The sequence below is a fragment of the Leuciscus leuciscus genome (assembly GCF_965113295.1).
Source record: "Leuciscus leuciscus genome assembly, chromosome: 3".
Classification (NCBI taxonomy): Eukaryota; Metazoa; Chordata; class Actinopteri; order Cypriniformes; family Leuciscidae; genus Leuciscus; species Leuciscus leuciscus.
Genome location: NC_138727.1, coordinates 47,134,396 through 47,204,758, shown reverse-complemented (window position 1 = coordinate 47,204,758; position 70,363 = coordinate 47,134,396). Strand labels below are relative to the sequence as shown.

Here is a 70,363-nt window from a genome sequence, read left to right as displayed (position 1 = left end):
TGCACCAGAATGCAGATGTTTCTCACAGTTGTGAATGTTGTCGCAGTTGTCGTCTTATTTAACTCATTACTGCTCTGCCCCTTTCAGATTAAGAATACAGCAAAGATCAAGAGAATGAAGAAGAAGCAGTTGAGGAAGATTGAGAAAAGAGACACGCTGTCAATGGTGCAGAAAACGCCACCCAGTGTCAAGAAGGGCAGAGGGAAAACAATCAGCAGCTCGTAGAGGGTTTAATGCTCTCAAAACATGCTGTGCCAATCTTTGATGAGCTGGCATGCGGACCTCAATATAAAAAAAAACCTATGGAAATATAATGATTTTGTATCTGTGACTCTAAGTAGACTGCTTTGTATATCACTCAGAGGTTTGAGTTGTGTATCTGCTTCAAATCTCTGGGTCTGATGTAATATTTGTACAGCAACTTCAAAAATGCAAATAAATGTGTTGATTTCATGGACCCCCGTTTCCCATCACTGTTTCATGTGAACATAAGTTTATGTGATTGTCACATAAACAAACAAAAACAAATACATATCTTCTTGGCTCATGCATGTTAAATGTTTTTATTTTTTTATTATTGTTTTAAAAAAACATGGGACTTTCCGCTTTTATGGTTCGATATTGTTTGTTTTGGCAATGTATCTCGCCGAGATGCTTGCACTTTCGGTTTTCTCGGGTGCTTTTGAGAGCGAGAGAATGATAGGTACTTTTTCAGAACTTAACCATTTCCTTCAGATGAGTGACCTTTGAATGCTTTTTTTTCCTCTCCAGTGAACTGAAGTGAACTAGGCGGAATTAGGAATGAGGTAATTTTAAGGGGTGGAGTTAAAAGAATAAAAAGGGTCCCATGATTTGACTGTAAGAAACACTGTTGAAGAGTGAGCAGAGCACGAACACCAAAAAGCACATAGAGAAGCCATGGATACACAAGTTCATGCATGTTTGGTAAGAATATTTTTTAATGCATTTTAAAATACAACCATGTAACATGATATGCTGACATTTGAATAGTATTTTTAACATGAAAGAGTTGAAATTGTTGCTTTTGTCCAGCCTTACGTGTCCCTCTCATGAATGTCTCGACACTCTTTCAGGCTCCGTACCATAAGCTTCAGCGTGCTGAATGTGGACCCTTGCAGTGTGTGAAAGGAGACCCTAAAGACACGGTTCCTGTTCCCTACCATGAGCCGTGTGGAAACGCCACCCACGCCGCTCTCCGGGTTCAAGAGCCGTTTTCAACAGATTCTAAACGCTTTTCAGTGAATTTCTTTAATGGCTCTAATGGAGTCAGGGTTTCGGTGGCGACGAAGAGCATCGATACCATTGGGAAACTGCTGCAGAAGGTCCTGAAGCTGAATCCAGACTTCGGAGCAAACCTGAATCTGGCCTACAATGGGAAACCGGTTCAGCTGCAGCAGACGCTGTCTGAGCTCCAAGTGAAGCCTGGAGCCACGCTCATCACCTACCAGAAATGTACAGGAGGTTAAAGACATTTTCCTTCCGTCTTCATTTCTGTTTATCTGTAACTTTAGTGAGAGGTAAATCACACTTTAAATGTACCTTACTCACAAACTTTTCCTTGTCAAATATTTGATTGCTGTTAGCAATTTATTGCTTAGTTTTGTGTCATAATTGAATTTGAAAATACTTGACTCATTTTAATCATCATTAATGCAACAAGCCCTGACCGTTGATGCAAACATAAAAGAAAGTGCAAAACATGTTGAGTTGAATGTGTTATTTGAGCTGCAAGACGACATGAATATAACTTGTTTTGTTCAAATGTTTTGTTTTACACGATGGGACAAAGATGCACTTTGTTTGGATGTTTGTTTTTGAAATTGAGTTCAAGAATTGAAAATGAGTTTTTTGAAGGCATTTTTTGGGTTTAATCACAACAAAACAGTTTCACTTTCAGTCTTTAAGTTCACTGGGGGGAAAACAGAGATAGTAGAAATGATCATTCTATCTACATAGTTTATTATGCTATCTAACATCTTATAGTTTGTAAAACTCAAGTTTGTAAATGTCTAACATCTATGAAAAAAGGAACATTCTTAAATCAGCACAAACTTTATATTAAACTATGAGATCATAATCTATTGTTAAATGATCTGTAATTGTGATCTGCACTTTTCTATATGTAAATCTGACTCTTCTATTTTAATGAAAATAAAATAAGTCTTGAACCACTAGTAATGAATTGTATTATGCATTATTTTCTTATTCAATACTATTTTCTTATGAGCCTCATGCTTCAATGGAAGCAAAAACATCTGAACGATGAGCAGAGGTGGGTAGAGTATCCAAAAACTGTTCTCAAGTAAAAGTACAAGTACTTAGAAATGTTTACTCAAAGTAAAAGTAATAATTTTAATAGTTACTTGAGTAAGAGTAAAAAGTATCCAATGAAAAAACTACTCAAGTAGCTAGTTACTAGTTGCTTCGGATCATATATAGGCCTATATACTGTACATATATAACATGATATTATTTTGATATTTTTAATTTAAATGACTATTATTATCATAATTAGATAGGCTATCTTTGCAACAAAAACAGAAGAGACAAGCATTATTTCTGCCATCTGTAGCCGAAAATCATTGCCTGTCCTTTGGTTAGTAACTTATACAACTACATTTGGATTATTAGACAATGTCGACTCTGCAGAGTTTTGCATTCACATTAGGGGATGGGAGGAGGAGGAGGGAGGGTCGAGCTAGCCTCCGTTTTGTTTGACAATACGTAGAGCATCAACAATAAGTGACGTCACCCAACATCGCTTAGAGCACCACTAACTATTTCTTTGTTTTATGCCATTATGTAGGCCTATAGTTTTATGAGTTTATTAATGGTACAGTTATTAAACAGTCATTTTTGGCACATATACTGTAAATGTCTGTCCATCGGGTTTCCAAACCTAGCTTGTAGTATTCTGTGAGTTATATATATGTATATAAAAAGACATTTGTCCCAGTCTGCCCAAAACTCAATGGTCAACAAGAGACTATTATAATCTCAGTGAAACTGAAATTCATGTATCAGCTGTAATGTAGATCTTAATCACAGTACCATCACCAGATATAACACATACATGAACAACAGTATGTAAAACAAAAACAAAAAATACACAAGGAAATCAATTTCTTTTGAACAGGGAATAGTCCGGTGATTCCCATTTTCTTTATAATCCCATGTCTTGATATTGTGGTCAAATGCATGGCAGCAGTTCCTGTAAATGGTGTTTTGGTGAGAATGAACCCTTAAGGGGTTGGGCATGCAACAGGGAAGATAGGGACATTCCCAAAGCTTTCTCTTTTGACTATAAAAAATTCATGCAATACCCAATACCTGCATTGTGAATAGAAGCAACTCAAGGCAGCATGACTACAGTCATTTACCCAGCACTGGTAAGATGATTTTAAATTAAAAAAAATTAAGATAAAATGTAAGATATATGTAATTATAATTATATATATATATATATATATATATATATATATTAACATATTTTTATATATTACCGTTAAAAAATTTGGTAAATTTAATGTGTCCTTGTTGAATAAAAGTATACATTTTTTTTTTTTTAAATCTTACTGACCCAAAGTTTTGAATGGTATATATTAAAGATGAATTCTTATGAAAATTCTCCCTTTATATTTTGTTTTATTGTCATGAGGTGGTGCCCTGCATGCATTCACTGAATATCCTGATTCTCCCTCAGACTCCAAACCTTTTCCAGCCGGAAGCATGTGGACTCAGGGAGTGTGTGAAAGGAGACCCTGAACCCCTTCCTGAGCCGCTTGGAAAGGCCACCCACACCGTTCTCCAGGCTCAAGAGCCGATTTCTTCAGGTCCTAAACGCTTTTTGGTGAATATCGTTGATGGCAATGGAGTCAAGGTTCCCGTGACTGTGAGGAGCATCGACACCATCGGGAAACTGCAGCAGAAGTTCCTGAAGCTGAGACCAGACCTCAGAGGCTGTGGGAATCTGCTCTACAATGGCAAACCGGTTCAGAAACAGCAGACGCTGTCCGAGCTCCAAGTGAAGCCTGGAGCCACGTTCATCACCTACCAGAAATGTACAGGAGGTTAAAAAAAGAGTTTTCTTGTCTTCCCATTGGATAATTCATACCGCAGGACGAATATAGGCTACCTTCCTTATATCTATCCATATGTGCCATGTGTCATATCAGATTCGGACACCACCTTACTGAACTTGTATCTAATGATCTTTTGGCCTACAAGTCTATGCCAAAATTATTGTTTGTGTAGACCAAATATATTTTACATTCATTTTCATAAAAATGTACCAGTTAGGAAGTACAATGTCATTTTGTTGTTTTAATCATTGTAAAAGTTTAAAATAGCACAAATAAAGAATGAGAAATGTACAGTATAAATCCATGCTAATTTGTTACAGTATAACTAAGATATTTAGAGTTAAAACATTCAGTAACAAAGATGTGTAAAATGCTTTTTTTGTATTGCTTCTAATTCTAAACAACAATAAAACCAGCCGTCCATGCAAGCGAAAAAAAGCAAACAAACAGAAAAGCGATCATGTGTTTTGAGTTGTGGTAATGCATGAGCAGACGGACGTGTTGCTTGGTGACTGTGAATGTGCCTTGATTATATTATCCATGGATATATTATCATTTCACAATAATTTACTGTAAAAATGATACAGTAACTTACTGTGAAAGTCATGCAACTGGTAACCTGCAATTTATTGTAAATTTACAGTCAAATATTTAACAGTATAGGCCTAATGTGCCATGTGTCATATCAGTCAAAGCTTTGGACACATTTTACTGAATCTGTATCTAAAAAAGTCATATTATGTAACAGATATATCTATATCTATATCTATATATCTCTATATATGAAGAGTTCAGATGCAAAAGCCTCTAAGTGCCATCTGAAATTTTCTTCTATAGAATGATCATTTTTATCAAGCTTGTATATTTAAGTTCAGTAATTTCACTTAAATGTCAATGAAAATGACCTATTAATTGTCATTTAAGTGAAATTACTGAACTTAAATATATGAGCTTGATAAAAATGATCATTCTAGAAGAAAATTTCAGATGGCACTTAAAGGCTTTTGCATCTGAACTCCTCATATATAGATATATATATACACACACAAGTTTTTTGTTTTTGTTTTGTTTATTTGTAACTTAATTGGTCAATTAATTATATTATAAATGCAAAAAATAGCAAAAGTGAAGAAAGAAAGAAATAGTCTATGTACAGTATAAACCCACACATAATACTACATGGTTTCTAAATCTAAAAACAACAAAAATACAACCAGCGCAGTCCATGCAAGCGAAAGTAAAAGCAAACAAACCAAATAAAACAAGAGCAGTCGGTTGCAAATGTTGTGGTAATGCATGAGCAGAATGTTTTTGTCAATCTGCCATTGACCTTGACTGATGGCACAAAAACGTTACACTTTTTTTTGTCTTGTGTTCTGTACTGAAGCCACAGGAGGTGATACAGCAAAACTGTTTCATTTTCAGTCTGTATACTGTCAGTTTATCATCCACAATTTATGGAGAAAGAGATAAAACGCCAAATACAAATAACCAAGAAAGGCACAAGAAGGTTGCTAAACTATCATTGTTAAATGTCATGGCTGCCTAAAGCATTATGTATAAGTTTGATCCTTTGACTTACTAATGTAGATCCTTATTAACTGTGCAATAAACAGACTATAATAAACCAATCGACATACTGTAAAACACAATGATTAGTTTGTTTTGAACTGCAAGACAAAAGCCTGTGATTTCCAGTAATCTTTCACAAGCGTGTATCTCTTAGCAGTCACGTGAACACATCGTTTGGTAAGTTTGGTGGCAGTGCCGAGCTCTTGGTTCTTGTAAATCATGTGTTTGGTGAGAATCTGACGTGTTTACTAGAGACACAATGCTTTGAAACACGGGTTCTTTCCCAAACAAAGTTTCTCTTTCGCTTTTTAATTGCAGGTATCAACAATATCAGATTTCCGGATGGTATAGATAACAGGAAACAGAATATATCGTGGTAAGAAACTCAGAAGCGATCTTCAGCATGATTCTTTATTGAGAGCACGAGCTGTCGGTGGCTGCAGTCATCAAGTCTGACTAAGGCAGTGTACATTGTAGTTTATATAGATTTTAGTGGGCAGTGCTTACATATGGAGACAAAGCACCTTAAATCAGCCTTAAAGCGACCTTAAACAAAGCATGCAAATGAAGTATCCATCCAGGTTTAGGAACCCGCCCTAGACTCTAGAATGTTCATAATCCAATCAGCATAACTATTCATCGACTGGGACACAGGCTCCAAGAGCCATTAAAGACAAAGGGTGTGAGTCTCAGTAATCTGACTCATTTAACTTACAATAGAGAGAACAAGACTGGCAGGAATCTCTTGCTGGAAACTTTGCATAGCAGCTGATATCATCATCATAACCTTAAATGCTAAATTCAGTATACTCTACCTTAGTTTTTCATGTTATGTTATGTAAGGACATAAGATCAGCAGATCTTAAACAGATTTTTAAATTTGTAATCCCACATATGCAATGGTTTGAATATTTGTTGTTTGTCACTCATTTCATGCAGATCGTTTTTAATGAATGGTACACATTATATGAGCAAATGATGAAGTCAGTAGTCTCAGTAACAATAAGGTTCTTAAGTCCAATTGCAAAAAATAAAAACAAAATTCCAAATGTTTTCTCTAGCATGTGGCGTCAAATATGTAGTTCAAAACTCTTAATAATACTTGTTTCAAGTCTGTCTCCATAAATGAACAAGAGATAGTAAAGATTAATAAAAAATATAAAAGGTGTTCATTGTTAGTTCAGGGGTAAGCCTAGCCTAACTAATGTAGCGTATACAAACGTATTTTAAAGGTTTGTCTTATAGGCTAATAATGTTCGGAACATGTAATGCTTTTAAATGATGAAGGACAAGATGTGAATCAAGTCTGATAAGTCTGCCTGAATGGACTTCTCTTCTCTTAATTCAATTCGACAGTTCGACTGACTTCCACTGAGGCAGCTCTCCTGGCTTAGAAGGTTGTGATTTTTTTGATAAAAAGTTTACAAATAGAGTCATTAGAAATGTAATTTTACAGGCTTACTACCCAAACCTAATTAGACGGCAATATGTGCTTAAAGATTTTGATATGGTAAAAAAAAAAAAAAAAAAAAAAAAATGTGGAAAGATATTTGTCTTTTCCCCTCCCTCTTAAAGCTAAGGAGGTGAACTTCAAAATTTTAAACGAGATTTATCCTACTAATTCATTTCTAAGATTGAAATTTAATTTTGATATGAATAATCGTGGGGTTTTTTTTGAGAAACAAATATTGAAAATGTAGAGCATGTCTTCTTTTGTTGTGATGGTTCAACCCTTTTGGATTGAGGTGCAGAACTGGTTAGGTTGAACTCCTACCCCTCACGGTGAAGTTAATTAGGTTTGGTGTATGTCTGGAAAACAAAGAGCGTGATTTTGTTATTCATTTCTTGTTATGTTTTGGAAAGTTTTTCATTCATAAATGCAGATGGTTTAAATCTAAACCCACCTTTAATCAGTGGATTCATGAGGTTACTCTTGTGAAAATATTAAAAATTTGTTAAAAATAAGAAAGCCCTTAAATTGATTTCTCTTTTGGATACGTTTAAATTAATTTAAAAAGCCCCTTTTGATTTATTTTCATTTGATTTCTTTTTGTATTTCTTTTTATTTCATTATTTGTTTGTTCTATTGTGAGTTTCCTGTTCTTTGTACTAGCTATATGCTCAACTTTTCAATTTCAAAAATAGGCTACAAAACAATTCAGTTGTTCTCAAAACATTCTAACAAACAATGTTTATCCATATAAGGTTGCACTAACTACCTAAGATAAATAAAATGAAATGAAAATGAAAGAGCAACACAAACATATTAAATTCCCTTGACCGCACGGATGTCATCAAATGACGTCATGCCCGTGCACGCGGAAGGCATCCGAATTTCGGCACAGGTCTGTTGTGTGGTGATGAGTTGAAGAGCTGAACGGGTAAGCTATAAATATCACGATAAATATGCTCTTAGGGCGACCTCTGCCGTTCATGTTTTAAAATGTCACTTTGGATAAAAATGAACTAGACTACGTTGCGTTGCCTAACTTGTGAGTAAAGACTAAAGACGACCTCCCTAAGATGCTTCTCGATTATTTTTTTTTACTATTTCTGAGTGAGAATTGTTTCAAAGTAAGTTTTGTTTTCCAGTGAAGTTAACCACAGTATAGGCTTCTTGTTCCTGTTTAAAAAAAAGTGCAAAATTACTGTGATGATTCTATTGACAACCCTATAAAGCCCTATGAATATTACACTTGCAAGTAAACATCATATTTGGGGTTTCTTGGCATCAAAAATCTAAATGACACATGCTTGTTAAACAAAAGGAAACCACAAAGTGTCACTCTTATACTGACACGCCTAATGATTACTCAACCGGTACAGTCAGGTTGTACATACAGTAACAATAATAGACACTTTTCATGTGATATGTGTTTCTACTGGCACTTTTACATTTACATTTACATTTATTCATTTAGCTGACGCTTTTATCCGAAGCGACTTACAATTGCTATATATGTCAGAGGTCGCACGCCTCTGGAGCAACTAGGGGTTAAGTGTCTTGCTCAGGGACACATTGGTGTCTCACAGTGGATTCGAACCCGGGTCTCTCACACCAAAGGCATGTGTCTTATCCATTGCTTATCCAATATATTTTTTCTTATAGTTATTTCATTCAAATACAATTGTTGTTTGTTCATATGTTCACAGTGCATTAAATATACTTTTGATTTAAAAAAATGTATTAGTAAATGTAGAAATGTACATTCATAAATGCTGTAGAAATAACTAATGTAGTTAACTATGTTAACAAATGAAACCTTATTTTAAAGTGTTACTTTTTTTCATAATATTATGTCGGTCCCTGCAGTTTTGAAAAATGTGTGTGTGCAACATGTGCAACAGTGATTCTACCATGATCAAGAGGAGATCTTATGCACACAACATGCAAGTGAAAGAAGTTCCTCTTAACTTCCTTTTTTACGAGATCAAGAAAATATGATCATATAACACTGATTTTATCATCACTGCATTGGTTACCTATAAAGTTCCGTATGAATTGCAAGGTATTGCTACTGACTTATAAAGCCCTAAACGGCTTAGCTCCAGTCTATTTAACGGATCTTCTATCGCCCTATAATCCATCGCGCTCTTTAAGATCACTAAATTCAAGGCTTTTGGTCATACATGATTTCCAGAACCACCAAAGGAGGGAGAGCATTTTCACATTTGGCTCCAAAACTCTGGAATAGTCTTCCTGATACTGTTCGTTGCTCAGACTCGCTCTCCCAGTTTAAAACTAGATTAAAGTCGCATCTCTTCAGCCAGGCATTCATATAATCCTACAGTTCAAACTACAATCCGGCCTCTAGCTCATAAATGCCAGAGGAGAACTGGCCCCCGACTGAGCCTGGGTTCTCCCAAGGTTTTTTTTTTTTCCTCCATTAGGTCACCTGATGGAGTTTTAGGACACCATTAGGTCACTTGATGGAGTTTTTCGGTTCCTTGCCACTGTTGCCTTTGGCTTGCTCAGTTGGGGATATTTAATTTAATTTGATCAATCAATAAATTCCTCTTGAAACAAACTTTGTTGTATTATTTTAATTTAATACTGTGAAGCTGCTTTGATACAATCTGTATTGTGAAGAGCGCTATACAAATAAACTTGACTTGACTTGACTTGACTTGACTTAACTAAAAGGGTTTTGCCCACTGCCTCGGGGCAGATGCTGAAGGCTCTTCATGGTTTTGTTAAACATTCAATTCGATCCACAATAAATTCTCACTAGCAATTAAATCAGAGCCCTGCACTCAAACATGCATTGATGGTAAATATCACATGATAAAGTGTGCAGTCTCTAAACTGACATCAGAATGGGTGAAACAGCCTTGAGCTCTTCAATCCAGACGATGACTTTACAGAATGAACGTAACATGTCACACATGCTTCAGATTCCCAGAGAGTAAATCAGATGTGCTTGTCTGTTGAATAGTTGACCTGCATGTTTATATTTAATATAATATTTATAATTAGTTATATATGTTTATAATTTATATTTAAAGATATCAAAAAAAATTTTGTTCATTTTTTTCATACAAATTATCATAAAAACCTTTACTCAAACATTAACACCAATGACATGTATAAATAAAACAATATGAATTTTTTTTTTAAATGTAGGCTACATTTCTTTTTCAACTAAGAGTGTAATGCATGTGCACATTTGAAACTTTCTTTGTTTTTAAAGTTTTAAACACCAATGACTGTAATAATACTACTAATAATGATAATTTTAAAATTATTTATAATATTATTTACCTATTTTATTTTGCTTTTTGCACGATTGTTGGACTTTGCACTAATGCGTTATCCTGGAAAACATGATGTTAAAACATTTATAAATAAATAAATGTAAATGTCATAAAGGGTTTTTAGAGACTTGACAAATTTTAAACAATAATGAAAATGTCAAGTCACATTTATCTACATAGCGCATAGCAAAAAAGTTTGTTTCCAAAAGAAAATATCGTCACAGTTCAGCTTAATTAAGTTCAGTGATGTTTCATTTTGTTTAAAAAAAGTCAATTTATTTAATTTATATAGCCAATATTTAGCCGCTGTGGAGTAAACCATGACGTCATAAGAAGTGTCATTGTATTTTAAGAATGACCCACCAGATAGCAGAGCAAAGATCACATGTACCTGTATGTCTACAGCTTTCAGTAGACTGACTTCCTGTTGCTCATGCAGAGTGTAGCTGCAACAATAAAACTAAAGCCATGTGACGAACAGAAAAACAAGAATGCTTTGTTGTGCAAATGAAAACTATATCTTCTTTAGACTGTTATTTATCTATGGGTCAGAGAATGTGGCTGTTGCGCTAGTTTGGACAGTTGACGTGATGAGAACAGAGACTTCGGGTGTGTCATGAATTGTTGAATTGTTTCATTTATCTGATTGTGAAAGCATGCATCTTATCGGGACATCGACATTGTAATAGGAAATGTTGGGTTACTTCTCGGTTTCGTTGTAAGACATGACATCACGTAATCTAATTTTGTTTACGGAACACTTGTCCAGCAGGAAGCACATGAAAGAGTAACACAAACATTTAATAAATTAATTTGGCGGCACATATATGTCATCAAATGACGTCAGGCCCGTGGCACGCGGAATGCATCCGAATTCTGGCAGGCCGTCGAATTTCGGCACAGCACCTGTTGTGTGGTGAACTGAACAGGTAATCTATAAATATCATGATAAATATAAATATATAAATATATATATATATATATATATATATATATATATATATATATATATATATATATATATATATATATATATATTTCTAAAGGATACAGAAATGAGATTTCAGATTCATTCGTCGGTGAGCGACCGATTCTTTTAAGCACATTCTGGAAGCGAAACAGTCAAACTGGATCGAGTGTTGTTTACACCTTGTTTACCGCACCATGAGTGTAAACAACAAAGTAATTATGCCTGTATAAGACTGCAGAAATCATGCTCAAAATTGTGATACTGCTGCCAACAACAATGCAGTAGCGCGAACTTGGGCTCTCCAGAATTTTCTTCATCTATTCAAAAAAAAAAAAAAAAAAAAAAAAAAAAAGAGTTTCAGGAAGCATGAAGAAGCATCTCATTTACTGTATGTTCCCATTTACGCTTCAGGCCAAAACTACCAGACTAACATGATATGTTTCCTCAAGCTATGAGACTCATCTGACAACCTACAAATTGACAGTCCACCTCCACCCAGTGATTCTCAACAGTTGCCTGCACAGTTTTGGCCAATCTAGTCAATGTGAATGCGCTGCACACATATGCATGCATTGTATCCATTAGTATTGTTTGTGCGGTTGTAATCTTAGTAGCCTATAATATACTATAGGCCTACAGCAATAAACAGGGTTTAAGTAGTCTAGAAAATAGAAAAAAAAAAAAAAAGAAGATTAGGCCTATATCCTGTGTAAATTCCAACGCATGCTTTGTGGAGTTAGTCATTGCATTCAGAAGATGTCAGTAACTTTCATTATGGGCCACATTACAATTGATTTATAGCAATTTATTTATATCGTTTGATACACGTTTGTCATAAAAGGTGTGTTGGAGATACATACAGGTGTGCAATAATTTAATTAACAGTCATTAATTTAATTGGTGTTTACTATGTCTAAATGAGTTTTGCCGAATTGCTATAAACTTAATTTATTTTAATTGAATACGTCGTGTTCAGAACCCTTGCATACGTCCATTAAATAGTGTATATGTGTACAAAGAGAATCTTCTTTTTTTTCCTTTTTAAAAAAAATAAAAGTAGCTACATAACTTCTGGATTTGAAATAAAATGAGTGAGTATGTGTTTGTGATACAGCCGCAGATCAGTAACGCACTGCAAACGCAGCATATGTGAATAGTGCGTGCTGCTCCTGCACCGCATACGCACTGCAACACGCACCGCATTCGCACTGCACGAAGTATGTGTGAAACGGGTGTTACGCATGAGATGGGGATTACCAGTTCATCAACTTGTGGAGTAGTGGAGAATATTCTGGTGCTGTTATGGTAACAAACGTGAAAACAGCATTTCTTTGTCGTCATTCTGATAGGCTACTTGGTCAGAAGGTGTTTTGTCCCCTGTAATTGCTTTGAATTAACAGAATCCAAAGTGTAGCTATTTTAAGGCACGACGCGACTTCTAGTCCCCCTGTAGTCAAGAATTTCATCCACTAAAACTCATGTTTGATCATCAAAATTACATATGTAAACGTTTTTTCCTTGATACAAAAATGTCTTCATGCCTTAAAATAGCTTGATTAACTACACCCTTGGCCCATTTACTATATGCGGTTCTATGAATATGCAAATTGGTTCCGAACACAAACTCCTGCAGAAAGATGCGCCTCATTGCGTCGATTAGAGTATTCTTTAACATAATTTTTTCATCTGTATTTAAATCATTGAAAACTAAAAATGATAAACAGGACATTTTAAAATATTTGATAAAACAGGACATTTTAAAACAGCATTCTTTCCATTCATTTCTTCCATATGGAATTTTATTTTATTTTTATAAAGTCTTCGTTAAAGCGTTATAAGCCTTGAACCAAGCCAACCAGTTACGAGGTGAATCATAAGATTACAAACTTTGATTTGAAGCAAAAAAAGTATTTGACAATTAGACAAAAATACTGTTAGGCTAGTACTACTACAAGACCGTAAGAACTACAATCCTATAAAGCAGGGGTGTCAAACTCAGATCCTGGAGGGCCACAGCCCGCAGAGTTTAGCTTCAACCCTAATTAAACACACCTGATCCAGCTAATCAAGTCATTCGGGCTTATTTAAAAACTGCAGGTATGTGTGTTGGAGCTGGTTGGAACTAAACTCTGCAGGGCGGTGGCCCTCCAGGATCTGAGTTTGACACCCAACAGCATAATCATATAAAAAAACAATGGACAAATATAAAACTACTCATTTAAAAATGTTGATTTATATATATATATAAACTATGGTTTAAGTTTATTGCAAAAAGTATTTAAGACTCGATTATTCGCGGATAGTGTAAACAATGAATGCACACACTCACGCCTCAAACATTCTTATAGTTACTTGTTAAAAACTGTTTTCTTTTAAGTAAATACATTTTTTTTTCGGTTTGAGTGCGTGTGTGTATTAGGCTACTTTGTAGAGCAAAACATCCAAGTATTGTCAAGTTATGTTTACCACAGACCTTGTTTTACTTAGGAAAATTTCGAGGGTAACACTGGCGAATTAGTCTTTTGGGTTTTGACATCATCCCTGCAACACTGTATAGAATTTAGAAGAGTACAGAGTGGTGCAGGGAGCGTCAAAGCCCGGAATGCAAGTACAGAGGACGCATAAAAGTATCCTCGCATACTTGAGAAAATCAAACCGTTAAAAGTCATTGCGGGCAGTTAATAAATAAGATCACAGCACATCTCATTTCTCACAAAGATGCGTTCTGTGTGCTCATGTCCCTCCAAATTTGTTCTTTCAAGGTAGCCTGGCAAGACCTTTCTCCATGAGAACGCAAGTCCGCACTTTGCGGTAGAATTATCTGCTGCTGCTTTGTTTGTTTGAGCATGTACCAAAAAGCAACAGACCCATTTAACACGCTTGAGCTTAAAATCAAGGTACAACAGTGTGCATACTAATATTGCGAATATAATATAGTTATTATATTAGTATTTAATATACTAATTTCTCTCTAAATATAGTACTGATGTCACATGCATGCTCTGTTTTGTTTAGTTTCTGAGTTCCTGGTTTCCCTAGTTCCTTGTTAGTATCCCTGGTATTTAATAACACCTGTTCTGTTTTAGTCAGTCATCCTCTGTGTATTGAAAACCTGAGTTTCCTGTGTTTCTTTGTCTGATATCGTTAATGTTAAGCTGTTGTTTTGTTATTCGCTTGTTGGTGGATTATAATAAAGACTATTTTGTTATGTACTCCTTTATTCGTGCGCTTCACTACAGGCACTACAGCCTCCGTGACAACTGATTATTATATAAGATAAAACAAGAACCAGCTACTGATAAAAGCAATCATCAGAGAATTTCAGGAATTTCAGATATTTCATGTTTTTCATTTTTTATTTTAAGGACAGAGCTTCCTTATCCTAAACTCAACAATAACAACAACAACAACAACATTTATTTATGGAGCACATTTAAACACAATATACATTTATCCAAAGTGCTGTACAGTGTGCCAAAGCATGTCTACACAATAAGAACAACAATTACAGGTTAAAAGATAAAAAATAAAAATAAGATTTAATAGTAGATTAAAAAATTTCCTCAAATGATGTGCGATACCATTCCAAGGCCTTGGCCAAGCCACAGAAAAGGCCCGATCGACCTTTGATTTGTAACGACACAGTGGCACAGTTAAGAGTAAGATCTGAGTGCCCTAGCAGGACAGTAGTTGCCATAGGAGCTATAGTTGTAGTTAAAGCTGTAATAAAATATAAACAACCAGAAAGAACAAAAGAATTATAGATAAATACTAAAATGTTAGAGCAAAATATGGGTTATGTGTGTCCTATTCTTATTATGATAATAAAGTTATTGAAGACTATAAATCTATGGAGTAATAGAGCTTACCTGAACCATTGACTGAAACTGATCCGGCAATTATGTTCAGTTGATTGACATCTCCTGTTTCCACTGCTGTCAGAAGCGTGTTTGAAATCTCTTGAACGGATGGGACTGGTTGGTCACACACAGTATACATGAATAAGCAGCATAGCATGGTGTATTTACCTGAATTCTTTGACGTTCACTCTGAGGAAGTTAACATACTTGGGTCTGTAAACTCCTTCAAGCTGGAACAGATAACAATTACAGACATCAATTACAATAGAGTATGGTAAAATATGAGTGTTGGTTACATAATTGTTGTCTCTGTGTTTGTTGTCTCTGAATATGTGTTTAAAAATCAAGAAAAGTATCATTTACATTTAATCATTTAGCAGACGCTTTTATCCAAAGCGACTTACAAATCAGGAGAGCAATAGAAGCAATTAAACTAAGAATAGGACATCAATATGCTGTGACCCTTCCCAGTTTAGTCTAATGCAGTATACGTAATTAAAAAAATAAATAGATAGCCTATAGAATAGATAAAAAAGAGTGGCTACGGACTCAGCAGCTCTGGTTGAGATATACGCAGCAGGGAACAGTCAATGTGAAGGTCTGTGAAAGTGATTTTGTGCCTCTTTGAGATGTGGTGTCGTTCACTTGCAGAACGCAAGCTTCTGGATGGCACGTAAGTCTGGAGTAATGAGTTTAGGTAAAAGGGAGCAGAGCCAGTGGTTGTTCTTTAGGCAAGCATAAGTGCATTGAATTTGATGCGATGTGCCTTAAAGGAACACTCCACCGTTTTTTGAAATAGGGCTTATTCACCTTCTTTCCTACATTTAGATAGGTGGGCAAATGCATTTTTGTCTCAGTGCATGCATTGTTTGAGTTTTACAGGGTCGGCGCTAGCTTAGCTTAGCATAATGAATGGAATCCTTTGTTGCCAGCTAGCATGTCCTGAGTAAAAGTGATATAAAAAATAAAAAAAACCCACCTAATTACTTCTTGTGGCCTGCATATTCACAACAAGTACAAATAGAGATGCAGATTAACACTAGACGATTTCCTATGCAGATATTGACTTGGGACTATATTAGGGGGAAGCACAGGTGAAGCACTGCTACTTGGGCGCAGAGATATCACGCCCAAGTAGCAGTGCTTCGCCTGTGCTTCCCCCTAATATAGTCCTTAATATATAAGTCAATATCTGCCTAGGAAATCGCCTAGTGTTAATCTGCATCACTATTTGTACTTGTTGTGAATACGCAGGCCACAAGAAGTAATTAGGTGGGTTTTTTAATTTTTTTATATCACTTTTACTCAGGACATGCTAGCTGGCAACAAAGGATTCCATTCATTGTGCTAAGCTAAGCTAGCGCCGACCCTGTCAAACTAAAACAATGCATGCACTGAGACAAAAATGCATTTGCCCACCTATCTAAATGTAGGAAAGAAAGTGAATAAGCCCTATTTCAAAAAACGGTGGAGTGTTCCTTTAAATTTTGACATTAGTGTGTTGATTTGAACTCACCTGATCCTTGACAAGCTTAGACCTATTCTTGAACTCCTCAGTGCTTGGGTTGTTGAGTGCTTCTATAAATGTGTCCAAAGAGCGAACCACCAGATCTGTTAACACCGCAGGTATTTTTGCTGTAGATGCTGTTGAAGCTGTAGAACATAGTAATTAGTTTAACATAGTGGGCCCTATTTTAACGATCTGAAAGCAAGTATCAAGCGCGAAACGCAAGTAACTTTGTGGGCGGGTCTTGGGCGCTGTTGCTATTATACCGGCGGGATAAATGACTCTTGCGCCCGACGCAAATCTAAAATGGGTTGGTCTGAAGTAGCTTCATTATTCATAGGTGTGGTTTGGGCGTAACGTGAAATAAACCAATCAGAGCGTCATCTCACATTCCCTTTAAGAGCAGGCGCTCTTGTTCTATAGCGGATTCCTATTATAACGGCGGATTTGCCAGGCGTTGATCTATCTATCAATCTATCGTAAGAATGTATGATTTGAAAAAATGAAAACGGCTGCTTCTGTGTGAGAGAATCAAAGTGTATGCGCGTTGTGCACACGCTACATTGATTATGGCCAAGCATGTGCCCTTAAAATAGCATATGAATAACATAACAATTGACTTTAAACTAGTTTTTTTCGGTTAATGGCGGAAGTTATCTTAGTTAACCGACGTGCGTCTGTGGAGGGAAAAGGCCGCTGTGCGCGGGTGCAAAATAGGAATGATACATGCATCGGTGTACAAAGTCAATTGCGCTGGGTGCAAGATAGGGCCCAGTAACTGCAATTTTCTTTACTGAAGATATATTTCATACAACATTTAGTAATTTATTTAGTTAATTTACCTTATTGTAATGTAATTTAATTCAGCCACACGATACTGTCATTTCTGACAGACAAAACTGTTGCATTTTAATATGCAGGCATCCCATTAAATATAGTAATGCTTTGATAATTACATGTTGAGATATTTCTCGCAACTACTTTATAATATAAAATAATCCTCACAAATATCTTTAGAGACATAAAATGTTTTTTTATTATTTTCATAATTTCAATTAAATGTTATTAACATTTAAAATCTGTCAAAATTCAGTGGGGGACATATAATACTTGCAAACAGTTTATAGTTTGGTTTATGAATACATCTCTGAATTTGTCAATATTATTTTATGGATATTACAAAAATTACATAAACACAATTCATCAAAAAACAACAACAACTTTTACATGAAATAAATAGTTAATTTGCGACTATATACCCCAGACTAAAAGACTGAAAAATTCGGATTCATGGCTGATGTGCGCTTGCATTAATGATGATCAACTGATTATGATTTCACATGCCAACACACATCAAAAGAGGCAAACAACATAAAGATATAAGGTTACCAGAGCAGACCTTACAATCTGATACCTGGTCTCACTGGCTTCCTTGAATGTCTTTCTCTGCTTTTATAAATGTTTCCCTTCTGTAACCACAGCCGATTAGCGTATATCAATTTTCACACTGCTGAAACATGTTTAGTATAATATAAAATTGCTATTTATAGGCATACTTGTCTTCCTGTTGATAAATAGATGGCTTATAATAGTAATTATATAATTTCAGGGCAAAAATGGCACATGATAAAGAGATGCACCCGCTTTCTTTTTTTATTCGTAACAATGGATAATGGATGTAACTAATAATGTTCAATTATAAGTCATTTATAAGTTAATAGGTAATGATGAACTACTCATTTATAAAGTATGACTATACATAGGCTACATAAGTAGTTAAAAAGTGGTATGCTAACAATGTATTGGAAGTTATAAAAAAACAAAACAAATAGTAAATCATGAAATAAACTCACTGAGATGTTTATGTCGAAATTGTTTTAGTATCATTATCTCAATAAACAAATAAATAATGAACAAATTTCTAAAGGATCAGTATATACAGTAATTACATATAATTGATGTATCATGAAGTTGTAAGCTGGTCTGTGTTCAAAAGCACAAACATGCGGGTATGCTAGAGTAATATTTTTAAGAAGAGTAATTTATTTGTTTTCAAGTGGATAAACATTTATAAATGTCTTACAGTCAGGGGATTCCGTGAGTTATGTTCAGTCCTTTCACTCAACAAAGACTTGTGATCTGTGTGGAGTGTGTTGGATCTATTGATAATGTGAACCTCAGAACCGGTTTTACCTTCCACTGAAGCTCACATGTGTGTCAGAGAAGACAGCGGCCTATTCCATCCCCAGTCAGCATTGCAATAGAAATTGCAAAGTGTTCAATGCCTGTTATAGACGTGCAAACGCATGAATAAATAATTGACAAAGCTTTCTGCATCCCCTAATCTAAAGTGTAAAATATTCATCTCACGTAAACATGTTACATATTTTTAGATCTTCTCTTTAAATGATGTACAAACTGCAATTTTTAAATGTATAATTTATTTGCCATATGCAAAGCTTCTACCTTTGAGTTACAAGATAAATAAATCAATACGAATCCCTTATGTGATATTTAAATTATAAATACATTTAAAGGGATAGTTCATCCAAAAATGATAATTATGTCATTATTTCGATCTTTTTGATGAAATCTGAGCGATTTCTGTCCCCCCATTGACAGCTACGCAACAACCACTTTGGTGCTTCAAAAAGTTCATAAAGAGATCGTAAAAGTAATCCATATGAATCCATTGGTTTAGTCCAGATTTTCTGAAGAGACACGATTGCTTTATTTAAGGAACAGAATGAATGAGAATGAACCTCAATGCTTCCTGCTGAAGCTCAAACGTGATGCGTAACATGAGAATGAACCTCAGTGGTTCTTGTTGAAGCTCAAAGGTGATGCGTAACATTAAAATGAACCTTATTGGTTCCTGCTGAAGCTCAAACGTGATGCGTAACACGAGAATGAACCTCATTGGTTCTTGTCGAAGCTCAAACGTGCTGCGTAACACGAGAATGAACCTCATTGGTTCTTGTTGAAGCTCAAACGTGCTGCATTACACTAGAATGAACCTCATTGGTTCTTGTTGAAGCTCAAACGTGATGCGTAAAATTAAAGGAATGGTTAGAAAACCTAGCTCACCACTGCAGGAAGTTATACACAGAATTTCTGATCTTGATTCAACAAGATTAAAAGATGAGGAAACTTTGAAAACATATACATTAAAAAAAAATATATATTCTGCACTCAGGTGGACCTGTTCCATAAGGATTCACAAAAGCGGTCTCTCATCTCCCAAAGATGAGTTTGTCATCAACAAATCAGAGAGGGACAGATGTATCAAGATGAACAATGAGATAATATTGATTCAGAATATAATTGTCTTTGAAGGTGAGGAATACATTGTCTGCAAAGTATATAGACACATTGCAAAGTTTTTTTGACTATTCCATTTACTCCACAGATTTAGGAATTTGTTTTGTGTCAGATCTGCCACCAAATCTGATGTGCTTCAAGTTAGATACCAATTTGCAGAAGTGTGTCCTGTTGCCTTTGGAGGTTGTCATTCCTCTTCTTCATGCAGACCCATCCTAAATTTCAGTCAACAGGTGTTGTGGTAGTCATTCAATCTGCTGAATTTTAGATATGCCATTGCCAATCTTTTTATCTTGAGGATAAAATGTTCATAATTTATGGGCAGATCAGCATCAAATTTAGACAGCAGTGACAGTGTCCAGCCTGCTTTCGCTAATCTCTGTAGGTGTGAAACATTTATAGTATTGTTATATTGGGTCTGGACAGTCAGGAACAACTAATTTAAGTGGTCTTGCTTGTAAGCTTGATTGATTGATGCTTGATTTATAAAATGTTTGTATTGTTTGTCTGTAAATGATTGGCATATATTCACACACATAAGCCGCTTTTCCACTTCCACATTCCGTGCTGATCCGGCTCATGATATGGTTTCATTTTACACTGTGGGACTGATAACGGAGCTCTTTGGAATGTAATAGAAATGCGTCAGTCATTGCCTTGGTAACGCAAGAGTTTTCAGACTATATGATATGTAAATAGCAACCGTTATGGAGGATGATCAGAATTTTCTTTTCATTTTATTATTATTTATTTGTGTTTACGTCGCTCAAACAGCTTACTTAGCCAGCTACAGAGAAACTGGAAGCCAGGCAACAAACAAGTGACCAATCCTGAGTGGCGACTATACACATTCTAGTCAATGGTGCTGAGAATTCAGGGCCCAGAGCGGTTTGTAATTGTGCCATACCATACCAGGCTTAAAGGAACACTCCACCGTTTTTCCATATTAAACTATGTTATTCCCTTAACTAAGTTGCGTGCACTCAATCGCTCTGGCGCGCGGCGACACTTTGATAGCACTTAGCTTAGCCCAGTTCATTCATTAGGGACCAAACAGAGATGAAGTTAGAAGCGACCAAACACCTCCACGTTTTCCCTATTTATATACAGTTACACGATCAAGTATGGTGACACAAAATAAAGCGTGGCGCTTTTCTAAGCGGGTAAAAAGGATAACTATAATGTATGGCGGAATAGCACTTGGAAGCACTTCGGCGCAGTAAAAAGTCACGTTGGTTCTAATGACAGAAGTGAGAGGGAGAGGGGGAGAGGATTTTTCAGGCGTGACTTTTTACTGTGCCGAGTCAAAGTGCTTCCAAGTGCTATTCCGCCATACATTATAGAGTTGTTTGGTCGCTTCTAACTTCATCTCTGTTTGGTCCCTAATGAATGAACTGGGCTAAGCTAAATGCTATCAAAGTGTCGCCGCGCGCCAGAACGATTGAGTGCATGCACTGAGACGAGAGAGGTATGTATCAACTCGTCTTAGTTAAGGGAATAACATAGTTTAATATGAAAAAACGGTGGAGTGTTCCTTTAAATGGAAATACAACTGGAACCGTTCCTTACTATTCTTAAATGTTCGGCCCGACGGTGGAAAAGCAGCTTTATATCTCTCTCACATACATTACATATTTATCATTTTTAATCAGGGACATCCTTGTTAAAGTATTGTTATTTTTTTCAGATGGAAATTTCTTTATGCTTGATGGTTCTACAGGTGATCTTATCAGATTTTCCCATGGTGTGATGTGTGTTAAAAGTGATTGAATCTGCTTGGAAGAATGTTGGGGCTGCACCGATCTCAAATCGTAAATATCCAACATGTTGATCAGAAATCCTGTTGTGTGGTGGACAAACCCCGTGGACAAACGGGCATGCATTCTGTAGATTGTCATGTGGAACGAAACGATACCAAATCAGAAAGCGAGCTGAGGAAAGCAAGTTCAGTAATGACATCGTCCAAACCTTTTTTCTGTAAAAAGCAGTCCACACACGATCATCACCATTTCTTCTTGCCTGTCGTCCGCCATGTTTGTTTACTCTAAAGTCACGTTTGACCACGAGATATTTTGTGCGAATTCCCATATTCACACTCGGGAATCTGGTTGTTTGCGAATAAATCTGTTAGTGTGTTGTGTGCTGTCTTGGGGGCTGTTTACACCTGGCCACTTCATGTGTTTTCTTTTGTATCTTTGAGCTATCCGATCGTGAAAAAAACAGGTGTAAATGCCCTCCGAAACGCATTCGACACGGATTTGAATCCAATCGCTCAAACCACATCAGGAGGTACGTGGTCTGGGCCGCATTACAGACGAAACTGGACAAGAGTAAATGCATCTGTTTTTTTCCCTCCTCCCAACAATGCTAAAAAATAAACGTGTGAGAGTGTGTTATATAGGCTATATGTCATGTTATAGCCAAATATGACGGCGCTACTGCAGAACGCATCACCGCAGATGAGCAGCTGAGCATCTAATTCATCTGCCAACGTGCAAACTATCGCAAATCAAAGTGAAAGTAAGTCGCAGACGCTTAACGCACTATCATCTTAATTAAAAGTAAAGAAACGAAATGATCTTACCAGTGCTGTTGCCGTTCTCTCCTATTACGGTCTTTGATTTTGAAATTGCAACTCTGTTGCTTTCGGTGACATGAACTCCATTAAATCTGCATATAGCACGGGAATTGAAGATCGGATTTATATCAGTTTTGCGTAAACACATGTGACTAGGTGTAAATGGAATCGTTTTGATAAATCAGATAGCTATCCAATCTGAAACGCATGAAGTGGCCAGGTGTAAACAGGCCCTTGGTCACATCGCGGCACTCCACATAGGCTACTAAGGCTAGGCTACTATAGGAACTGTTAAATCTATGATTTTTTTATCATCATGTTTGTTGTCACTGATCATGTTTGTTGAAATCTGATAAGATTTTAAATATATTTTAGTGTGGACCAGCCTTGGCCTATTTCTGCTTAAATTAAAGTGTCCTTCAGCCAGTCTGTTTTCTGTCACAAGACGCTTGCGCTGTTTGCTGCGACTTAATACATTTTTAAAATAACTATTATTTTAAAATAATATATATATATATATATATATATATATATATAATTTTTTTTTTAGCAAAATAATCATTTTAATCGGTTTAACCATTATGCAGAATGACGAAAATGTGACTAGTTGCAGAACATTTAACATTAAGTAGGCTACATTAAGAAGCCATGTTAAGCAATGAAAGCAAAATATTTTGGACCATGTAAACAATAAATATTTTTATTTGATTGAAATAAAATATGACACATTACAACATTTATAAATAGTATAATCAATAGTTATCCTAAAAACAACTAAACAAACAACTTTTATAATATTTACTTTTGAAAACATACATTAGAAAACAGCCTGCTGTTTAACAAATATCTGAAATTGTATTCTTAAGGAACACTACATCAAGCTTATCTTTATATTGCCCTATACCATTATTTAAGAGAGTGATACAATGGCAAAAACTATAGAGGCCTACCACATAATAAAAAATACATTTGATCTTTGTTTAATTTATTACTTCGGGTCTAGTTGTATTCTGTACAATATATGGATATATGGTTAAGGGATCTATAGGAAAAGCCTAAATATTTTAGACATAATAATGAGGCATGATGCTTGGAGCAGACTGGATTCAATCTTTAATCCACTTGAAGCTGTAGTTGCTATAGGAGCTATAGTTGTAGTTGAAGCTGTAATAAAAGATATGCAAATTAGTTGGATCTCCCTATAGAAAGCTTTTTTTGGTTATACTTTATCTTAAGGTGAAGTAGTTACACGTCTACTACATGTACTTACTATAGTACATGCAGTACATAGGGTACTATGTACCCTCACCGTAACTCTATAGTAAGTAGATGTAGTTAATTAATATCACTCAGTACTTACTGGAGTAAGTACAATGTAACTACAGTGAAAATTAGGAAAAAACATGAACAAATATAGATAAATACAAAAAATTTGGTTTTGTGTGTCCGATTTCCATTATACTAAAGTTATTAAAGACTTTAAATCTATGGAGTAATAGAGCTTACCTGAACCATTGACTGAAACTGATCCAGGAATTATTTTCAGTAGATCGACACCTCCTTCTGCAACTGCTGTCAAGAGGGTGTTTGAAATCTCTTGAGTGGAGGGGACTGGTTGGTCGAATCTGAAGACTATTTGAGTTGTTGTGATGATTGACCCTGGGCTGGAATATATAAATGTTGAAATAATTGTTAGCTTAAATTCTCTTTCTTTTTTACTCTCTCTTTCACACACACACACACACACACACACACACACACACACACACACACACACACACACACACACACACACACACACACACACACACACACACACACACACACACACACACACACACACACACACACACACACACACACACACACACACACACACACACACACACACACACACACACAGATAGATAGATAGATAGATAGATAGATAGATAGATTTAGACCTAGGCTACTAAAAAGCAGCATTGCAGTATGGTGTATTTACCTGAATCCTATGACAATCACTCTGAGGAAGTTAACATACTTGGGTCTGTAAACTCCTTCAAGCTGGAATAGATAACAAACAATTACAGACATCAGTTACAATAGAGTATTGTAATATATGAGTGTTGGTTACATAATTGTTGTCTCTTCTATTAACTATAAGCTTAAAAATCAAGTATCATTTAGTGTGTTCCAGTAAATTCAGTAAATAGATTTGAACTCACCTGATTTATGACAAGCTTAGACCTATTCTGGTACTCCTCAGTGCTTTGGTTGTTGAGTGCTTCTATAAATGTCTCCAAAGAGCGAAACACCAGATCTGTTAGCACCGTAGGTATTTTTGCAGTAGTTGTTGTGGAAGATGTAGTGGTTGTAGAAGTTGTAGAAACTGTAGATGCTGTTGAAGCTGTAGATGCTGTAGATGTTGTAGAAGCTGTAGATGCTGTAGATGCTGTAGATGCTGTAGATGCTGTAGATGCTGTAGATGCTGTAGAAGCTGTAGATGCTGTAGATGCTGTAGAAGCTGTAGATGCTGTAGATGCTGTAGAAGCTGTAGATGCTGTAGATGCTGTAGATGCTGTAGATGCTGTGGAAGCTGTAGATGCTGTAGATGCTGTAGATGCTGTAGAAGCTGTAGATGCTGTAGAAGCTGTAGATGCTGTAGATGCTGTAGATGCTGTAGAAGCTGTAGATGCTGTAGATGCTGTAGAAGCTGTAGATGCTGTTGAAGCTGTAGATGCTGTTGAAGCTGTAGATGCTGTCAAAGCTGTAGATGCTGTAGACTCTGTAGCAGCTGTGGATGCTGTGGATTTACTAATAGTTGTACTTTCAAAGGCTGGTGAAGATGAATTGACTGAAGTCAAAGTAGAAGCTGTTGATTGTGGCAGTGTTGAAATGATTGCTGCGCTAGTGGTGGATGTTCCAGTAAGAATTGAGGGAACTGTGGAAGAATCTGTTGGTGTTGTGGAAGATTCAGCTGTTGTAACAGTAGTTTTTGGTGTTGTTGTGGTTTCTCCTGCTGTACTGGTGGATGTTCCAGTAGGAACTGTAGTGGTTGTTGAGGACACTGCTGTTGTTGTAGGTGTTGTGGAGGATTCAGCTGTTGTAGCAGTAGTTTGTGGTGTTGTGGTGGTTTCTCCTGTTGTACTGGTGAATGTTCCAGTAGGAACTGTAATGGTTGTTGAGGACACTGTTGTTGTTGTTGTTGTAGGTGTTGTGGAGGATTCAGCTGTTGTAACAGTAGTTTGTGGTGTTGTTGTGGTTTCTCCTGTTGTACTGGTGAATGTTCCAGTAGGAACTGTAGTGGTTGTTGAGGAGACTGTTGTTGTAGGTGTTGTGGAGGATTCAGCTGTTGTAACAGTAGTTTGTGGTGTTGTGGTGGTTTCTCCTGCTGTACTGGTGAATGTTCCAGCAGGAACTGTAGTAGTTGTTGAGGAGACTGTTGTTGTAGGTGTTGTGGAGGATTCAGCTGTTGTAACAGTAGTTTGTGGTGTTGTTGTGGTTTCTCCTGCTGTACTGGTGAATGTTCCAGTAGGAACTGTAATGGTTGTTGAGGACACTGTTGTTGTTGTTGTAGGTGTTGTGGAGGATTCAGCTGTTGTAGCAGTAGTTTGTGGTGTTGTGGTGGTTTCTCCTGTTGTACTGGTGAATGTTCCAGTAGGAACTGTAATGGTTGTTGAGGACACTGTTGTTGTTGTTGTAGGTGTTGTGGAGGATTCAGCTGTTGTAACAGTAGTTTGTGGTGTTGTTGTGGTTTCTCCTGCTGTACTGGTGGATGTTCCAGCAGGAACTGTAGTGGTTGCTGAGGACACTGTTGTTGTTGTAGGTGTTGTGGAGGATTCAGCTGTTGTAACAGTAGTTTGTGGTGTTGTGGTGGTTTCTCCTGTTGTACTGGTGAATGTTCCAGTAGGAACTGTAATGGTTGTTGAGGACACTGTTGTTGTTGTTGTAGGTGTTGTGGAGGATTCAGCTGTTGTAACAGTAGTTTGTGGTGTTGTTGTGGTTTCTCCTGCTGTACTGGTGGATGTTCCAGTAGGAACTGTAGTGGTTGTTGAGGACACTGCTGTTGTTGTAGGTGTTGTGGAGAATTCAGCTGTTGTAGCAGTAGTTTGTGGTGTTGTGGTGGTTTCTCCTGTTGTACTGGTGAATGTTCCAGTAGGAACTGTAATGGTTGTTGAGGACACTGTTGTTGTTGTTGTAGGTGTTGTGGAGGATTCAGCTGTTGTAGCAGTAGTTTGTGGTGTTGTGGTGGTTTCTCCTGTTGTACTGGTGAATGTTCCAGTAGGAACTGTAATGGTTGTTGAGGACACTGTTGTTGTTGTTGTAGGTGTTGTGGAGGATTCAGCTGTTGTAACAGTAGTTTGTGGTGTTGTTGTGGTTTCTCCTGCTGTACTGGTGGATGTTCCAGCAGGAACTGTAGTGGTTGTTGAGGACACTGTTGTTGTTGTTGTAGGTGTTGTGGAGGATTCAGCTGTTGTAGCAGTAGTTTGTGGTGTTGTGGTGGTTTCTCCTGTTGTACTGGTGAATGTTCCAGTAGGAACTGTAATGGTTGTTGAGGACACTGTTGTTGTTGTTGTTGTTGTTGTTGTAGGTGTTGTGGAGGATTCAGCTGTTGTAGCAGTAGTTTGTGGTGTTGTGGTGGTTTCTCCTGTTGTACTGGTGAATGTTCCAGTAGGAACTGTAATGGTTGTTGAGGACACTGTTGTTGTTGTTGTAGGTGTTGTGGAGGATTCAGCTGTTGTAACAGTAGTTTGTGGTGTTGTTGTGGTTTCTCCTGCTGTACTGGTGGATGTTCCAATAGGAACTGTAGTGGTTGTTGAGGACACTGTTGTGAAAGCATTTTTTTTTGGTTATACTTTATCTTAAGGTCAAGTAGTTATACGTTAGTACATGTTCTTACAATAGTACTTGTACCATAGAACATAGTGTACTATCTACCCTATAACCGTAACACAAAAGTAAGCACATGTAGTTAATTAATATTATTCAGTACTTATTTGAGTCAGTACAATGTAACTACAGTGAAGATGAGAAAAAACAAGAAAAAATATAGATAAATACAAAAAAATAGGTTTTGTGTGTCCGATTTCCTTTATAATAAAGTTATTAAAGACTTTAAATATATGGAGTAATAGAGCTTACCTGAACCATTGACTGAAACTGATCCAGGAATTATTTTCAGTAGATCGACACCTCCTTCTTCAACTGGTGTCAAGAGGGTGTTTGAAATCTCTTGAACGGAGGGGACTGGTTGGTCGAATCTGAAGACTATTTGAGTTGTTGTGATGATTGACCCTGGGCTGGAATATATAAATGTTGAAATTATTGTTAGCTTAAAAAATTCAGTTTACTGGACTCTCTTTCTTTTTTGCTCTCTCCTACACACACACACACACACACACACACACACACACACACACACACACACACACACACACACACACACACACACACACACACACACACACACACACACACACACACACACACACACACACACACACACACACACACACACACACACACACACAAAATAAGCAGCATTGCAGTATGGTGTATTTACCTGAATCTTATGACAATCACTCTGAGGAAGTTAGCATACTTGGGTCTGTAAATTCCTTCAAGCTGGAACAGATAATAAACAATTATAGACATCAATTAATACATGAGTGTTGGTTACATAATTATTGTCTCTTCTTTTAACTATAAGCTTAAAAATCAAGTATAATTTAGTGTGTTCGTAAATTCAGTAAATAGATTTGAACTCACCTGATTTATGACAAGCTTAGCCCTATTCTGGTACTCCTCAGTGCTTTGGTTGTTGAGTGCTTCTATAAATGTGTCCGAAGAGCGAAACACTAGATCTGTAAACACCGTAGGTATTTCTGCAGTAGTTGTTGTGGAGGATGTAGTGGTTGTAGAAGCTGTAGATTCTGTAGAAACTGTAGCTGTTGTTGTAGATTCTCCTGCTGTAGTGGTGGATGTTCCAGCAGGAACTGTAGTGGTTGTTGAGGACACTGCTGTTGTTGTAGGTGTTGTGGAGGATTCAGCTGTTGTAGCAGTAGTTTGTGGTGTTGTTGTGGTTTCTCCTGCTGTAGTGGTGGATGTTCCAGCAGGAACTGTAGTGGTTGTTGAGGACACTGTTGTTGTTGTTGTTGTAGGTGTTGTGGAGGATTCAGCTGTTGTAACAGTAGTTTGTGGTGTTGTTGTGGTCTCTCCTGCTGTAGTGGTGGATGTTTCAACAGGAACGGTAGTGGTTGTTGAGGACACTGTTGTTGTTGTAGGTGTTGTGGAGGATTCAGCTGTTGTAGCAGTAGTTTGTGGTGTTGTTGTGGTTTCTCCTGCTGTACTGGTGGATGTTTCAACAGGAACTGTAGTGGTTGTTGAGGACACTGTTGTTGTTGTAGGTGTTGTGGAGGATTCAGCTGTTGTAATAGTAGTTTGTGGTGTTGTTGTGGTTTCTCCTGCTGTAGTGGTGGATGTTCCAGCAGGAACTGTAGTGGTTGTTGAGGACACTGTTGTTGTAGGTGTTGTGGAGGATTCAGCTGTTGAAACAGTAGTTTGTGGTGTTGTTGTGGTTTCTCCTGCTGTACTGGTGGATGTTTCAACAGGAACTGTAGAGGTTGTTGAGGATACTGCAGTTGTTGTAGGTGTTGTGGAGGATTCAGCTGTTGTAACAGTAGTTTGTGGTGTTGTGGTGGTTTCTCCTGCTGTAGTGGTGGATGTTTCAACATGAACTCTGGTTGTTGAGGAAAATGCTGTTGTTGTAGGTGTTGTGGAGGATTCAGCTGTTGTAACAGTAGTTTGTGGTGTTGTGGTTTCTCCTGTTGTACTGGTGGATGTTTCAACAGGAACTGTAGTGGTTGTTGAGGACACTGTTGTGAAAGCATTTTTATTTTTTTTTGGTTATACTTTATTTTAAGGTCAAGTAGTTACACGTTAGTACATGTTCTTATTATAGTACTTGTACCATAGAACATAGTGTACTATCTACCCTAACCGTAACACAATAGTAAGTACAGTGAAGATGAGAAAAAAGAAGAAAAAATATAGATAAATACAAAAAAATAGGTTTTGTGTGTCAGATTTCCTTTATAATAAAGTTATTGAGGACTATAAATCTATTGAGTAATAGAGCTTACCTGAACCATTGACTGAAACTGATTCAGGAATTATGTTCAGTGTATTGACACCTACTCCTCCCACTGCTGACAAGAGGGTGTTTGAAATCTCTTGAACGGAGGGGACTGGTTGGTCGACTCTGAAGACTATTTGAGTTGTTGTGATGATTGACCCTGGGCTGGAATATATAAATGTTGAAATTATTGTTAACTTAAAAAATTCAGTTTACTGGACTCTCTTTCATTTTTGCTCTCTCCTACACACACACACACACACACACACACACACACACACACACACACACACACACACACACACACACACACACACACACACACACACACACACACACACACACACACACACACACACAAACACAAACACACACACACACACACACACACACACACACACACACACACACACACACACACACACACACACACACACACACACACACACACACACACACAAAATAAGCAGCATTGCAGTATGGTGTATTTACCTGAATCTTATGACAATCACTCTGAGGAAGTTAACATACTCGGGTCTGTAAATTCCTTCAAGCTGGAACAGATAATAAACAATTATAGACATCAATTAATACATGAGTGTTGGTTACATAATTATTGTCTCTTCTTTTAACTATAAGCTTAAAAATGAAGTATCATTTAGTGTGTTCCAGTAAATTCAGTAAATAGATTTGAACTCACCTGATTTATGACAAGCTTAGACCTATTCTGGTACTCCTCAGTGCTTTGGTTGTTGAGTGCTTCTATAAATGTGTCAGAAGAGCGAAACACCAGATTTGTAAACACCGTAGGTATTTCTGCAGTAGTTGTTGTGGAGGATGTAGTGGTTGTAGAAGCTGTAGATTCTGTAGAAACTGTAGATGCTGTAGAAACTGTAGCTGTTGTTGTAGATTCTCCTGCTGTAGTGGTGGATGTTCCAGTAGGAACTGTAGTGGTTGTTGAGGACACTGCTGTTGTTGTAGGTGTTGTGGAGGATTCAGCTGTTGTAGCAGTAGTTTGTGGTGTTGTGGTGGTCTCTCCTGTTGTACTGGTGAATGTTCCAGTAGGAACTGTAGTGTTTGTTGAGGACACTGTTGTTGTTGTTGTTGTAGGTGTTGTGGAGGATTCAGCTGTTGTAACAGTAGTTTGTGGTGTTGTTGTGGTCTCTCCTGCTGTAGTGGCGGATGTTCCAGCAGGAACTGTAGTGGTTGTTGAGGACACTGCTGTTGTTGTAGGTGTTGTGGAGGATTCAGCTGTTGTAACAGTAGTTTGTGGTGTTGTTATGGTTTCTCCTGCTGTACTGGTGGATGTTCCAGCAGGAACTGTAGTGGTTGTTGAGGACACTGTTGTTGTTGTTGTAGGTGTTGTGGAGGATTCAGCTGTTGTAACAGTAGTTTGTGGTGTTGTTGTGGTCTCTCCTGCTGTAGTGGCGGATGTTCCAGCAGGAACTGTAGTGGTTGTTGAGGACACTGTTGTTGTTGTTGTAGGTGTTGTGGAGGATTCAGCTGTTGTAACAGTAGTTTGTGGTGTTGTTGTGGTCTCTCCTGCTGTAGTGGCGGATGTTCCAGCAGGAACTGTAGTGGTTGTTGAGGACACTGTTGTTGTTGTTGTTGTAGGTGTTGTGGAGGATTCAGCTGTTGTAACAGTAGTTTGTGGTGTTGTTGTGGTCTCTCCTGCTGTAGTGGTGGATGTTTCAACAGGAACGGTAGTGGTTGTTGAGGACACTGTTGTTGTTGTAGGTGTTGTGGAGGATTCAGCTGTTGTAACAGTAGTTTGTGGTGTTGTTGTGGTTTCTCCTGCTGTACTGGTGGATGTTTCAACAGGAACGGTAGTGGTTGCTGAGGACACTGTTGTTGTTGTAGGTGTTGTGGAGGATTCAGCTGTTGTAGCAGTAGTTTGTGGTGTTGTTGTGGTTTCTCCTGCTGTACTGGTGGATGTTTCAACAGGAACTGTAGTGGTTGTTGAGGACACTGTTGTTGTTGTAGGTGTTGTGGAGGATTCAGCTGTTGTAATAGTAGTTTGTGGTGTTGTTGTGGTTTCTCCTGCTGTAGTGGTGGATGTTCCAGCAGGAACTGTAGTGGTTGTTGAGGACACTGTTGTTGTAGGTGTTGTGGAGGATTCAGCTGTTGAAACAGTAGTTTGTGGTGTTGTTGTGGTTTCTCCTGCTGTACTGGTGGATGTTTCAACAGGAACTGTAGAGGTTGTTGAGGATACTGCAGTTGTTGTAGGTGTTGTGGAGGATTCAGCTGTTGTAACAGTAGTTTGTGGTGTTGTGGTGGTTTCTCCTGCTGTAGTGGTGGATGTTTCAACATGAACTCTGGTTGTTGAGGAAAATGCTGTTGTTGTAGGTGTTGTGGAGGATTCAGCTGTTGTAACAGTAGTTTGTGGTGTTGTGGTTTCTCCTGTTGTACTGGTGGATGTTTCAACAGGAACTGTAGTGGTTGTTGAGGACACTGTTGTGAAAGCATTTTTATTTTTTTTTTGTTATACTTTATTTTAAGGTCAAGTAGTTACACGTTAGTACATGTTCTTATTATAGTACTTGTACCATAGAACATAGTGTACTATCTACCCTAACCGTAACACAATAGTAAGTACAGTGAAGATGAGAAAAAAGAAGAAAAAATATAGATAAATACAAAAAAATAGGTTTTGTGTGTCAGATTTCCTTTATAATAAAGTTATTGAGGACTATAAATCTATTGAGTAATAGAGCTTACCTGAACCATTGACTGAAACTGATTCAGGAATTATGTTCAGTGTATTGACACCTACTCCTCCCACTGCTGACAAGAGGGTGTTTGAAATCTCTTGAACGGAGGGGACTGGTTGGTCGACTCTGAAGACTATTTGAGTTGTTGTGATGATTGACCCTGGGCTGGAATATATAAATGTTGAAATTATTGTTAACTTAAAAAATTCAGTTTACTGGACTCTCTTTCATTTTTGCTCTCTCCTACACACACACACACACACACACACACACACACACACACACACACACACACACACACACACACACACACACACACACACACACACACACACACACACACACACACACACACACACACACACAAACACAAACACACACACACACACACACACACACACACACACACACACACACACACACACACACACACACACACACACACAAAATAAGCAGCATTGCAGTATGGTGTATTTACCTGAATCTTATGACAATCACTCTGAGGAAGTTAACATACTCGGGTCTGTAAATTCCTTCAAGCTGGAACAGATAATAAACAATTATAGACATCAATTAATACATGAGTGTTGGTTACATAATTATTGTCTCTTCTTTTAACTATAAGCTTAAAAATGAAGTATCATTTAGTGTGTTCCAGTAAATTCAGTAAATAGATTTGAACTCACCTGATTTATGACAAGCTTAGACCTATTCTGGTACTCCTCAGTGCTTTGGTTGTTGAGTGCTTCTATAAATGTGTCAGAAGAGCGAAACACCAGATTTGTAAACACCGTAGGTATTTCTGCAGTAGTTGTTGTGGAGGATGTAGTGGTTGTAGAAGCTGTAGATTCTGTAGAAACTGTAGATGCTGTAGAAACTGTAGCTGTTGTTGTAGATTCTCCTGCTGTAGTGGTGGATGTTCCAGTAGGAACTGTAGTGGTTGTTGAGGACACTGCTGTTGTTGTAGGTGTTGTGGAGGATTCAGCTGTTGTAGCAGTAGTTTGTGGTGTTGTGGTGGTCTCTCCTGTTGTACTGGTGAATGTTCCAGTAGGAACTGTAGTGTTTGTTGAGGACACTGTTGTTGTTGTTGTTGTTGTTGTAGGTGTTGTGGAGGATTCAGCTGTTGTAACAGTAGTTTGTGGTGTTGTTGTGGTCTCTCCTGCTGTAGTGGCGGATGTTCCAGCAGGAACTGTAGTGGTTGTTGAGGACACTGCTGTTGTTGTAGGTGTTGTGGAGGATTCAGCTGTTGTAACAGTAGTTTGTGGTGTTGTTATGGTTTCTCCTGCTGTACTGGTGGATGTTCCAGCAGGAACTGTAGTGGTTGTTGAGGACACTGTTGTTGTTGTTGTTGTAGGTGTTGTGGAGGATTCAGCTGTTGTAACAGTAGTTTGTGGTGTTGTTGTGGTCTCTCCTGCTGTAGTGGCGGATGTTCCAGCAGGAACTGTAGTGGTTGTTGAGGACACTGTTGTTGTTGTTGTAGGTGTTGTGGAGGATTCAGCTGTTGTAACAGTAGTTTGTGGTGTTGTTGTGGTCTCTCCTGCTGTAGTGGCGGATGTTCCAGCAGGAACTGTAGTGGTTGTTGAGGACACTGCTGTTGTTGTAGGTGTTGTGGAGGATTCAGCTGTTGTAACAGTAGTTTGTGGTGTTGTTGTGGTCTCTCCTGCTGTAGTGGCGGATGTTCCAGCAGGAACTGTAGTGGTTGTTGAGGACACTGCTGTTGTTGTAGGTGTTGTGGAGGATTCAGCTGTTGTAACAGTAGTTTGTGGTGTTGTTGTGGTCTCTCCTGCTGTAGTGGCGGATGTTCCAGCAGGAACTGTAGTGGTTGTTGAGGACACTGCTGTTGTTGTAGGTGTTGTGGAGGATTCAGCTGTTGTAACAGTAGTTTGTGGTGTTGTTATGGTTTCTCCTGCTGTACTGGTGGATGTTCCAGCAGGAACTGTAGTGGTTGTTGAGGACACTGTTGTTGTAGGTGTTGTGGAGGATTCAGCTGTTGAAACAGTAGTTTGTGGTGTTGTTGTGGTTTCTCCTGCTGTACTGGTGGATGTTTCAACAGGAACTGTAGAGGTTGTTGAGGACACTGCAGTTGTTGTAGGTGTTGTGGAGGATTCAGCTGTTGTAACAGTAGTTTGTGGTGTTGTGGTGGTTTCTCCTGCTGTAGTGGTGGATGTTTCAACATGAACTCTGGTTGTTGAGGAAAATGCTGTTGTTGTAGGTGTTGTGGAGGATTCAGCTGTTGTAACAGTAGTTTGTGGTGTTGTGGTTTCTCCTGTTGTACTGGTGGATGTTTCAACAGGAACTGTAGTGGTTGTTGAGGACACTGTTGTGAAAGCATTTTTATTTTTTTTTGGTTATACTTTATTTTAAGGTCAAGTAGTTACACGTTAGTACATGTTCTTATTATAGTACTTGTACCATAGAACATAGTGTACTATCTACCCTAACCGTAACACAATAGTAAGTACAGTGAAGATGAGAAAAAAGAAGAAAAAATATAGATAAATACAAAAAAATAGGTTTTGTGTGTCCGATTTCCTTTATAATAAAGTTATTGAGGACTATAAATATTGAGTAATAGAGCTTACCTGAACCATTGACTGAAACTGATTCAGGAATTATGTTCAGTGTATTGACACCTACTCCTCCCACTGCTGACAAGAGGGTGTTTGAAATCTCTTGAACGGAGGGGACTGGTTGGTCGACTCTGAAGACTATTTGAGTTGTTGTGATGATTGACCCTGGGCTGGAATATATAAATGTTGAAATTATTGTTAACTTAAAAAATTCAGTTTACTGGACTCTCTTTCATTTTTGCTCTCTCCTACACACACACACACACACACACACACACACACACACACACACACACACACACACACACACACACACACACACACACACAAACACAAACACACACACACACACACACACACACACACACACACACACACACACACACACACACACACACACACACACACACACACACACACACACACACACACACACACACACACAAAATAAGCAGCATTGCAGTATGGTGTATTTACCTGAATCTTATGACAATCACTCTGAGGAAGTTAACATACTCGGGTCTGTAAATTCCTTCAAGCTGGAACAGATAATAAACAATTATAGACATCAATTAATACATGAGTGTTGGTTACATAATTATTGTCTCTTCTTTTAACTATAAGCTTAAAAATGAAGTATCATTTAGTGTGTTCCAGTAAATTCAGTAAATAGATTTGAACTCACCTGATTTATGACAAGCTTAGACCTATTCTGGTACTCCTCAGTGCTTTGGTTGTTGAGTGCTTCTATAAATGTGTCAGAAGAGCGAAACACCAGATTTGTAAACACCGTAGGTATTTCTGCAGTAGTTGTTGTGGAGGATGTAGTGGTTGTAGAAGCTGTAGATTCTGTAGAAACTGTAGATGCTGTAGAAACTGTAGCTGTTGTTGTAGATTCTCCTGCTGTAGTGGTGGATGTTCCAGCAGGAACTGTAGTGGTTGTTGAGGACACTGCTGTTGTTGTAGGTGTTGTGGAGGATTCAGCTGTTGTAACAGTAGTTTGTGGTGTTGTGGTGGTTTCTCCTGCTGTACTGGCGGATGTTCCAGCAGGAACTGTAGTGGTTGTTGAGGACACTGTTGTTGTTGTTGTTGTTGTAGGTGTTGTGGAGGATTCAGCTGTTGAAACAGTAGTTTGTGGTGTTGTTGTGGTTTCTCCTGCTGTACTGGTGGATGTTCCAGCAGGAACTGTAATGGTTGTTGAGGACACTGTTGTTGTTGTTGTAGGTGTTGTGGAGGATTCAGCTGTTGTAACAGTAGTTTGTGGTGTTGTTGTGGTTTCTCCTGCTGTACTGGTGGATGTTCCAGCAGGAACTGTAGTGGTTGTTGAGGACACTGTTGTTGTTGTTGTTGTTGTTGTAGGTGTTGTGGAGGATTCAGCTGTTGTAACAGTAGTTTGTGGTGTTGTTGTGGTTTCTCCTGCTGTAGTGGTGGATGTTCCAGTAGGAACTGTAGTGGTTGTTGAGGACACTGTTGTTGTTGTTGTAGGTGTTGTGGAGGATTCAGCTGTTGTAACAGTAGTTTGTGGTGTTGTTGTGGTTTCTCCTGCTGTACTGGTGAATGTTCCAGCAGGAACTGTAGTGGTTGTTGAGGACACTGTTGTTGTTGTTGTTGTTGTGGAGGATTCAGCTGTTGTAACAGTAGTTTGTGGTGTTGTTGTGGTTTCTCCTGCTGTACTGGTGGATGTTTCAACAGGAACTGTAGTGGTTGCTGAAGACACTGTTGTTGTTGTAGGTGTTGTGGAGGATTCAGCTGTTGTAGCAGTAGTTTGTGGTGTTGTTGTGGTTTCTCCTGCTGTACTGGTGAATGTTCCAGCAGGAACTGTAGTGCTTGTTGAGGAGACTGTTGTTGTAGGTGTTGTTGTAGTAGGTGTTGTGGAGGATTCAGCTGTTGTAACAGTAGTTTGTGGTGTTGTTGTGGTTTCTCCTGCTGTAGTGGTGGATGTTCCAGCAGGAACTGTAATGGTTGTTGAGGACACTGTTGTTGTTGTAGGTGTTGTGGAGGATTCAGCTGTTGTAACAGTAGTTTGTGGTGTTGTGGTGGTTTCTTCTGCTGTAGTGGTGGATGTTCCAGCAGGAACTGTAGTGGTTGTTGAAGACACTGCTGTTGTTGTAGGTGTTGTGGAGGATTCAGCTGTTGTAGCAGTAGTTTGTGGTGTTGTTGTGGTGGTTTCTCCTGCTGTAATTGTGGATGTTTCAACAGGAACTGTAGTGGTTGTTGAGGACACTGTTGTAGCTGTAGGTGTTGTGGAGGATTCATCTGTTGTTTGTGGTGGGGTTGTGGTAACTACAGTACTGGTGGATGTTTCAGCAAGAATTGTTGTGACTGCTGATGACAATGTTGTAGCTGGGGGAGTTGTTGTGTCGGCTGTACTAACAGTTGATGTTGAATATGTTGTGGTCTGAGTTGTTGCATTTTGGACTGTTGCTAGAAAAAAACAAAAAGTTAGTGTACTTTTAAAGTTTTTTTCTATTTCATATTTTGCACATGTATATTTTACACACAAGTGTATTGAAGCAATATTATAGTTTTTTTCTGAGTATGATTAAATTCACCTACCAATAAAAATGCATATGATAAAAACGTTCCTCTTCATTCTGGGAAAAGTCCAGTGGTGACGATAAGAGTCTGAAAAGCAAGCAATATGCACAAAGTTTATATACACATACAGTAGGCTACATTTATAAACACAGTCAATGCTTGAAGTGGGAAAATAGTGCCAGCACTCCCAAATATGGGTGTCTCCCTCAGTTCCAAGTTGTTTTAGTTTGAACATTGAGGGGTGTTGAAGTGTGGATCATTTAACAAGGTCCCAGTGGATTATCTATTATAAATTCTACGGGTTAGTCAAAATTGACCACAATAAATACAATAGAACATGTTTTCTAAAGCTTTTGAATTTATGTTGGTGCAGGATGACCAAGAGGTTTCCCCTCTTTTTATAAGTCTTTTTAGTTTATGTGGCTGTTTTAGATCAGGTTTGACTTTCTCCATAGTGTTTTAAAGTGGTACATTTTCAACTGAAATCAAGGTCAAATTTTATCATCAATAGGAACGTCTCGCGGAAACTTTATCACATGACTTATTTTATCATGACTTTATTTCTCAAATTCAGATATAATCTCAGAATTGTGAGATAAAAATATTTTTTCATTCCGGGGCAGAAGCAAGCTTCAATAGATAAATAAGGTATGTCAAAAATAATCAAAAAGTAAAGTATATTACCTAAAATGTGTAATGTAATACATTAGATTACTAACTACAATTTTCATCATGTAATTTGTATTCAGTAACAGACTTTGTAGCGATCTACATACATTCATAAGCATATATATATATATATATATATCACTGCATATAACAAATGTCAGACAATGCCAGACACCAACATCAGATGCAGTTACGAAACAACATTAGTTAGATTAAACTTAATCCACAAACTATTACATTATTTTTACAATTCTCCACCCTCTACCCAACATCAGAAATTATAATAAATTACCATGCAAAAGTTTATACTCTAGAATTAACAGTTATCTATTCATGTCCTTGTTCTACTCCAAATTTGGACACCATATATCTTGACATCATGATTAGTTTTTAACTTCTATTTATCACACAAAATTGAACGCAAATTCCAACTGATAATCATTATCCAAACTACAATATTCTCTTATTATAACTCCTTAATATTAAACACAAATGGTCCAGAAAACAAATGGATGCCTGATAATGGGCATGTCCAATAGATAATACATTTTCTAATCAATATCAAGATCAATTAATTACTTTGTGAACAGAATATCATACTGTAACTGCAGTTTCCTGTGACTGCTTAAATATTCTGACCAGACACATTTTATACAAAATAGACTACTGCAATCTCTGTTAAAGACAAAAAAAAAAAAAAACTGGTACATTTTATCATATTATATTCTATATGTCATTAACATCGAAATGCTTTAATATTTATTATGTCTCTTTGCACTATTTCCAGCAATAAAAAGTACTTTATAATATAAATATATAATTAACACAAATATATTTAGGGAAAATAAATATCCTTACCAATTCTTGGGTAGATTATTTTAATGTTGATTTGTAATCCGCTGTCGTCACAGTGTGGCTTTAAGCACTGGTAAGGAGCCTACTTAAGTACTAGTACTCCAGTTTTTCACTTCTCCTGAATAACCTGTGCCGCTTCTTCTTAAATAGCACTCAATGACGTCCTGATTGGTCTTTTTTTCTTCCCTGATATGCACAGATTAGATAAGATATATGGAATGTACCTTGCCAGACACCGTGAGGTTTTTTTATTTTTATCTTTTGTATTGTGTGTGTCTAAAAGGTGTGGTCTGCGCAACAATTAATTATAGCCAGGACAGGCGTATTTATATAAACTGTTAAATAACTTGACAAAGCCATATTGTTTCTCATTTTTAATTTATATATTTATGTCATTCACATAAATGTATGTCATTCGCGGTACAGAGCAATTCCTTAATAACACTTTCATACAATTTAGTTTAGGAATAAATCTTTGAATTTGTCATTATTCTGCCTTTTAGTGGAAAGAAAAGAGAAAATTACACAAAAAGTTTACACTATTCAAAAAACAACAATAACATCAAAAACAGAGTTTCCCATTAATTATACGGGCATATTGCGATTATATATTCTGATGATCGTGGAGCATATACTTTTTAAGGATCCCACTTAAGCTAATCATGATTACTACACTAGTGAGATGACTAAACAAGAGCTCAAACAACAGACATCAGGTTTACCTAAGCATTCCTCACATTCTGACACTAGTTTCACATAGTTTCACTGCCTTCCTTGACGTTTCTAAGAGCGTTTTACCTCAGTCATTCTCAAAGAAAGCGTCACTGGCCCCAACACTCAACAGATAAACTTGTAGTGCAGAGACATGCATATTTTGTGTATTCTATAAACCTGGTGTATTTCCTAAACCAGGTTTATAAATATACTCTACAACTTTTCCTTACATAGTTGTGGTAAAAAAAAAAAAAAATGAACCCCTTCTAAATGGATTTTATTTATAATTTAAAACAACTGATTGTTTCTATTCTATTTCTATTCTATTAAAAAAATCTAAAAATCTATTCTAGACTTATAATAACAATTATTCAGACAGACAATGTATTTTAATTAACTGCTTTAAATGAATGTTTGACATAAAAGGATAATGACGCACAATGTCTTTTATATAGAGAGAAATGTAAAATGTTAAAATACACCTGAAAATCAAATCTGTGGACATGAACTCACTATCATTTAATTTGTCCTTTTTCTTAAATCAGTAGGCTTCATGTTTACCGAATTTGTTTGAAATTATGACTACAGCCTAAATGGTTTTATTAGGCTACATTTAAAATCATTATAGGGCTATTAGACATTTCTGAAAAATTCGGTGAGCTTATGTTTCCTCAAGATTAGATTTATACTTTATCGAAGAGATGACAATTTTCCTTTTGAAAGAATCTTCTTGAAAGGTGTTGCTATAATAGGAAAACCAACAATTTAGGCCAATTTAGTTTGAAAAATATAAAAAATTATTTCATGAAATGACATTTGTTGAATTGAAGAGGAGAGACGTTTTCCTAAGTAGTTGTAAGTGGGCTATAATAAAAGAATAAGTACAGTCATTTGATTTTAAGTGCCATCTTTTATGATCAAGTCAAGTGAGGTAGTTGTCATTCTTCTCATTACAATCAAGTCTATGGCATGAATCCTAGGTGTGGTGGGTAAAGGTGAACACCCATAACTTCCTTAAACTGCAACACTTGGAAGACAAAAGCTGACGTCTTCATAAACAAATCTGCGTACATGAGACTGAATGACTAATAGTAATAATAATAATAATAATAATAATTGCAAAATTTTTTTTAAAAATCAATCTAAATCAAAATGTTAATAAAAAAAAAAGTAAACCAACTGTTGGGTTTGTCTATATTTGACTCTAACAAGGGTTGAAACAACCCAGCATTTTTAGAGCGTAGATGTGCATTTAAAATGACATGGTGCCACCTACAGTATTATCTTGATATATAGCCTGAATGGATGATGATCCAGTCTAGATATAGTGAAATTGTATAAAATCCAGATTTCTAATAATCAGTGGATTTTGAATGACAGCAGATTAATTGATCATTCACAAGCATAGTGTAATTTTCTTTCATCTAACAGCTTAGCATGAACTAATAATGAACTACAGCATTTATTAATCTTTGTTAATGTTAATTTCAACATTTACTAAAACTTTATTAAAATCTTGTTAACATTAGTTAATGTACCGTGAACTAACATGAACAAACAATGAACAGCTGTATTTTTATTAACTAACGTTAACAAAGATGAACAAATACAGTAACAAATGGATTGTTCATGGTTAGTTCATGTTAGTTAATACATTAACTAATGTTAACTAATGAACTTTGTAAAGTGTTACCGACAGAATTTTCATGAATATTCATTACAGTAGCAATGCAGAACTTTATTGAAATCCGTCAATAAAGAAAATCAGATTAAAGGAAGAAAAGCGCCATCTGCTGGACAACTTGCACAATGCAGTTGGACTTGGAATCATAATAAACAGCCTTGTCGTAGCATTGCTATGCAGTTGCTTCTCAGTTGTTTTTAGTGGATTGCTATGTAGGCTAGTTAATGGTGTTCTTGGTTGTTACATACTGGTCTGAATCAGAAGAGCCCACCCTCCAAACCTTTGATATTATGTTATCTATAAAGATATTGGTACACTATATAACTTTTGGCGCTCTAGCATTTAATAAACAAAACTTCATGTGTCTTTCGGAAGAACACTGTAGTGAAAAACTACTTCTCTTTGCTTATGTATATGACACTCAGGTACTGGGATACTCAGCAGCGGTCGGCCCGCTCGGTCTAAAATAGACAAAATATAAACACTTATTATAGGCGTACCGTAGTGATCATTCAGCATAAGTAGGGTTGGGTATCGTTCACATTTTTACCCGGTACCTGAAATTCGGTGCCGGTAGTAGCCTATATGATACCTTTTTTCGGTACTAAGCATGTTTAGTTTACCTCAATAACTGTAAAGAAACTGCAAGTAATTTATAGGAGTTATTGATATTATGCCAGAGCTGCCTTGGTTGCTGTCTGCCATTTTCTGTGACAAAACACTGTGCATGAGACAAACAAAACACTGTGCATGACTCACTAAAATTGTTAAAAGAGAAAATACTGGAACTAGAGACTTCCTCTTCGGTGTCCTTACTTGAATTCATGAGTCAAGTTTGTGAGCGATTACCTTGTGTGAGTGAAATTCCTAAGAAAAATCTGACTGGAGCTCAAACGAAAATGAAAAAGATTTACGACACACGGAATTTTGTACAGAAGTTTTCAGCCTAGTGATTCGGTTCTTGTTCTGCTCCCAAGTCCTGGTTCTCCGCTGCAGGCAAGATATGCTCAAGCCAAATGTGAAAAGAGCAGATGTAAATACGGACACTGTACCTGTAGCTGTTGTGTCTTCCTTCACCTGTGAGGATGATAATCTAGGTTTTAGTGAAGAAACAACATTATGTACTAAGTCACCTAGATTATCTTTCTGAGGGACATTGCAAAAACATTGGATCGCTGGTTTACGAATTCCCTTTATTATTCTCAGATAACCTTTCGCAAACCAATGTTTCCTTTCACGACATTGATGTTATGATGCTGCTCCTATTGAGCAACATCCGTACCGCGTGAACCCATTGAAAAGAAATATGATGAGGAAAGAAGTAAATTACTTATTGGAGCAGGGATGTGTGACACCCAGTTTAAGCCCTTGGAATTCACCTTGTCTTTTAGTGCCAAAATCGGATGGTACCTTTAGGTTTTGCACTACTATAGAAAAGTGAACAGTGTGAAAAAATTGTGAAGCATATCTAGGTGGTCTATTCTAGTTCCTGGGAAACCCATTTAAGATCCCTATAGAGAAGTATTTCTTCGTTTAACCAATGCTTCTCTAACTTAGCCAAGCCCAAGTGAGAGTTTGGGAAAGCAATGGTCACAAATCTGGGTAAAAAAGTGGGCGACGGTCATGTACGTCCTGTCAATCCCAAAGTGATGGCAATTTTGGAATTCTAAGAGAGAACTGCGTCTATTTCTGGGAATGGTTGGCTGTTATAGGGGACTCCCTAAAAATGTTGCTACTGTTTTGTCTCTCTTTACAGATTTGCTAAGTTCATTCAGAGTTTTTTGCTGGAATGCAGATTGTGAGGTTGCGTTTAAGGCTGCCAAAGATCTTCAATTTAATGCTCCTGTTCTCGCTACCCCTAATTTCTCTTGTCCATTCAGATTGGAAGTTCTTTAGGAGCAGGTGCTGTGTTGATTCAGGAGAATCAGGAATTGATCATCCAATTATGAGTTATTTAAGATTTTTCCTGGAGCACAACGTAACTACAGTACATTTATGATGCCCATAAAGCCTTTGCATTACTCCTAGCCCTTCAAACTTTTTGAAGTTTATGTTGGTGGAAGTAGTCTTTACCAGTGGTATATACTGACCATAACCCCGTAGTCTTCCCACTCAAATCAAAGGCTGATGAGGTGGACATTAATGGTTCAAAATTTCAACCTTGAAATACACCACAAAAAGGGTAGCGAGAATGTGTTGACAGATTCTTTTACCGTGTCTATCACAGTTAATTGATTTGTGTAAAGTGCGTCAACAACAAAAAGAAAAAAAGAAAAAAACTGTTTTGAGTTTTGATTGGTGGTTGTGTTGCATCCGAAGACGTATTGCTGTTTCCCTGTTCCTGTGTGTGGGGATGTGCCTACGTGCGTGTCTATCTCTTTTTTATCTCTTTCTCTTTCACTCTCTCTCTCACTCTTTCATGTGGCTCCGCCTTAATTGGACGTATTCGAGACGCACACAGGGATTGGCGGACTGGAACAGAGTGTCTCTTTGAAATATGCCAGGGATGCTGACGGGGCAGGGAGATAGTTGTTGTTGGCTTGTTGTAGTTACTGAGAAAGTGTTACAGTGGTGTAGTTGGCTTGTGATCAGTGTAAATTGTGTATATTCTTTATACTCGTTACCAATTATCATTTACTTTTGAAAAGCATCCTCATTTTGACTTTGGTCCCTAGTGTTTTAGTTGTGGAGAGCCAGGGAATTAGATAAGACCACTGTATTTTTTATTTTTTATAGGTGTTTATTTAGTTGTAACTGTACTGACGCTGTTGTATGAGAACTGAACTGAGCTAGACCATGACATCAGTTTTTGCTGTTTTATCGATGAAATGAACTAATTTGATAATTGAACTCATTTGATAATTGATCATCTTTACAAAGGAAATTAATCAACACCGACTGACTTCAACTGAACAACAGCCGAAATGCATCATTTTCCTGTTATCACTGTAAAGCTACTTTGAAACAATCTGTATTGTATAAAGCCCTATATAAATGAAAGGGATTGACTAGACTCTTTGACCTCATATGACCTACTCTTGGGTATTTTATAGATGAGCTTGTATTTGTCCAGCAGAGGGCAGACTTGACTTCACTGTAAAATATACTGTTGGTGGACAAACTCTTTAAGGAATTAATGCCTTATTAGGCATCTGTAATAATATTTACATTTTGGGGTGAACTATCCTTTTAAGTTTTGTACTGCAGGCTGGTATACAAATAAAATAAACCTTGTTATAAAAACTTAAAAACTTAAATCTATCGTTGCGATTTAACTGCCCAGGCTGATCACAATTCAGTGCCATTACTTTTGTCAGTTCATCATCATAGCATAATTTACAAAAAAATATAATAAAAACACCTTTGAAAAAGACATGAAGGTACCACATTACAGGACAATTATTCAAAGATTATCCCTTTGAAGTCCCATTCAGGAACCTGTCTTCACATAGAGATAAAAGGATCTAATAATTATCTGGTGTGAACATTGTAGGTTGTGCAATGTTATTCAGAAGCAAAGAATGTGACCATGTGACATTCCTTTCATGCTGACATTCTGAAAATGGGCGTTTTATAGTGTGAATCATTTTATAAAGAACTCTGTCAGTAACAAGGAAAATACGTAAGGTGTGATTGTGGAAGTAGGAATTCCTCAGGCAGTGACCCAAAACTCGCTCGTTTCAAAAATAAGACTGATAATGAAAGAAATGCTTTGCAATTTGAACATATGAAGGACCTCTTAAAGCCTTAAAGATTAATGTAAGCCTATTTAATGTTATACTTAGTCTTTATTTCAGTCTTTTCCAAAACACACAATATTATGACGTACATAGTTAAAAAAAAGCAAAACTGTTATATAAGATGAGTCTTCTGTCTGCATTCAAATGAATGAATGAAAACAAACAACAAAGAGACAGAGAAAAATATCCAGTCATCTCAGAATGCACGCACAAAGTGGGTCTATGAATTGTTAATATCTTCTTATAAAAACAACACCTTCTGTATAAGAGCAGGTATAATACTGCAAATGTAACATAGATAAATAATAAATAAAGTAAAATAGGTGCTAATCTTATGCTCTCTGTTGAGAAACAAGCTTACTGACAATTAAAAGATCAAATTTTGTCACATCTAAACTACTTTAGCACCTATTTACCATAGCTGAGATAAATTTGCATATCACAAATAACAAACAAGTCACACATCCTTAGGTGTCAAGTCTGTAATGCAAACAAGCAAGCAAGACTGGTCAAGTCATTGCAACCAAGCCAAGTCCTGCCTAGGAAAATTAGGTCAAGTCACAGTATAACAATACCTATGGAAGTATACAAAAAGTCACCACAATACAGTGTTTGATGTTAAGCTTGACAGTACTGTACATAAACACTTCAATATCTATTAAGTATAATATGGCATATACGAATGTAGACCTGAGATAAAAAACTAAAAAAACTAATAAAAAAAAAACTATTAGCATTTCATTTTACTGAGTGCTTCTCTTCATTATTTTGTTGTTGTTGATGAAAATGGATCATATGAGAGTATTTGTGAGTGTACACCATATTTTCTTTTTTAAATGCTTTTCATTGTTTGCAAGAGGTACATATACCTGAATAAAGTGGGTGATATAAAAAATATATATATGCAAAAAACAATTTTTAAAGATAGTTTTTGTTTTTGTTTTTGTTTTTGTTTTTGTTTAAAGACACTTTCATTACTTTTCCAGTCATTTACCCACTCTGGCTATACAATTTCTATAAAAATAAAAATGAATAAAATTGCTAGTAAGGTGGTTTAAGAGGTTATTGTTAAGTAAAGTAAGGAACATAATATTATGTGGACCACTCAGCTGTCAGAGGTGTGTTACGTTAAAAAAATCCTTCAATCAATTAAACTCATTAATACCATAAACATGTCTTGTTACCATGTCTTAAGTACTTGTCATGTTGCTATAAAAATTATTTATTTATTTTTTAAACCGGCCCTCATTAATGCATAAAAACTTCTCATAGTCCTTCATTTTTAGTTTTTAATTATTTTCAATCGAGCTATAAAGAGCCCTGAGAGATTCCGTTTGAAATGGAAGAAATTGTGCACAGGTTAAAGTTGCATCAAGAATTTATTTAAATTTGACATTAAACCTTGTACATTTTAAATAAATATACATACTTTTCATATACATTTTTTAAATAGACATATATTATAAGTTCATTGTGGATAAATACACATGCATTTATTTAGATAAATGAAATGAATAATTATTAAACAAATACATAAACATTTTTTTTCTAAATCTCTTGATTTTCGTCTCTTTCTCGTTTCATATCAAACAATTTTGGATCAATAAATATGTTTGTTTGATTATTAAAATAAATAATAAGATCTTGCAATGTCATATACAGTACTAGACAAAAGAGAACTATAAAGAGTCTTTAACCTACAGTGAGTTGAACAAAAGCATTACATATGAAAATACTGCAAGGAAAAAGATCAAAATAGGTTGATTTTGATTTCAACAGCCTCTGATTAATATATAATAATTTCTCTCTTTACAAATTGTGCCCTTGAAAATCAATGCAATTTATATCAATCATATGCCATTTATTATTATTTCCATCTAATATATATTTTAAGAGTGAGCTACAACAGTAAATAATGCATAATAAACATACAAAGCTTAAATTAAATCAAATCACATCCTTAGTTGATTCATTGTTAAAGGATCTATAGAAAAAGCCTTAATATTGTTGCCATAATAATGAGCCATGTTGTTCGGAGCAGACTGGATTCAATCTTTAATCCACTTGAAACTGTAGTTGAAGCAGCTACAGTCGTAGCAATAACTGTAAGAAAAAGATGAACAAATTAGATAAACAGAATATAAAGTCTTAGGACCTTTTTTAATTTCATTCCAGTCCAAATGTACTGTATGTTTTGTGTGTCATATTCTTATATCCGTAAGACTATTCTATGAAGCAAAAGTACAAGTTTTAAAATGGAAACTTACCTGAACCATTGACTGAAATTGATCCGGGAAGTATATTCAGTAGATTGACACCTCCTTCTTCCACTGCTGTCAGAAGGGTGTCTGAAACCTCTTGAACTGATGGGAGAGTTACCGTGGAGTTGAAAATCAGTTGTGTTGTTGTGATGATTGACCCTTGTCTGGAATATACAGTATAGAAGAATGTCATATACGGTAGGATTCCTTAATATGAGTATATTACCATTATATAATAAGTACTGTATTCTGCATTCTCTTATTTGTTTGTTTTTTCAAGAACACCACCACACACAGCGCACATAAAAAGGAGCGTTGCAATATTTCATTTTTACCTGAAACTTATGACAATCACTCTGATGAAGGAAGGATATTTTTTCCTGTAGATTGGTTCAAGCTGTAACATATGGGCAGTCACATATGGGCAGTTGTTAGTTTGTTTGTGAAACAACAGTTTATGATAACTATTGATTTCCAGAGGCATATTATAAATAAATAAATAAATCATTAATTTATGGTAAACTACTCAATTTTAACAGTAACAATACTCTCACAAACTCTTGGATTTGGTCTAAAATATCTGTTGTCTGTTCTCTTAAGTACAGTCAAGATATGATCTATTTTTCATGTTAATTTTAACTCACCTGTGAAATGACAAGCAGAGCCCTTTCCTTGAAGACCTGAGAGTTTGAATCGTTGAGTTCAAGAATAAATGTGTCCAAAGAGCGGAAAACCAGATCTGTTATATACACGGGTACGAATTCTGTAGTTGTAATTGTAACCACTTGAGTTTTGGAAGATGTCAAGGGTCTTGTTGTTGTTGTTGTGTTAGTGGTTGAGGCAGTGCTGTTAGTGGTTGAGGCAGTGGTTGTATTAGTGATTGAGGCAAATGATTTTGTTGATGTTCTAGTTGTACTACCAGTCGTTGTGTTAAAGGTAGTTGAAGAGGGAGTCAATGAAGTAAAGACAGAAGCTGTTGTTTTTGGTCTTGTGTCATTTGCTCTACTTGTGATATTTGTAATGAGCGCTGAGAATGATGTTGTTGGTCTTGTAGATATTTCAGCTGTACTAAGAGTTGTATTTTTAAAGGCTGTTGAGGACAGAGTCGTCAACCAAGAAGCTGTTGGTTGCACTGTTGTAGTAACTGCTCCACTGCTGGTGGAACTGGTGGAGTTATCAGCAAAAGTTGATGTAATTGTAGACGGTTTTATTGTTGTAGATGTTTCTGTTTCACTAGTGGTGGATATTTTATTAGGAGTTGTTGTGGCTAATGATGATTCTGTTGTTGTGGCTGGTGTAGTTTTTTCAGTTGAACTAACAGTTGTGCTTTCAGTTGTTGTGGCTGCTGTAGTTGTTTCAGTTCTACTAACAGTTGATGTGGCTGGTGTAGTTGTTGCAGTTGTACTAACAGTTGTGCTTTCAGTTGATGTGGCTGGTGTAGTTGTCTCAGCTGTACTAAGACTTGTGCTCTCAGTTGTTGTGGCTGGTAGAGTTGTTTCAGTTGTACTAACAGTTGTGCTTTCAGTTGTTGTGACTGGTGTAGTTGTTTCAGTTGTACTAATAGTTGTGCTCTCAGTTGTTGTAAATGTTGTAGTTGTTTCAGCTGTACTAACAGTTGTTGTGGTTGGTGTAGCTGTCTCAGCTGTACTAAGAGTTGTGCTCTCAGTTGATGTGGCTGGTGTAGTTGTTTCAGCTGTACTAAGACTTGTGCTCTCAGTTGTTGTGGCTGGTGTAGTTGTTTCAGTTGTACTAACAGTTGTGCTTTCAGTTGTTGTGACTGGTGTAGTTGTTTCAGTTGTACTAATAGTTGTGCTCTCAGTTGTTGTAAATGTTGTAGTTGTTTCAGCTGTACTAACAGTTGTTGTGGTTGGTGTAGCTGTCTCAGCTGTACTAAGAGTTGTGCTCTCAGTTGATGTGGCTGGTGTAGTTGTTTCAGCTGTACTAAGACTTGTGCTCTCAGTTGTTGTGGCTGGTGTAGTTGTTTCAGCTGTACTAACAGTTGTGCTTTCAGTTGTTGTGACTGGTGTAGTTGTTTCAGTTGTACTAATAGTTGTGCTCTCAGTTGTTGTAAATGTTGTAGTTGTTTCAGCTGTACTAACAGTTGTTGTGGTTGGTGTAGCTGTCTCAGCTGTACTAAGAGTTGTGCTCTCAGTTGATGTGGCTGGTGTAGTTGTTTCAGCTGTACTAAGACTTGTGCTCTCAGTTGTTGTGGCTGGTGTAGTTGTTTCAGTTGTACTAACAGTTGTGCTTTCAGTTGTTGTGACTGGTGTAGTTGTTTCAGTTGTACTAACAGTTGTGCTTTCAGTTGTTGTGGCTGGTGTAGTTGTTTCAGTTGTAATAACAGTTGTGCTTTCAGTTGTTGTGACTGGTGTAGTTGTTTCAGTTGTACTAACAGTTGTGCTTTCAGTTGTTGTGACTGGTGTAGTTGTTTCAGCTGTACTAACAGTTGTGCTCTCAGTTGTTGTGGCTGGTAGAGTTGTTTCAGTTGTAAAAACAGTTGTGCTTTCAGTTGTTGTGACTGGTGTAGTTGTTTCAGCTGTACTAATAGTTGTGCTCTCAGTTGTTGTGGTTGGTGTAATTATTTCAGCTGTAATAGCAGTTGTGCTCTCAGTTGTTGTGTCTGGTGTAGTCGATTCAGTTGTACTAACAGTTGTGCTCTCAGTTGTTGTGGCTGGTGTAGTTGTTTCAGTTGTACTAACAGTTGTGCTCTCAGTTGTTGTGGCTGGTGTAGTTGTTTCAGCTGTACTAAGAGTTGTGCTATCAGTTGTTGTGACTGGTGTAGTTGTTTCAGCTGTACTAACAGTTGTGCTATCAGTTGTTGTGACTGGTGTAGTTGTTTCAGCTGTACTAACAGTTGTGCTCTCAGTTGTTGTGGCTGGTGTAGTTGTTTCAGCTGTACTAACAGTTGTGCTATCAGTTGTTGTGACTGGTGTAGTTGTTTCAGCTGTACTAACAGTTGTGCTCTCAGTTGTTGTGACTGGTGTAGTTGTTTCAGTTGTACTAACAGTTGTGCTCTCAGTTGTTGTGACTGGTGTAGTTGTTTCAGCTGTACTAACAGTTGTGCTCTCAGTTGTTGTGACTAGTGTAGTTGTTTCAGCTGTACTAACAGTTGTGCTCTCAGTTGTTGTGACTGGTGTTGTTGTTTCAGTTGTACTAACAGTTGTGCTCTCAGTTGTTGTGACTGGTGTAGTTGTTTCAGTTGTACTAACAGTTGTGCTCTCAGTTGTTGTGACTGGTGTAGTTGTTTCAGCTGTGCTAACAGTTGTGCTCTCAGTTGTTGTGACTGGTGTAGTTGTTTCAGTTGTACTAACAGTTGTGCTCTCAGTTGTTGTGACTGGTGTAGTTGTTTCAGTTGTACTAACAGTTGTGCTATCAGTTGTTGTGACTGGTGTAGTTGTTTCAGCTGTACTAACAGTTGTGCTCTCAGTTGTTGTGACTGGTGTAGTTGTTTCAGCTGTACTAACAGTTGTGCTCTCAGTTGTTGTGACTGGTGTAGTTGTTTCAGTTGTACTAACAGTTGTGCTATCAGTTGTTGTGGCTGGTGTAGTTGTTTCAGCTGTATTAAAAGTTGTGCTCTCAGTTGTTGTGACTGGTGTAGTGGTCTCAGTTGTACTAATAGTTGTGCTCTCAGTTGTTGTGACTGGTGTAGTTGTTTCAGTTGTAATAACAGTTGTGCTCTCAGTTGTTGTGACTGGTGTAGTTGTTTCAGCTGTACTGACAGTTGTGCTCTCAGTTGTTGTGACTGGTGTAGTTGTTTCAGCTGTACTAACAGTTGTGCTCTCAGTTGTTGTGGCTGGTGTAGTTGTTTCAGTTGTACTAACAGTTGTGCTCTCAGTTGTTGTGGCTGGTGTAGTTGTTTCAGCTGTACTCACAGTTGTGCTCTCAGTTGTTGTGGCTGGTGTAGTTGTTTCAGCTGTACTAATAGTTGTGCTCTCAGTTGTTGTGGCTGGTGTAGTTGTTTCAGCTGTACTCACAGTTGTGCTCTCAGTTGATGTGGCTGGTGTAGTTGTTTCAGCTGTACTCACAGTTGTGCTCTCAGTTGTTGTGGCTGGTGTAGTTGTTTCAGCTGTACTCACAGTTGTGCTCTCAGTTGTTGTGGCTGGTGTAGTTGTTTCAGCTGTACTAATAGTTGTGCTCTCAGTTGTTGTGGCTTGTGTAGTTGTTTCAGTTGTACTAACAGTTGTGCTCTCAGTTGTTGTGGCTGGTGTAGTTGTCTCAGTTGTACTAATAGTTGTGCTCTCAGTTGTTGTGGCTGGTGTAGTTGTTTCAGCTGTACTAATAGTTGTGCTCTCAGTTGTTGTGGCTAGTGTAGTTGTTTCAGCTGTACTAATAGTTGTGCTCTCAGTTGTTATGGCTGGTGTAGTTGTTTCAGCTGTACTAATAGTTGTGCTCTCAGTTGTTGTGGCTGGTGTAGTTGTTTCAGCTGTACTAATAGTTGTGCTCTCAGTTGTTGTGGCTGGTGTAGTTGTTTCAGCTGTACTAATAGTTGTGCTCTCAGTTGTTGTGGCTGGTGTAGTTGTTTCAGCTGTACTAATAGTTGTGCTCTCAGTTGTTGTGGCTGGTGTTGTTGTTTCAGTTGTACTAACAGTTGTGCTCTCAGTTGTTATGGCTGGTGTAGTTGTTTCAGCTGTACTAACAGTTGTGCTCTCAGTTGTTGTGGCTGGTGTAGTTGTTTCAGTTGTACTAACAGTTGTGCTCTCAGTTGTTGTGACTGGTGTAGTTGTTTCAGTTGTACTAACAGTTGTGCTTTCAGTTGTTGTGACTGGTGTAGTTGTCTCAGTTGAACTAACAGTTGTGCTTTCAGTTGTGACTGGTGTAGTTGTTTCAGTTGTACTAATAGTTGTGCTCTCAGTTGTTGTAAATGTTGTATTTGTTTCAGCTGTACTAACAGTTGTTGTGGTTGGTGTAGTTGTCTCAGCTGTACTAAGAGTTGTGCTTTCAGTTGATGTGGCTGGTGTAGTTCTTTCAGCTGTACTAAGACTTGTGCTCTCAGTTGTTGTGGCTGGTAGAGTTGTTTCAGTTGTACTAACAGTTGTGCTTTCAGTTGTTGTGACTGGTGTAGTTGTTTCAGTTGTACTAATAGTTGTGCTCTCAGTTGTTGTAAATGTTGTAGTTGTTTCAGCTGTACTAACAGTTGTTGTGGTTGGTGTAGCTGTCTCAGCTGTACTAAGAGTTGTGCTCTCAGTTGATGTGGCTGGTGTAGTTGTTTCAGCTGTACTAAGACTTGTGCTCTCAGTTGTTGTGGCTGGTAGAGTTGTTTCAGTTGTACTAACAGTTGTGCTTTCAGTTGTTGTGACTGGTGTAGTTGTTTCAGTTGTACTAACAGTTGTGCTCTCAGTTGATGTGGCTGGTGTAGTTGTTTCAGTTGTAATAACAGTTGTGCTTTCAGTTGTTGTGACTGGTGTAGTTGTTTCAGTTGTACTAACAGTTGTGCTTTCAGTTGTTGTGACTGGTGTAGTTGTTTCAGCTGTACTAACAGTTGTGCTCTCAGTTGTTGTGGCTGGTAGAGTTGTTTCAGTTGTAAAAACAGTTGTGCTTTCAGTTGTTGTGGCTGGTGTAGTTGTTTCAGCTGTACTAATAGTTGTGCTCTCAGTTGTTGTGGTTGGTGTAATTATTTCAGCTGTAATAGCAGTTGTGCTCTCAGTTGTTGTGTCTGGTGTAGTCGATTCAGTTGTACTAACAGTTGTGCTCTCAGTTGTTGTGGCTGGTGTAGTTGTTTCAGTTGTACTAACAGTTGTGCTCTCAGTTGTTGTGGCTGGTGTAGTTGTTTCAGCTGTACTAAGAGTTGTGCTATCAGTTGTTGTGGCTGGTGTAGTTGTTTCAGCTGTACTAACAGTTGTGCTATCAGTTGTTGTGACTGGTGTAGTTGTTTCAGCTGTACTAACAGTTGTGCTCTCAGTTGTTGTGACTGGTGTAGTTGTTTCAGTTGTACTAACAGTTGTGCTCTCAGTTGTTGTGACTGGTGTAGTTGTTTCAGCTGTACTAACAGTTGTGCTCTCAGTTGTTGTGACTAGTGTAGTTGTTTCAGCTGTACTAACAGTTGTGCTCTCAGTTGTTGTGACTGGTGTTGTTGTTTCAGTTGTACTAACAGTTGTGCTCTCAGTTGTTGTGACTGGTGTAGTTGTTTCAGTTGTACTAACAGTTGTGCTCTCAGTTGTTGTGACTGGTGTAGTTGTTTCAGCTGTACTAACAGTTGTGCTCTCAGTTGTTGTGACTAGTGTAGTTGTTTCAGCTGTACTAACAGTTGTGCTCTCAGTTGTTGTGGCTGGTGTAGTTGTTTCAGTTGTACTAACAGTTGTGCTCTCAGTTGTTGTGACTGGTGTAGTTGTTTCAGTTGTACTAACAGTTGTGCTATCAGTTGTTGTGACTGGTGTAGTTGTTTCAGTTGTACTAATAGTTGTGCTCTCAGTTGTTGTGACTGGTGTAGTTGTTTCAGTTGTAATAACAGTTGTGCTTTCAGTTGTTGTGACTGGTGTAGTTGTTTCAGCTGTACTAACAGTTGTGCTCTCAGTTGTTGTGACTGGTGTAGTTGTTTCAGCTGTACTAACAGTTGTGCTCTCAGTTGTTGTGGCTTGTGTAGTTGTTTCAGTTGTACTAACAGTTGTGCTCTCAGTTGTTGTGGCTGGTGTAGTTGTTTCAGCTGTACTCACAGTTGTGCTCTCAGTTGTTGTGGCTGGTGTAGTTGTTTCAGCTGTACTAATAGTTGTGCTCTCAGTTGTTGTGGCTGGTGTAGTTGTTTCAGCTGTACTCACAGTTGTGCTCTCAGTTTTTGTGACTGGTGTAGTTGTTTCAGCTGTACTAACAGTTGTGCTCTCAGTTGTTGTGGCTGGTGTAGTTGTTTCAGCTGTGCTAACAGTTGTGCTCTCAGTTGTTGTGGCTGGTGTAGTTGTTTCAGCTGTACTAATAGTTGTGCTCTCAGTTGTTGTGGCTTGTGTAGTTGTTTCAGTTGTACTAACAGTTGTGCTCTCAGTTGTTGTGGCTGGTGTAGTTGTCTCAGTTGTACTAATAGTTGTGCTCTCAGTTGTTGTGGCTGGTGTAGTTGTTTCAGCTGTACTCACAGTTGTGCTCTCAGTTGTTGTGGCTGGTGTAGTTGTTTCAGCTGTACTAATAGTTGTGCTCTCAGTTGTTGTGGCTTGTGTAGTTGTTTCAGTTGTACTAACAGTTGTGCTCTCAGTTGTTGTGGCTGGTGTAGTTGTCTCAGTTGTACTAATAGTTGTGCTCTCAGTTGTTGTGGCTGGTGTAGTTGTTTCAGCTGTACTAACAGTTGTGCTCTCAGTTGTTGTGGCTGGTGTAGTTGTTTCAGCTGTACTAACAGTTGTGCTCTCAGTTGTTGTGGCTAGTGTAGTTGTTTCAGCTGTACTAACAGTTGTGCTCTCAGTTGTTGTGGCTGGTGTAGTTGTCTCAGTTGTACTAATAGTTGTGCTCTCAGTTGTTGTGGCTGGTGTAGTTGTTTCAGCTGTACTAATAGTTGTGCTCTCAGTTGTTGTGGCTAGTGTAGTTGTTTCAGCTGTACTAACAGTTGTGCTCTCAGTTGTTGTGGCTGGTGTAGTTGTTTCAGCTGTACTAATAGTTGTGCTCTCAGTTGTTATGGCTGGTGTAGTTGTTTCAGCTGTACTAATAGTTGTGCTCTCAGTTGTTGTGGCTGGTGTAGTTGTCTCAGTTGTACTAATAGTTGTGCTCTCAGTTGTTGTGGCTGGTAGAGTTGTTTCAGCTGTACTAATAGTTGTGCTCTCAGTTGTTGTGGCTGGTGTAGTTGTTTCAGCTGTACTAATAGTTGTGCTCTCAGTTGTTGTGGCTGGTGTAGTTGTTTCAGCTGTACTAATAGTTGTGCTCTCAGTTGTTGTGGCTGGTGTTGTTGTTTCAGTTGTACTAACAGTTGTGCTCTCAGTTGTTATGGCTGGTGTAGTTGTTTCAGCTGTACTAATAGTTGTGCTCTCAGTTGTTGTGGCTGGTGTTGTTGTTTCAGTTGTACTAACAGTTGTGCTCTCAGTTGTTATGGCTGGTGTAGTTGTTTCAGCTGTACTAATAGTTGTGCTCTCAGTTGTTGTGGCTGATGTAGTTGTTTCAGCTGTACTAATAGTTGTGCTCTCAGTTGTTATGGCTGGTGTAGTTGTTTCAGCTGTACTTACAGTTGTGCTCTCAGTTGTTGTGGCTGGTGTAGTTGTTTCAGCTGTACTCACAGTTGTGCTCTCAGTTGTTGTGGCTGGTGTAGTTGTTTCAGCTGTACTCACAGTTGTGCTCTCAGTTGTTGTGGCTGGTGTAGTTGTTTCAGTTGTAGCAATTGTGCTCTCAAATTCAGTAGTCAATGTTGTTTGTGACTCTGTTGTAGTATCTGCTGCACTAGTGGTGGATGATACATCAATAGTTGTTGTGGCTGTTGAGTATTCTGTTGTTGGTTCAGCAGTAGAGGTTTTGACCATTGTATATTCTGATACAAGAAAATAATTAATAGTTAAGACGGAACTCGTGATAGCACTGACAAAAGAAAAAAATTGTTTGAAGATTTGTTTATTTTTTTATTTTTAGAATACTTGTGTAAGTCATTATTAATTTCCAAATAATTTTAAGTTCAGCTAAAACTATCTTTAATTTAACACTTTGTTTTAAATGTACACTTTCTCTCTCTCACACATACACACACACATATACACTACTGGTCAAAAGTTTTAGACCGGTACAATTTTTTATGTTTTTAAAAGAAGTCTCTTCTGCTCACCAAGGCTGCATTTATTTGATAAAAAACAATAATAAAAAAAACCCCAGTATAATTGTGAAATATTATGACAATTAAAAATGACTGTTTTCTATTTTTATATATTTTAAAATGTAATTTATTCCTTAGATGAAAGCTGAATTTTCAGCATCATTACTCCAGTCTTCAGTGTCACATGATCCTTCAGAAATCATTCTAATATGCTGATTTATGCTCAAAAAACATTCATTATTATTTTCACTGTTGAAAACAGTTGTGTACAATTTTTTTTCAAAATTCTTTGATGAATAGAAAGTTTAAAAGAACAGCATTTATTTAAAATAGAATATTTTCTAACATTATAAATGTCTTTACTGTAACTTTTGATCAGTTTAACTCATCCTTGATGAATAAAAGTATTGATTTATTTTATTCCTTTCCCCCAAAAATAAAATTGAAATTCTTACTGACCCCAAACTTTTGAACGGTAGTGTTTAATGTCACACAAGCTTTCCATTTCAGATAAATGCTGTTCTTTTGAACTTTCTATTCATCATAGCATCATGAAATAAAAATGTAAAAAACTGTTTTCAACATTGATAATAATCATACATTTTTCTTGAGCATCAAATTATCATATTAGAATGATTTCTGAAGGATCTTGTGACACTGAAGACTGGAGTAATGATGCAGAAAATTCAGCTTTGATCACAGGAATAAATTACACTTAACTATATATTCACATACAAAACAGCTGTTTTAAATTTTAATAATATTTCACAATATGACTGTTTTTGTTTGTATTTTTAATCAAATAAATGTAGCCTTGGTGAGCAGAAGATACTTCTTTTAAAAACATGAAAAATATTACCGATCTAAAACTTTTGACCAGTAGTGTGTGGGTGTATATATATATATATATATATATATATATAGAGAGAGAGAGAGAGAGAGAGAGAGAGAGAGAGAGAGAGAGAGAGAGAGAGAGAGAGAGATTATTTAGACAATTTGCTTTTATGTGTTGTCAGACCTACCTGTACCATTAACTTCAACTGAATTAGAAGTTATGTTCAGGGCATTGACAGCTGCTATGTCTTTCAATAATGCATAAGCAATTTCCGCATTTGATGGCACATCCTTTGTAGCGTCGAAAGTGAGTTTTGTTGTGGTAATGACTGACCCATTGCTGGAATACATTTTTTAGAAACACTGTCATTTGGAAACCTATCTTAATATCCCCACCTGATGTATTAATCACATGCTCTTGGCACTGCATATAAAATAAGCAGACATAGGCAGTATATATAAAATAAGCAGCATTACAATGTAATGTAATGTATTTACCTAAATTGTAGGACGGAGACCCTTAGGAAGGAGCGATATTTATTGTAGATGGCTTCAAACTGTAAAAAAATACAGGCAGTTACAATAACTACAATAGGCTACGCATGATAAACATATAATGTTTGTAATTAAATATAATTGCTGTTTATTCACTCAAGGATTATATAGTGAACAGAGTATGTGGGTTTTCACTCACATATTGCTGAACAAGCTGAGCCCTGTTGTTAAAAGCACGAGACACTGAATCAAGGAGGTCATCTGTAAATTCAGCTTCAGAACGGAACACCAGAATTATTTGTACTACAGCGAGAGTTGTTGTTGGTGCTGGTGTAGTTGATTGAAGTGTACTAACAGTTGTGCTCGCAGTTGTTGTGGCTGGTGTAGTTGTTTCAGTTGTACTAACAGTTGTGCTCTCAGTTGTTGTGGCTGGTGTAGTTGATTCAGTTGTACTAACAGTTGTGCTCTCAGTTGTTGTGGCTGGTGTAGTTGATTCAGTTGTACTAACAGTTGTGCTCTCAGTTGTTGTGGCTGGTGTAGTTGATTCAGTTGTACTAACAGTTGTGCTCTCAGTTGTTGTGGCTGGTGTAGTTGATTCAGTTGTACTAACAGTTGTGCTCTCAGTTGTTCTGGCGGGTGTAGTTGATTCAGTTGTACTAACAGTTGTGCTCTCAGTTGTTGTGGCTGGTGTAGTTGATTCAGTTGTACTAACAGTTGTGCTCTCAGTTGTTGTGGCTGGTGTAGTTGTTTCACCTGTACTAAGGGTTGTGCTCTCAGTTGTTGTGGTTGGTGTAGTTGTTTCAGCTGTACTAACAGTTGTGCTCTCAGTTGTTGTGGCTGGTGTAGTTGTTTCAGCTGTACTAACGGTTGTGCTCTCAGTTGTTGTGGTTGGTGTAGTTGTTTCAGCTGTACTAACGGGTGTGCTCTCAGTTGTTGTGGTTGGTGTAGTTGTTTCAGCTGTACTAACGGTTGTGCTCTCAGTTGTTGTGGTTGGTGTAGTTGTTTCAGCTGTACTAACGGTTGTGCTCTCAGTTGTTGTGGCTGGTGTAGTTGTTTCAGTTGTACTAATGGTTGTGCTATCAGTTGTTGTGGCTGGTGTAGTTGTTTCAGTTGTACTAACGGTTGTGCTCTCAGTTGTTGTGGCTGGTGTAGTTGTTTCAGCCGTACTAACGGTTGTGCTCTCAGTTGTTGTGGCTGGTGTAGTTGTTTCAGTTGTACTAATAGTTGTGCTCTCAGTTGTTGTCGTTGGTGTAGTTGTTTCAGCTGTACTAACGGTTGTGCTCTCAGTTGTCGTGGCTGGTGTAGTTGTTTCAGTTGTACTAATGGTTGTGCTATCAGTTGTTGTGGCTGGTGTAGTTGTTTCAGTTGTACTAACAGTTGTGCTCTCAGTTGTTGTGGCTGGTGTTGTTGTTTCAGCTGTACTAACGGTTGTGCTCTCAGTTGTTGTGGCTGATGTAGTTGTTTCAGTTGTACTAACAGTTGTGCTCTCAGTTGTTGTGGCTGGTGTAGTTGTTTCAGCTGTACTAACAGTTGTGCTCTCAGTTGTTGTGGCTGGTGTAGTTGTTTCAGTTGTACTAACAGTTGTGCTCTCAGTTGTTGTGGCTGGTGTACTTGTTTCAGTTGTACTAACAGTTGTGCTTTCAGTTGTTCTGGCTGGTGTAGTTGTTTCAGCTGTGCTAACAGTTGTGCTCTCAGTTGTTGTGGCTGGTGTAGTTGTTTCAGCTGTACTAACAGTTGTGCTCTCAGTTGTTGTGGCTGGTGTAGTGTTCTCAGTTGTGCTCTCAGTTGTTGTCGCTGGTGTAGTTGTTTCAGTTGTACTAACAGTTGTGCTCTCAGTTGTTGTGGCTGGTGTTGATTCAGCTGTACTAATAGTTGTGCTCTCAGTTGTTGTGGCTGGTGTTGATTCAGCTGTACTAACAGTTGTGCTATCAGTTGTTGTGGCTGGTGTAGTTGTTTCAGTTGTACTAACAGTTGTGCTCTCAGTTGTTGTGGCTGGTGTAGTTGTCTCAGTTGTACTAACAGTTGTGCTCTCAGTTGTTGTGGCTGGTGTAGTTGATTCAGCTGTACTAACAGTTGTGCTCTCAGTTGTTGTGGCTGGTGTAGTTGTTTCAGCTGTACTAACAGTTGTGCTCTCAGTTGTTGTGGCTGGTGTAGTTGTCTCAGTTGTGCTCTCAGTTGTTGTCGCTGGTGTAGTTGTTTCAGTTGTACTAACAGTTGTGCTCTCAGTTGTTGTGGCTGGTGTTGATTCAGCTGTACTAATAGTTGTGCTCTCAGTTGTTGTGGCTGGTGTTGATTCAGCTGTACTAACAGTTGTGCTATCAGTTGTTGTGGCTGGTGTAGTTGTTTCAGTTGTACTAACAGTTGTGCTCTCAGTTGTTGTGGCTGGTGTAGTTGTCTCAGTTGTACTAACAGTTGTGCTCTCAGTTGTTTTGGCTGGTGTAGTTGATTCAGTTGTACTAACAGTTGTGCTCTCAGTTGTTGTGGCTGGTGTAATTGATTCAGTTGTACTAACAGTTGTGCTCTCAGTTGTTGTCGCTGGTGTAGTTGTCTCAGTTGTACTAACAGTTGTGCTCTCAGTTGTTGTGGCTGGTGTAGTTGTTTCACCTGTACTAACGGTTGTGCTCTCAGTTGTTGTTGTTGTTGGTGTAGTTGTTTCAGCTGTACTAACGGTTGTGCTCTCAGTTGTTGTGGCTGGTGTAGTTGTTTCAGCTGTACTAACGGTTGTGCTCTCAGTTGTTGTGGTTGGTGTAGTTGTTTCAGCTGTACTAACGGTTGTGCTCTCAGTTGTTGTTGTTGGTGTAGTTGTTTCAGCTGTACTAACGGTTGTGCTCTCAGTTGTTGTGGTTGGTGTAGTTGTTTCAGCTGTACTAACGGTTGTGCTCTCAGTTGTTGTGGTTGGTGTAGTTGTTTCAGCTGTACTAACGGTTGTGCTCTCAGTTGTTGTGGTTGGTGTAGTTGTTTCAGTTGTACTAACGGTTGTGCTCTCAGTTGTTGTGGTTGGTGTAGTTGTTTCAGCTGTACTAACGGTTGTGCTTTCAGTTGTTCTGGCTGGTGTAGTTGTTTCAGCTGTACTAATAGTTGTGCTTTCAGTTGTTGTGGCTGGTGTAGTTGTTTCAGCTGTGCTAACAGTTGTGCTTTCAGTTGTTGTGGCTGGTGTAGTTGTTTCAGCTGAGCTAACAGTTGTGCTTTCAGTTGTTGTGGCTGGTGTAGTTGTTTCAGCTGTGCTAACAGTTGTGCTCTCAGTTGTTGTGGCTGGTGTAGTTGTTTCAGCTGTACTAACAGTTGTGCTCTCAGTTGTTGTGGTTGGTGTAGTTGTTTCAGTTGTACTAACAGTTGTGCTTTCAGTTGTTTTGGCTGGTGTAGTTGTTTCAGCTGTACTAATAGTTGTGCTTTCAGTTGTTGTGGCTGGTGTAGTTGTTTCAGCTGTGCTAACAGTTGTGCTTTCAGTTGTTGTGGCTGGTGTAGTTGTTTCAGCTGTGCTAACAGTTGTGCCCTCAGTTGTTGTGGCTGATGTTGTTGATTCAGCTGTACTAACAGTTGTGCTTTCAGTTGTTGTGGCTGGTGTAGTTGTTTCAGCTGTGCTAACAGTTGTGCTTTCAGTTGTTGTGGCTGGTGTAGTTGTTTCAGCTGTGCTAACAGTTGTGCTTTCAGTTGTTGTGGCTGGTGTAGTTGTTTCAGCTGTGCTAACAGTTGTGCTTTCAGTTGTTGTGGCTGGTGTAGTTGTTTCAGCTGTACTAACAGTTGTGCTCTCAGTTGTTGTGGCTGGTGTAGTTGTTTCAGCTGTACTAACAGTTGTGCTCTCAGTTGTTGTGGCTGGTGTAGTTGTTTCAGTTGTACTAACAGTTGTGCTCTCAGTTGTTGTGGCTGGTGTAGTTGTCTCAGTTGTGCTCTCAGTTGTTGTCGCTGGTGTAGTTGTTTCAGTTGTACTAACAGTTGTGCTCTCAGTTGTTGTGGCTGATGTTGTTGATTCAGCTGTACTAAGAGTTGTGCCCTCAGTTGTTGTGGCTGGTGTAGTTGTTTCAGCTGTACTAACAGTTGTGGTCTCAGTTGTTGTGGCTGGTGTAGTTGTTTCAGCTGTACTAACAGTTGTGCTCTCAGTTGTTGTGGCTGGTGTAGTTGTCTCAGTTGTGCTCTCAGTGGTTGTCGCTGGTGTAGTTGTTTCAGTTGTACTAACAGTTGTGCTCTCAGTTGTTGTGGCTGGTGTTGATTCAGCTGTATTAATAGTTGTGCTCTCAGTTGTTGTGGCTGGTGTTGTTTCAGCTGTACTAACAGTTGTGCTCTCAGTTGTTGTGGCTGGTGTAGTTGTTTCAGCTGTGCTAACAGTTGTGCTCTCAGTTGGTGTGGCTGGTGTAGTTGTTTCAGTTGTACTAACAGTTGTGCTCTCAGTTGTTGTGGCTGGTGTAGTTGTTTCAGTTGTACTAACAGTTGTGCTTTCAGTTGTTGTGGCTGGTGTAGTTGTTTCAGCTGTACTAATAGTTGTGCTTTCAGTTGTTGTGGCTGGTGTAGTTGTTTCAGCTGTGCTAACAGTTGTGCTTTCAGTTGTTATGGCTGGTGTAGTTGTTTCAGCTGTACTAACAGTTGTGCTCTCAGTTGTTGTGGCTGGTGTAGTTGTTTCAGCTGTGCTAACAGTTGTGCTTTCAGTTGTTATGGCTGGTGTAGTTGTTTCAGCTGTACTAACAGTTGTGCTCTCAGTTGTTGTGGCTGGTGTAGTTGTTTCAGTTGTACTAACAGTTGTGCTCTCAGTTGTTGTGGCTGGTGTAGTTGTTTCAGTTGTACTAACAGTTATGCTCTCAGTTCTTGTGGCTGGTGTAGTTGTTTCAGTTGTACTAACAGTTGTGCTTTCAGTTGTTGTGGCTGGTGTAGTTGTTTCAGCTGTACTAACAGTTGTGCTTTCAGTTGTTGTGGCTGGTGTAGTTGTTTCAGTTGTACTAACAGTTGTGCTTTCAGTTGTTGTGGCTGGTATAGTTGTTTCAGCTGTACTAATAGTTGTTCTTTCAGTTGTTGTGGCTGGTGTAGTTGTTTCAGCTGTGCTAACAGTTGTGCTTTCAGTTGTTGTGGCTGGTGTAGTTGTTTCAGCTGTGCTAACAGTTGTGCTTTCAGTTGTTGTGGCTGGTGTAGTTGTTTCTGTTGTACTAACAATTGTGCTCTCAGTTGTTGTGGCTAGTGTAGATGTTTCAGTTGTACTAACAGTTGTGCTCTCAGTTGTTGTGGCTGGTGTAGTTGTTTCAGTTGTACTAACAGTTGTGCTCTCAGTTGTTGTGGCCGGTGTAGTTGTTTCAGCTGCACTAACAGTTGTGCTCTCAGTTGTTGTGACTGGTGTAGTTGTTTCAGCTGTACTAACAGTTGTGCTTTCAGTTGTTGTGGCTGGTGTAGTTGTTTCAGCTGTGCTAATAGTTGTGCTTTCAGTTGTTGTGGCTGGTGTAGTTGTTTCAGCTGTGCTAACAGATGTGCTTTCAGTTGTGCTTTCAGTTGTTGTGGCTGGTGTAGTTGTTTCAGCTGTACTAACAGTTGTGCTCTCAGTTGTTGTGGCTGGTGTAGTTGTTTCAGTTGTACTAACAGTTGTGCTCTCAGTTGTTGTGGCTGGTGTAGTTGTTTCAGCTGTGCTAACAGTTGTGCTTTCAGTTGTTGTGGCTGGTGTAGTTGTTTCAGCTGTGCTAACAGTTGTGCTTTCAGTTGTTGTGGCTGGTGTAGTTGTTTCAGCTGTGCTAACAGTTGTGCCCTCAGTTGTTGTGGCAGGTGTAGCTGTTTCAGTTGTTCTAACAGTTGTGCTTTCAGTTGTTCTGGCTGGTGTAGTTGTTTCAGCTGTGCTAACAGTTGTGCCCTCAGTTGTTGTGGCAGGTGTAGCTGTTTCAGTTGTTCTAACAGTTGTGCTTTCAGTTGTTGTGACTGGTGTAGTTGTTTCAGCTGTGCTAACAGTTGTGCTTTCAGTTGTTGTGGCTGGTGTAGTTGTTTCAGCTGTGCTAACAGTTGTGCTTTCAATTGTTGTGGCTGGTGTAGTTGTGTCAGCTGTGCTAACAGTTGTGCTTTCAGTTGTTGTGGCCGGTGTAGTTGTTTCAGCTGTACTAACAGTTGTGCTCTCAGTTGTTGTGACTGGTGTAGTTGTTTCAGCTGTACTAACAGTTGTGCTTTCAGTTGTTGTGGCTGGTGTAGTTGTTTCAGCTGTGCTAACAGTTGTGCTTTCAGTTGTTGTGGCTGGTGTAGTTGTTTCAGCTGTGCTAACAGTTGTGCTTTCAGTTGTTGTGGCTGGTGTAGTTGTTTCAGCTGTACTAACAGTTGTGCTCTCAGTTGTTGTGGCTGGTGTAGTTGTTTCAGTTGTACTAACAGTTGTGCTCTCAGTTGTTGTGGCTGGTGTAGTTGTTTCAGCTGTACTAACAGTTGTGCTCTCAGTTGTTGTGGCTGGTGTAGTTGTTTCAGTTGTACTAAAAGTTGTGCTTTCAGTTGTTGTGGCTGGTGTAGTTGTTTCAGCTGTGCTAACAGTTGTGCTCTCAGTTGTTGTGGCTGGTGTAGTTGTTTCAGTTGTACTAACAGTTGTGCTCTCAGTTGTTGTGGCTGGTGTAGTTGTTTCAGCTGTACTAACAGTTGTGCTCTCAGTTGTTGTGGCTGGTGTAGTTGTTTCAGCTGTACTAACAGTTGTGCTCTCAGTTGTTGTTGCTGGTGTAGTTGTTTCAGCTGTGCTAACAGTTGTGCTCTCAGTTGTTGTGGCTGGTGTATTTGTTTCAGTTGAACCAACAGTTGTGCTCTCAGTTGTTGTGGCTGGTGTTGTTGTTTCAGTTGTACTAACAGTTGTGCTCTCAGTTGTTGTGGCTGGTGTAGTTGTTTCAGTTGTGCTAACAGTTGTGCTCTCAGTTGTTGTGACTGGTGTAGTTGTTTCAGCTGTAGTAACAGTTGTGCTCTCATTTGTTGTGGCTGGTGTAGTTGTTTCAGCTGTACTAACAGTTGTGCTCTCAGTTGTTGTGGCTGGTGTAGTTGTTTCAGTTGTACTAACAGTTGTGCTCTCAGTTGTTATGGCTGGTGTTGTTGTTTCAGTTGTACTAACAGTTGGTGAGGCTTGTGTAGTTGTTTCAGCTGTACTAACAGTTGTGCTCACAGTTGTTGTGGCTGGTGTAGTTGTTTCAGCTGTACTAACAGTTGTGCTTTCAGTTGTTGTGGCTGGTGTAGTTGTTTCAGCTGTGCTAACAGTTGTGCTCTCAGTTGTTGTGGCTGGTGTTGTTGATTCAGCTGTACTAACAGTTGTGCTCTCAGTTGTTGTGGTTGATGTAGTTGTTTCAGCTGTGCTAACAGTTGTGCTTTCAATTGTTGTGGCTGGCGTAGTTGTTTCAGCTGTGCTAACAGTTGTGCTTTCAGTTGTGCTTTCAGTTGTTGTGGCTGGTGTAGTTGTTTCAGCTGTACTAACAGTTGTGCTCTCAGTTGTTGTGGCTGTTGTACTTGTTTCAGTTGTACTAACAGTTGTGCTCTCAGTTGTTGTGGCTTGTGTAGTTGTTTCAGCTGTACTAACAGTTGTGCTCTCAGTTGTTGTGGCTTGTGTTGTTGTTTCAGCTGTACTAACAGTTGTGCTCTCAGTTGTTGTGGCTGGTGTAGTTGTTTCAGCTGTACTAACAGTTGTGCTCTCAGTTGTTGTGGCTGGTGTAGTTGTTTCAGCTGTGCTAATAGTTGTGCTTTCAGTTGTTGTGGCTGGTGTAGTTGTTTCAGCTGTACTAACAGTTGTGCTTTCAGTTGTTGTGGCTGGTGTAGTTGTTTCAGCTGTACTAACAGTTGTGCTTTCAGTTGTTGTGGCTGGTGTAGTTGTTTCAGTTGTACTAACAGTTGTGCTTTCAGTTGTTGTGGCTGGTGTAGTTGTTTCAGCTGTACTAACAGTTGTGCTTTCAGTTGTTGTGGCTGGTGTAGTTGTTTCAGCTGTACTAACAGTTGTGCTTTCAGTTGTTGTGGCTGGTGTAGTTGTTTCAGCTGTACTAACAGTTGTGCTTTCAGTTGTTGTGGCTGGTGTAGTTGTTTCAGCTGTACTAACAGTTGTGCTCTCAGTTGTTGTGGCATGTGTAGTTGTTTCAGTTGTAGCAATTGTGCTCTCAAATTCAGTAGTCAATGTTGTTTTTGACTCTGTTGTAGTATCTGCTGCAGTAGTGGTGGATGATACATCAATAGTTGTTGTGGCTGTTGAGTATTCTGTTGTTGGTTCAGCAGTTGAGGGTGTTACCATTGTATATTCTGATTTAAGAAAAAATTTTACAGTTTAGATGGAACTCATGACAGCACTGACAAAAGAAAGAAGTAGTATGAAGACAGATTTTTTTAAGAATACTTGTGTAAGTCATTATTAATTTCCAAATAATTTTAAGTTCAGCTAAACCTATCTTTGATTTAACACTTTGTTTTAACTGTACACTTTCTCAAACACACACACACACACACACACACACACACACACACACACACACACACACACACACACACACACACACATGTATGTATATATATATATATATATGTATGTATGTATGTATATATAGATAGATATATAGATATATGGATATAGATAAATAGAGAGAGAGAGAGAGAGAGAGAGAGAGAGAGAGAGAGAGAGAGAGAGAGAGAGAGAGAGAGAGAGAGAGAGAGAGAGAGAGATTATTTAGTCAGTTTGCTTTTATGTTTTGTCAGACCTACCTGTACCATTAACGTTAACTGAATTTGAAGTTATGTTCAGGCCATTGACAGTTGCTGTGTCATTCAATAATGCATAAGCAATTGCTGTATTTGATGGCACATCCTGTGAAGCGTCGAAAGTGAGCTCTGTTGCGGTTTCGACTGACCCCTTGCTGGAATAAATTTTTTACAAACACTGTCATTTGGAAACCTATCTTAATATACCAACCTAATATATTAATCACATGCTCTTTGCTGTGTAGGCTATATACAATAAGCAGAAATAGGCAATACATATAAAATAAACAGAATTACAATGTAAATTATTCACCTGAATCGTAGGACTGTGACACTTAGGAAGGAGCGATATTTATTGTAGATGGCTTTAAACTGTAAAAAAATACAGGCAGTTACAATAACCACTTATGAATACGCTATGCATGATAAACATGTAATGTTTGTAATTAAATATAATTGCTGTTTATTCACTCAAGGATTATATAGTGAACAGAGTATTTGGGGTTTCACTCACATATTGCTGAACAAGCTGAGCCCTGTTTTTAAAAGCAAGAGACACTGATTCAAGGAGGTCATCTATAAATTCAGCTTCAGAGCGGAAAACCACAATTATTTTTACTACAGCGAGAGTTGTTGTTGGTGCTGGTGTGGTTGTTTCAATTGTACTAACAGTTGTGCTCTCGGTTGTTGTGGCTGGTGTAGTTGTATCAGTTGTACTAACAGTTGTGCTCTCAGTTGTTGTGGCTGGTGTAGTTGATTCAATTGTAGTAACAGTTGTGCTCTCAGTTGTTATGGCTGGTGTAGTTGATTCAGTTGTACTAACAGTTGTGCTCTCAGTTGTTGTGGCTGGTGTTGTTGATTCAGTTGTACTAACAGTTGTGCTCTCAGTTGTTGTGGCTGGTGTAGTTGTTTCAGTTGTACTAACAGTTGTGCTCTCAGTTGTTGTGGCTGGTGTAGTTGATTCAGTTGTACTAACAGTTTTGCTCTCAGTTGTTGTGGCTGGTGTTGTTGATTCAGTTGTACTAACAGTTGTGCTCTCAGTTGTTGTGGCTGGTGTAGTTGTTTCAGTTGTACTAACAGTGGTGCTCTCAGTTGTTGTGGCTGGTGTTGTTGATTCAGTTGTACTAACAGTTGTGCTCTCAGTTGTTGTGGCTGGTGTAGTTGATTCAGTTGTACTAACAGTTGTGCTCTCAGTTGTTGTGGCTGGTGTAGTTGTCTCAGTTGTACTAACAGTTGTGCTCTCAGTTGTTGTGGCTGGTGTTGTTGATTCAGTTGTACTAACAGTTGTGCTCTCAGTTGTTGTGGCTGGTGTTATTGATTCAGTTGTACTAACAGTTGTTATGGCTGGTGTAGTTGATTCAGTTGTACTAACAGTTGTGCTCTCAGTTGTTGTGGCTGGTGTAGTTGTTTCAGTTGTACTAACAGTTGTGCTCTCAGTTGTTGTGGCTGGTGTAGTTGTCTCAGTTGTACTAACAGTTGTACTAACAGTTGTTATGGCTGGTGTAGTTGATTCAGTTGTACTAACAGTTGTGCTCTCAGTTGTTGTGGCTGGTGTTATTGATTCAGTTGTACTAACAGTTGTTATGGCTGGTGTAGTTGATTCAGTTGTACTAACAGTTGTGCTCTCAGTTGTTGTGGCTGGTGTAGTTGTTTCAGTTGTACTAACAGTTGTGCTCTCAGTTGTTGTGGCTGGTGTAGTTGTTTCAGTTGTACTAACAGTTGTGCTCTCAGTTGTTGTGGCTGGTGTAGTTGTTTCAGTTGTACTAACAGTTTTGCTCTCAGTTGTTGTGGCTGGTGTTGTTGATTCAGTTGTACTAACAGTTGGGCTCTCAGTTGTTATGGCTGGTGTAGTTGATTCAGTTGTACTAACAGTTGTACTCTCAGTTGTTGTGGCTGGTGTTGTTGATTCAGTTGTACTAACAGTTGTGCTCTCAGTTGTTGTGACTGGTGTAGTTGTTTCAGCTGTACTAACAGTTGTGCTCTCAGTTGTTGTGGCTTGTGTTGTTGTTTCAGCTGTACTAATAGTTGTGCTCTCAGTTGTTGTGGTTGGTGTAATTATTTCAGCTGTAATAGCAGTTGTGCTCTCAGTTGTTGTGAATGGTGTTGTTGATTGTGCTGTACTAACAGTTGTGCTCTCAGTTGTTGTGGCTGGTGTTGTTGTTTCAGTTGTACTAACAGTTGTGCTTTCAGTTGTTGTGGCTGGTGTTGTTGTTTCAGTTGTACTAACAGTTGTGCTTTCAGTTGTTGTGGCTGGTATAGTTGTTTCAGTTGTACTAACAGTTGTGCTTTCAGTTGTTGTGGCTGGTGTAGTTGTTTTAGTTGTACTAAAAGTTGTGCTCTCAGTTGTTGTGGCTGGTGTAGTCGATTCAGCTGTACTAACAGTTGTGCTCTCAGTTGTTGTGAATGGTGTTGTCGATACAGCTGTACTAACAGTTGTGCTCTCAGTTGTTGTGGCTGGTGTTGTTGTTTGAGTTGTACTAACAGTTGTGCTCTCAGTTGTTGTGGCTGGTGTAGTTGATTCAACTGTACTAACAGTTGTGCTCTGAGTTGTTGTGGTTGGTGTAGTTGTTTCAGCTGTACTAACAGTTGTGCTCTCAGTTGTTGTGGCTGGTGTAGTTGTTTCAGCTGTACTAACAGTTGTGCTCTCAGTTGTTGTGACTGGTGTAGTTGTTTCAGCTGTACTTACAGTTGTGCTCTCAGTTGTTGTGGCTGGTGTAGTTGTTTCAGTTGTGCTAACAGTTGTGCTCTCAGTTGTTGTGACTGGTGTAGTTGTTTCAGCTGTACTAACAGTTGTGCTCTCAGTTGTTGTGGCTGGTGTAGTTGTTTCAGCTGTACTAACAGTTGTGCTCTCAGTTGTTGTGGCTGGTGTAGTTGTTTCAGTTGTACTAACAGTTGTGCTCTCAGTTGTTATGGCTGGTGTTGTTGGTTCAGTTGTACTAACAGTTGTGCTCTCAGTTGTTGTGGCTGGTGTTGTTGATTCAGCTGTACTAACAGTTGTGCTCTCAGTTGTTGTGGCTGGTGTAGTTGTTTCAGCTGTACTAACAGTTGTGCTCTCAGTTGTTGTGGCTGGTGTAGTTGTTTCAGCTGTACTAACAGTTGTGCTCTCAGTTGTTGTGGCTGGTGTAGTTGATTCAGTTGTACTAACAGTTGTGCTCTCAGTTGTTGTGGCTTGTGTAGTTGTTTCAGTTGAACTTACAGTTTTGCTTTCAGTTGTTGTGGCTGGTGTAGTTGTTTCAGCTGTACTAACAGTTGTGCTTTCAGTTGTTGTGGCTGGTGTAGTTGTTTCAGTTGTACTAACAGTTGTGCTTTCAGTTGTTGTGGCTGGTGTAGTTGTTTCAGCTGTACTAACAGTTGTGCTTTCAGTTGTTGTGGCTGGTGTAGTTGTTTCAGCTGTACTAACAGTTGTGCTCTCAGTTGTTGTGGCTGGTGTAGTTGATTCAGCTGTACTAACAGTTGTGCCCTCAGTTGTTGTGGCTGGTGTAGTTGATTCAGCTGTACTAACAGTTGTGCTCTCAGTTGTTGTGGCTGGTGTTGTTGTTTCAGCTGTACTAACAGTTGTGCTCTCAGTTGTTGTGGCTGGTGTAGTTGATTCAGCTGTACTAACAGTTGTGCTCTGAGTTGTTGTGGTTGGTTTAGTTGTTTCAGCTGTACTAACAGTTGTGCTCTCAGTTTTTGTGGTTGGTGTAGTTGTTTCAGCTGTACTAACAGTTGTTCTCTCAGTTGTTGTGGCTGGTGTAGTTGTCTCAGTTGTACTAGCAGTTGTGCTCTCAGTTGTTGTGGCTGGTGTAGTTGATTCAGCTGTACTAACAGTTGTGCTCTCAGTTGTTGTGGCTTGTGTAGTTGTTTCAGCTGTACTAACAGTTGTGCTCTCAGTTTTTGTGGCTGGTGTAGTTGTTTCAGCTTTGCTAACAGTTGTGCTCTCAGTTGTTGTGGTTGGTGTAGTTGTTACAGCTGTGCTAAAAGTTGTGCTCTCAGTTGTTGTGGCTGGTGTAGTTGTTTCAGCTGTACTAAAAGTTGTGCTCTCAGATGTTGTGGTTGGTGTAGTTGTTTCAGCTGTACTAACAGTTGTGCTCTCAGTTGTTGTGGTTGGTGTAGTTGTTTCAGCTGTACTAACAGTTGTGCTCTCAGTTGTTGTGGCTGGTGTAGTTGT

At 38.2% G+C, this 70,363-nt stretch overlaps 6 protein-coding genes and 1 long non-coding RNA gene across 8 annotated transcripts in view; 4 read left to right on the top strand and 3 right to left on the bottom strand.

Moving 5' to 3' along the window:
• Positions 1 to 457, top strand: part of ccdc86 (coiled-coil domain containing 86) — a 2,714-nt gene extending 2,257 nt beyond the window's left edge. The window contains exon 4 of the mRNA XM_082163527.1: positions 88 to 457. Within this exon, the coding sequence (XP_082019653.1) occupies positions 88 to 225 (138 nt within the window). The 3' untranslated portion in view covers positions 226 to 457. The remainder of the gene's footprint in view (positions 1 to 87) is intronic.
• Positions 458 to 790: 333 nt separating this feature from the next.
• LOC309494262 (uncharacterized protein) lies at positions 791 to 2,195 on the top strand. Its single transcript, XM_082163531.1, has 2 exons — positions 791 to 945; positions 1,095 to 2,195. The coding sequence occupies exons 1-2, from the start codon at positions 919 to 921 to the stop codon at positions 1,485 to 1,487; spliced, it is 420 nt and encodes a 139-aa protein (XP_082019657.1). The 5' UTR covers positions 791 to 918; the 3' UTR covers positions 1,488 to 2,195.
• Positions 2,196 to 3,276: 1,081 nt separating this feature from the next.
• LOC309494260 (uncharacterized protein) lies at positions 3,277 to 4,559 on the top strand. Of its 2 annotated transcripts, none has more exons than XM_082163529.1 (2): positions 3,277 to 3,410; positions 3,725 to 4,559. In XM_082163529.1, exons 1-2 carry the CDS (start codon positions 3,384 to 3,386, stop codon positions 4,094 to 4,096), a joined length of 399 nt encoding a protein of 132 aa, XP_082019655.1. In that variant the 5' UTR covers positions 3,277 to 3,383; the 3' UTR covers positions 4,097 to 4,559. The 2 variants fall into 2 exon arrangements, with proteins under 2 accessions (XP_082019655.1, XP_082019654.1); XM_082163528.1 differs by having other exon boundaries at positions 3,335 to 3,410; positions 3,680 to 4,559.
• Positions 4,560 to 23,350: 18,791 nt separating this feature from the next.
• Positions 23,351 to 37,320, bottom strand: LOC309495528 (uncharacterized protein; the record flags this gene model as incomplete). The annotated part of the gene is made up of 15 exons (XM_082165309.1): positions 23,351 to 23,830; positions 24,173 to 24,330; positions 24,651 to 24,712; positions 24,874 to 27,473; positions 27,791 to 27,948; positions 28,212 to 28,273; positions 30,484 to 30,872; positions 32,502 to 32,659; positions 32,973 to 33,034; positions 33,181 to 33,419; positions 34,425 to 34,790; positions 35,077 to 35,234; positions 35,542 to 35,603; positions 35,750 to 37,017; positions 37,161 to 37,320. The coding sequence occupies 15 exons, from the start codon at positions 37,318 to 37,320 to the stop codon at positions 23,709 to 23,711; spliced, it is 6,024 nt and encodes a 2,007-aa protein (XP_082021435.1). The 3' UTR covers positions 23,351 to 23,708.
• Positions 30,700 to 32,202, top strand: LOC309494268 (uncharacterized protein). Its single transcript, XM_082163539.1, has 2 exons — positions 30,700 to 30,764; positions 31,017 to 32,202. Exon 2 carries the CDS (start codon positions 31,064 to 31,066, stop codon positions 32,093 to 32,095), a length of 1,032 nt encoding a protein of 343 aa, XP_082019665.1. The 5' UTR covers positions 30,700 to 30,764; positions 31,017 to 31,063; the 3' UTR covers positions 32,096 to 32,202.
• Positions 37,321 to 37,350: 30 nt separating the features above from the next.
• On the bottom strand, positions 37,351 to 39,253 carry LOC309494269. The gene is made up of 3 exons (XR_014204273.1): positions 39,130 to 39,253; positions 37,621 to 37,689; positions 37,351 to 37,488 (listed from the first exon to the last, which is right to left on the bottom strand). It is a non-coding gene; the product is annotated as an uncharacterized lncRNA (long non-coding RNA).
• Positions 39,254 to 46,614: 7,361 nt separating this feature from the next.
• On the bottom strand, positions 46,615 to 57,401 carry LOC309495527 (uncharacterized protein; the record flags this gene model as incomplete). Its single annotated transcript, XM_082165308.1, has 5 exons — positions 46,615 to 47,367; positions 47,532 to 47,689; positions 47,861 to 47,922; positions 48,170 to 51,828; positions 57,398 to 57,401. The coding sequence occupies 5 exons, from the start codon at positions 57,399 to 57,401 to the stop codon at positions 47,249 to 47,251; spliced, it is 4,002 nt and encodes a 1,333-aa protein (XP_082021434.1). The 3' UTR covers positions 46,615 to 47,248.
• Positions 57,402 to 70,363: the final 12,962 nt, after the last annotated feature.

What these genes read in the sequence shown, in the direction of transcription:
- LOC309494268 (XM_082163539.1), top strand. Translation starts at nt 31,064, where the DNA reads ATGGTTTCTCCTGCTGTACTGGTGGATGTTCCAGCAGGAACTGTAGTG.
- LOC309494260 (XM_082163528.1), top strand. Translation starts at nt 3,384, where the DNA reads ATGACTACAGTCATTTACCCAGCACTG. An exon ending in CAGTCATTTACCCAGCACTG is followed by an intron (nt 3,411 to 3,679) that starts GTAAGATGATTT and finishes TATTGTCATGAG; the next exon opens with GTGGTGCCCTGCATGCATTC.
- LOC309494262 (XM_082163531.1), top strand. Translation starts at nt 919, where the DNA reads ATGGATACACAAGTTCATGCATGTTTG. An exon ending in CACAAGTTCATGCATGTTTG is followed by an intron (nt 946 to 1,094) that starts GTAAGAATATTT and finishes ACACTCTTTCAG; the next exon opens with GCTCCGTACCATAAGCTTCA.